The 71463-nt window shown below is 50.8% G+C and overlaps 1 protein-coding gene and 1 long non-coding RNA gene across 2 annotated transcripts; one reads left to right on the forward strand and one right to left on the reverse strand.

The window, feature by feature from the left end:
* Positions 1-1779: 1779 nt before the first annotated feature.
* Positions 1780-37712, reverse strand: Kcnk3 (potassium two pore domain channel subfamily K member 3). The gene is given in 2 exon segments (NM_033376.2): positions 1780-3445; positions 37334-37712. Coding segments are annotated over 2 exon segments (1236 nt in total). The 5' UTR covers positions 37617-37712; the 3' UTR covers positions 1780-2492.
* Positions 37423-41846, forward strand: LOC134479333 (uncharacterized). The gene is made up of 2 exons (XR_010052508.1): positions 37423-37562; positions 40770-41846. It is a non-coding gene; the product is annotated as an uncharacterized LOC134479333 (long non-coding RNA).
* Positions 41847-71463: the final 29617 nt, after the last annotated feature.

The following is a 71463-nucleotide window of genomic DNA, read 5'->3' on the forward strand; positions in this document are numbered from 1 at the left end:
GTGGGCAGCAATCAGGGTGACCAATGACAGAGGAGCGGGAACCAGAGCCTGGTCTCCATGGACAGCATTTATTAGGCGCCATTCTCAGTGTGAAGACAGATGGGCAGGGGCTGCTGAGGGGGGCCAGGGCAGCCACAGCCTGGGGACTTAGGGGCTGCCCGGGTGGGTGTGGGGATGTCACCCACACATATTGCATATTCTGTGGCAGTGTGCCCAGGCATAAGGCATTGGGGAAGCAGAGAGGCTGCCTGCAGTGGGAGGGGGTGAGACAGGAAGTGACAGTGGCCTTCTAGTTCCCTAGGCAAGACCCTACAGGAGACCAGCAGTCCCCCATGCTTAGACCCCTAGGGCCACTCTGCTGCCTTCCCCACCCTCTCTGTAACTTTGGTTGTGGCTCCCTCGGATCTGACGGGACTTGACCCCTCGAGGGCAGGGTCACACACAGGACAGAGGCAGCCAGCACTGCCTCCAGCCCGACATAAACACAGACAGCACCTCTCCAGCTCCTGGGTCCCATTCCCCTTGGCACATGGGCCAGCTCCTCCACGCGGACAAGGGATACACACAGGCCAGATCCTTTTGACCTAAGGGTTCCCCAGGACCTGAAGGACATGGTGGGGCTCTCTCTCTAGCTCCCCAAATGGTCAGGTTGGCCTTACTCAGCAGTGTGGAGCTAGGCCTGGGAACAGTGAGTGGAAGGCAGCACTGGCAGGGAGAGGTTTCCCTTCTCCCTTTTCATGTTACTGGGGATGAAACTCGGGGCTATATCCAGAGCCCCACACATACTCTTCTGTTGTCAGGGCACCTTCCCACCTCCAGCTTGTCCCCAGTAGCAAGTCACCCTCCACCTGGGTTGCAGGTAGAGGGAGGTAGAGGGCACACCAGGTCCAATGCCTCCAGAGGGGTGTTCCTGGCTACAGTGGAAGTCTTACTCTAGCAACGTAGGATGCATGTACCTCGGCTTCTAGGCCAGGAATAACGTCCCAGGATATACCTGTCAGCTGTCTGGGCTGCTCTGCCCAGTCCCTGAACTCTCAAGACTTCCAACTCCTGGCTTTTAGTCCATGAGTCTCAGTCCTGCTTTCCTTGGTCCCAAGGACTTCCCTGCTATGAACAGAGACAAGGGTCCATTTAGAGCCGCAGTCTCTGGGCTAAAGAGTACCAGAGGCAGAGCCCTGGCAGTGGCTCAGGCGGTGGGGGGCTTTGGATTCTGGTTTAGACCCCAGCTGCCTACACGACGACACTGGGGTGCTGCCTGCAGGGGCTTTGCTTCTGAGAGCAGGCTGAGCCTGAAGAGCACTTGGGCTGGGACCAAGCCTGCAGGCTTGTTCCCCTTCAAGACACCCCGGGCAAGTAATTTTTTTTTTTTTTACCTGTTTTCCTCTTCTGAAAAGTGGCCATAAGAACTGCCCAGGTGACTTAACCAGAGTGTTGTTACTACACTCAAATGAATGAGGAAGTGGGATGGGGTTTCTGGAGCTAAAATTAAAAATAAAAAAGTCACTATAAGTGGAAGAGTGAATGAGCAGCCGCAGCCAGGGACAGCAAAGGGGGCGTCTGTGTTTGTTTTAGGTTCCAAGTGCAGTCCTGAAGGCTGGAGTCTGCCAGGAGCCCTGAGAATGGTCTCAGACCCCAGGTAGCTCACCTACTGATGTGGCCACCCTGCAGAGGTGGAAGCCACAGTTTCTGCACTCACTTGCTCTACTAACATCAGTGGCCTGCCCTTTTCTTTTCTTTTCTTTTCTTTTCTTTTCTTTTCTTTTCTTTTCTTTTCTTTTCTTTTTTCTTCTATCTTGCCCTCTGGGGACTAGCTTTAGGGACTGCTGGGGTTTCCTTTTTTTTTCTTCCATAACTGCATAGCCATGCAAAAAACAGAAGGGGAGTGGACACATTAAGGTAGTGGAAGGCTGGGAGACATGGCTGGGGATGAGAGAGCCGGGAGGGACTGAGTGGGGGGTGACCTGGACAAAGACACCTTGGGCTTTGGAGAGCCCAGGGGAGGTATAAGTAGAGATATGAGAGAGAGAGAGAGAGAGAGAGAGAGAGAGAGAGAGAGAGAGAGAGAGAGAGAGAGAGAGAGAGACACGAGAACCAAACCAAAACAGAAAACAAAAACCTAGAACATTAGTTCCCTTGGGAGGCAAGGGGTCTGGGGCCCAGCAGGGCCTCTGAGGACTGGGGGGCTTCTCAGCAGCTCCCCGTGGCTGCTTCCCCGTCTCCCCACCCCCTAAGTTTCACATTTCTCAGAATTCTTCGGGCTCTGATGGGGGCTCCAGGGGTCCTCAGAGCCCGGCCTCCTGCTGGCTGGTGAAAGCCCGCACAGTTGGAGATTTAGGGGCTGGGGAGGAGTAGAGGTGGCGGTGGTGATGGGCTGGGGACTTCCCATGGGGCCCGAAGGCGTCTTTGGGGGGCCTCCTGGCCAACTCCTGCGGCTTCTGCAGGCAGGTCCCCCACCCCCGCTGGCTCACAGGTGCTCCAGGCTTGGCTGTGGTTCACACTGAGCTCCTGCGCTTCATGAGGCCGCGGAAGGTAGCCAGGCTGTGCAGGCCCGTGGACACGGAGCTGATGGCCGAGCGTTGCGTCCCGCTGCACAGGCAAGGGTGTGAGGGCGTGTCGCTGTAGCGGCCGCCGCCTCCTGGCGACGAGTGGCTGTGCTCCACGCACGTGTCGGATGTGGAGAGGTCCCGCGGGATGATCATGGGGATGGAGTACTGCAGCTTCTCGCGGCTCTTGTACCAGAGGCACGAGCACATGGACTGAAAGTGCAGCATTTCAGCATAGACGTTGCGGAAGCCGCTGCCACCGACGCCCACGCCCACGCCCATGCCGCCTGCAGCCGCTGCGCAAGTGACTGGGTCGCGGGGACGCACGCCATCGCCCAGGCTACCGCTTAGGCAGCTCAGGCCACCCAGGCCGCCAGCCTGGCCATTGTGCGTGAGCAGCGCACGGTGCTCTGCATCACGCTTCTCGTCCTCGGCGTTCATGGTCATGAATCGCAGCACCACGAGGTTGAGGAAGGCGCCGATGACCGTGAGGCCGGTGAGGATGTATACGAAGCTGAAGGCCACGTACTGAGGCTGCGTTTGCAGCGCCTGGTCCTTCTGCAGCGCCACGTAGTCGCCGAAGCCGATGGTGGTGAGGGTGATGAAGCAGTAGTAATAGGCCTGGAAGAAAGTCCAGCGCTCATAGTAGGAGAAGGCAGCGGCGCCGATACACAGCGTGCTGATGCACGACACGAAACCGATGAGCACCATGTTGGCCATGGACACCTCGGCGTGCCGCATGCCCAGCCCCCTCTTCGCACGGTGCAGCAGGTACCTCACGAAGGTGTTGATGCGTTCACCCAGGCTCTGGAACATGACTAGTGTGAGCGGGATGCCCAGCAGCGCGTAGAACATGCAGAACACCTTGCCTCCGTCCGTGCTGGGAGCCGCATGACCATAGCCTGGAGAGATCCGGGAGAGGAGAGAAAGCACAGGCTGTGGGGCTGGCCTGGCAGGGTCCCTCCTCCTCTGCCCATCCTCTTCCCTCCCCACCTTGCAGGTTTTGGACTTGTCTTTCCCCCATTCCCCCACTTCTTTCTTTGCTAGGGTATAGATATGTAGCCATAGCTAGCCTGGATCTCTGATTTGTAGACCAGACTGGCTTTGAACTCACCACATTGATCTTCCTGCCTCCATCTTCTAAGTGCTAGGGTAACAGGCTTGCACCACCATGTTTGATGCCACCGCACCTGACTATTGAGTCTGCTTTTCTACACGTGGGTACACCTGTGTCCCACACTTTGGGCTAGCCTTTTGTTTGTAACACTAGAAGCACTCAAAGGCAGAGACTTTCCAGGTCACACTGCCCAGAAGTTTAGCAATCTGAGTTTGAACTTGAATCTGCTTTCTTGAAAGCATGAGTGTCTCGTGCCTCTTGGGAGGTGCTGGCTCCTGGTTCTGCTGGAAGGTTTGTTGGCAGGCAGGAGATTGTGTGTGTGTGTGAATGGCAGGTAGTCAGTTGAGAGCTGACTTCCTGTCTAATACTTGTGGGCTCTGCCCTGCTCTCTGTCCTGTGCAGGCCTCAGTGCCCGTGACTATGAAGGCAGGTAGCTAGATGGAATGGTTTCTGACGTGGTGATTCTGTGCAGAGGGAAGGAAACTGAGGCACACATGGCTTTTTGATGGTTTCCCTGATGCAGCCAAAGCTTATTGGTGGTGGCACGGTGGCCACTGGCAACTTGCAATTTCCCTGGGCTGCTGGCCTAGCAATGGCCCAACCCTATCCTGGCAGCTGAATTAGTAAGTACTCCAGGGCTTCCACCCTGTCTGAGACTGGGGTCTTCTTATGGATTTGGTCTAAAAGTGTGCCTGTGTGAGAATGCCCATGAGTGTGTGTGTGTGTGTGTGTGTGTGTGTGTGCCCATGTGTGCACATGTATGCATCCATGTGTGCATATGTGCGCATACCTGTGTACAAATGTGTGTGCATGCATGTGCCTATGTTTGAGTGCCCATATGTGCGTGCATGTGTGTCTGTACATGTGTGCCTGTACATGTGTGTACACATGCCGGTGCATACATGCACATGCACATGTGTGTGCATATGTGTATGTGTATGCATGTGTGCACCTGTGCCTCTGCACATGCACATGTATGTACATGTGTGTATGTGTGTATGCCAGTGTGTATGCACATGTGTGTATGCACATGTGTATATGTGTGTGCACGCACTCATGCGCACACATGACATCCATTGCCCTTGGCCAGGCACGGTCCCGAGTGTTCTTCAGGTGTGCTCCTATCACCAGCTAGACTGTCCTATGGTCCTCCCCTCTTCCTCCATCCTCTACATTGGTGCTTGTACTCTTCCTGTCTGGGAGCAAAGTGGGGTCACACCTGCCCCTCTGAGCATCAAGTGACCATCAAAGTTTCTTCCCTGAGCTGGGTGTAGTGTTGCACGCCTGTAACTGCAGCGTGTGGGAGACTGAGGCAAGGGGGTGAAAGTTGGAAAAGCTGTCTGAGCTGTAAACCCTTCTCAAAACAGTAACAACAGCAAAATCTTCCTGGCTATCTGGGGGTGGGGGGTGTGTGGGAGGAGTTGGGAAGGACCTTGGATGAGAACCAGAACCCTTGGGCACAAGTTCTGGCCTTATCACTAGTGGTTTTGTGACCTTGAACAAATGACTCTCTCTTTGATCGTGTCTCTTTATTTGAAAACGAAATCTGTTCTGGCCACGTGCTTCTCCCACCAGACCAGTGAGCATAAACACTTCAGTTTTTATTAAGAGAATTATGAGAATGAAAGAATGCGGGCAGAATTTCCAAGTTTTTTTCTTTTCTGGATCTTAGGAAATCTCAACCAAACACCACTTCTTCCAGGCGGTTTTCCTGGTTTCCTCCTAGCTGAAAGTGATTAGTGCTTTATTTGGGTAGTTCTGAGAAGGCTTATCCATGAACTTCAGGTCTCCCAACTACATAAAGCTAAACACTAACTTGAGGGGAGCCCCAGCGACCCTGTAATGGTCCCCTCTAACTTCTACCTTCCAAGGGAGCCCCAATATACACATTGTGACTACACTGCAGACCAGGATATTGTGAGTATTGCCTGCTCTGAGTTCAAATTCTCCCATCTACATAAGACATTTCTGAGCCTCAATTTTCACATCTGTAAAATGGGGCTAATATATCATTTGCAGCAAGGGCTTTAGGGGAATAAGTGACATAATGTATTGATGTACTTAGCCTAGAGCCTGGTACAGCTCAAATGCTCAACAATAGCACCCTGATTAATAATGGAGGAGGTGGCAGAGATCACCCACCCGGCTTGGGAGTAGCTGCATTCCAGTTGAGCCACCTCTGCCAGCCTAGGGCTGGCCGTTAGGATTCTAAAGCTCAGAGAGGTCTGGGAACAGATGTTTGGGGGGGGTGATGGCTCCAAGACTGTCCTTAGAATGGATTCCCTGCCCCCACTGTGGCATCTAGCCAGTGGTTGTGTCCCTTCTGCCAGGGGCTGCGCAGTTGAGCATGGGCCTGGCCCGTCCGCACTCCAGTAGGGTGAGAACAGATTGTGCACGCCAGCTTGGCTCCACAGCCATCCACAACTCACCTCGACAGCTGGGCATGTTACCAGCTAGGGCAGCTTGTCATCCTGCCCTTTCCTGTCCCCCAGACCAGCACCGCCCAGTGTATGGACCTCATCCCCCCCCCCCATTCCTCTTTGGATGTGACACTGGGGACAGAACTCTACACAGTGCACAGAATGGGTTTATGCCCCCAGCTGTGTGACCCTGGGAAAATCACTTTCTGCCTTTGGGCTCATTTGCTTTGTCTGTGCGTGGGGGTCCAGGCCAGTGACCTAAAGCTGCTATTCCATGCCCTAAGTGCTTGTCCAATCTGCCTCAGGAAGCAAAGGAGACTAACGGCTTGGGGAAGCTTTCTGGAGTGTGTGGAGTGTTCAACCGTGAGAGGCCTTTGGAAAATCTTCTGAAAACACAGGCTACTCTGTGTGTGTGTGTGTGTGTGTACATGTGTGTATGTGTACATGTGTATATATGTATGTGTATGTGTGTGTATGTGTGTATGTATATGTGTATGCATGTGTGTATGTGTATGTATGTGTGTATATATGCATCTTTATGTGTGTGTGTATGTATGTGTGTATATATGCATCTGTATGTGTGTGTATGTGTGTATGTATGTGTATGCATGTGTATGTGTGTACGTGTGTGTGTGTGTGTGTGTGTGTGTAGCCATCCATAGTCACCCCCAGAGGAAGGAGCCTTTCCAAAGCACCCTGTACCCCTTACCAGCTTGCTCTTGGTTCCATTAAAGATGACTGCTCCTCAGGAAAGCCCAGTGCCCACCTGCCTGGCTTCTTTGCCTACAAAACGGCTCTCCTGTTCCACCCTGCTGGCTGTAGCCCTCAGGCACTGCTCTGGGTCCTCCCCTGGCACCCAGAGGTGTCTCTACCTCCCCTAAGCACTTCTCCCCTTTATCTGTCTGTTCCTGCCGAGCTCTCCATGCCTGAGGGGAGAGCAGTACTCTGAGCCTACCTTTAGCAGTAAGTACACCCCCAACTTGGTAACTCTCAAATCGAGTGACTCATCCAGGCCTGACTGGAGGCTCCTACCAGGGGCAAAGCCAGTGCTTGACCTTTGTGGGGCCGATGGCCAGGCTGGCCCTCACACTCCCTACCACAAGCTAGGCTCACTAATCAAAACTCTTACCCTTAGAATAAACTTTTAACTTTGCCCTCATGAACATCCCCCAAGGTCACTCTTGTGACTTGTGACTGACTCTGTTTTGCAGCTGGAGTGGAGAAGTCACTCTGTGTTCACGCCACTGCCATTTCGGGAGGGGAAACTGAGGCCTGGAGAGAGGCGCATTCCATGTGAAGCCTCAGCCGTGGGCACTATCTCAAGCCAGCTGAGGCATCAGCGGGAATGGGGAGACGCCCTGGGAATGGGGAGACAGACGCTTTTCGTCGTGGGGCTAAGGGTGAACGTGCCTATTTCTTTGTCTGACTGTCACTGGATGAAAGGGCAAAGAAGCCAAGAGGACCTGCTGACGTGGGTGCCTAGCTTAGAGGACTGCCAGCTAGGGTGGAGTCAGTCCCAGGGGACCCTGGACTTCTGGGAAGTCACCGGGAGTTTGGCCAACTCTGTCCCCCTGCAGCGGGGCGGCAGTGTGCCTAGTTTGGCTTTGCAAGGGAAAAGGTAAAAAGAAGTACCCAGTGCTGCCTCCTTGAGTCTCTGGTTGGGGGGTGGGGCTCTGCTAGTCCCTCTGGGCACCAACATGCACGCACAGGGGCTGCTCTCTGAGGCTGATTCTTTTTGGGTACCCTCTCCTAGTACCTGTTGGGTCAAACAGCCAGAACTCATATCTTGAGCTTAGACTCTGGTGGCTGCCTCCCTGAGCACTCATTAGGGCTGTGCCTGTCTTCTTTCCCCATCTCCCATCTTGAATCCACCACAGATATTGTAAGGTTCTTACTAATCATTTGGTCCCCAAGGCCTAGGGCTGGTAATGACATGACAAGGACATAGCCCAGGATTCTAGATAATGAAGCCAGCATCCTGGCTGCTGCTGGATCTGTTCAGGTATGGCAGAAGCTCTACCCATGCATTTAGTCGGAGCTAGTGACTACTCATAGGAAGTGACTTAGATCATAGGCGATGGCTCTGGGCACAGAAGCCACCAGGGCTAGCAAGATAGCTCAGTGGGTAAAAGTATTTGCTGCCAAGCCTGATGGCCTGGTTTGATTTCTAGGAGGTTCCACAAGTTCCTCTGACCTCCACAATATACCATATAATATGTGTGCAGTCATACACACACACACAGACACACACAGACTCACACAAATACACACTGACACAGACACATACACTGACACAGACACACACACACAGACACAGTCACACACACTGACACAGTCACACATACTGACACCGTCACACACAGACACACAGACACACACACACAGACTTACACAAATACACACTGACACAGACACACACACAGACTTACACAAATACACACTGACACAGACACACACACAGACACAGTCACACACACAGACACAGTCACACACACAAACACACACACCGACACAGTCACACACAGAGACGCAGTTACACACACAGACTCACACAGACATAGAAACACACACAGATACAGTCACACACAGACACACACAAATACACCCTGACACAGACACACACACAGACACAGTCACACACACAGACAAACACACACTGACACAGTCATACACACAGACACAGTCACACACACATACACTCTCTGAATAAATAAATGTAATATAAAAAACCTCTTAAAAATTCAACGGGGGGTTGGGGATTTAGCTCAGTGGTAGAGTGCTTGCCTAGCAAGCGCAAGGCCCTGGGTTCGGTCCCCAGCTCCGAAAAAAAAAAAAAAATTCAACGGAAGAAGCTGTGGCTGGACATAAATGTTAATTATAAATATTTTAGAGTAGCAAGAAACTAAACAACAGTTTTGAAAGCCTCAGGCCTTTGTTCTCTTCCTGGTGTCAGGAACTCAGCCACTGGTTGTAGCTCTGGTTTCCAGAGACCTGGGGGGCCTGGAGGGGTGGCGTCTGGCCCTCCCTCTTCCTGGTCTCTTCTCCCAGTAGCTCCTTCTACTCAAAGCAGAATTCTAAGCACTTAGTAATAGCCTGGTCTTGACCACCTGCTCCCCACTGGCCTCGGAGCGTGTCAGCCTGCCTGTCTGCCTCCTACCCTTGGCCTAGCTGGCCCCAAGGCCCCTGGCCATAGCCTTGAGTGGAGCCAAGTGTGTGGAGCTGGAAGGCAGGAGGCTAGGGTCTGTCTGAGCTTGGTTATTACTAGCTTTGTGTCACATCCCTGGTTCCTACCTAGCCATTTTTCACTGTCCTGATCTTCGTCTTTCAGTAGTTTCTCTGTTCACCCACCCACTCACAGGATCAAAGCTTCTGTTTGTGAAGTGTTGATCAAATACAGTATTTTACTACATGGAACAGGCCCCAAGGTGACGATTGTTAAGACTCTAATTAGTTTATTTCCTCCATCAAAATCAATTAAGAACACACCTGTCAATCAGAAACTTCAGATTAGCATGGGATAATTGATTATGTGAAACTGAATCAAGCCATGCTTATATGCCAGAAACGCTGCAGATAGGTAGGGAATCTGCAGTTCAGTGAAGCAGAAAGAGCACAGGCTCCATAGCCAAACAGTTCTTAACCTTGGCCAGGCTCTGTAACCCTTTGAACCTCAAGTTTCTCATCTGTGAAATGGGGATAGCGAAGTATTGACCTTGTAGGGATTTGGTGAACTGGTGGATTTGAGATGTGAATGTGAGTATATTTGGGTCCCCAAGATTGCATGGTCATTAAAGTCCCCCCCCCCAGCATCCAATAATCAGTGTTTATTGATGTTAATTTCCAGAGATACCAGCTCAGTGGTATGTTAAAGGTTGAATGAGAAAAGGGTTGTTTAGGGACTAAAGAGAATTTTTTTCATCATGTGACTTAAGTGTCACAGGGTCATACCCGTCCGTGTTCCCATGAATAGCTGGGAGAATGTGTTAGGTTTCTCATGCATTTGATGGCAGAACATTTTTCTCACAGTACTTATTGCTAAGCTAGGGTTCCTCTGAGCACGGTTTGTGAAGCCCTCCTCTGTCACATCAAGAACTTCTGAGGTCCTTCTTCCAGGTCACTCTGTGATTCTGGGTCTCTAAGCCCCATCTCTGGGCACATTAGAACCTTGGAAGTTTCTGGCTGTACCGTCTCCCAGCAGACTTGCTTATCTAGAGTAAATACGGCCCTGGCCAGGGCTAATGTTTGTCCCAGGGGGAAGATGAATGAGGTGACCTGTGGTCTAAGACACCCAAAGGCTTTGCACACTGTTTGGATGTTAGAAATGGGGGAAGGGGATTGCCTGAGGGTGCTGCCTGGGCTTAGAAGGAAGGCAGTGTGGGCTCTTGGGAGGACCTACTCCAGCAGGTTAGAGAGGGATATCAGAAGGAAAACAGACAGGAACAGTCAGGCTTGAGCCATGGGTGCCCCTGGAAAAGGCCCTTTGGGGGCTGTGTCCCTCAGCACTGGAGGTCTGGGGACCATAGCAATGTGGAGGCAAGGCACAAGACCAGAATGGGTGCATTAAAGCACCTGAGGTAGAAGGCATCTGGCATTGGTACCCAGGTCCTGCTCTGAGGGAAAGGGAAGGGTGGCTGGCCTAGCAGACACTGCAGGTGCTCTCCCGCTCTCTGGAAGATTCACTCAGGCAACGTTTTGTCTAAGAAGCTCCTAGGGCTTCCTCAGAGCACCTGAAGGACCTCCCTCTGCCTTGCTCACAACCTCCTTTCTATGCACTCTTTCCACAGAGGGGTCTGAAGGACTGACCCCTCAGACGGTGGTGAGTCCCTTTGCCGTCACGCACAGGACCTGGTTGGCGCAAGTCATCATCTATTGTCATTCTACTCAGAAAGCCAAAGTTCTAGACGGTAAGGCTCTGGAGTCTATGCAATGATGGTGACCCCAAATTCTTTCTCCCCTTTCCAAATTCCTAATTGTAAGGAGAGGTGGTCATCTCAGGATTTTTTTGGTTGACTCAGCCCTAGCTCTCATTTGTGTATCCCTCCCCCTTCAAAATGAGGCCATCTCTAGGCCCCCAAATAATCCCACTGTTGTAGGCCTGGCTCAGCCCAAAGCTAGGTCTGCGAAGGCACCAGGACTCCAGGGAGCTGGTGGCGGGGGTGGCGGGGGGATGAACATACAGAACAGGGTCTGGGGTTTGTCACCCTCTGAGCCAGACTCCTGGAAGGACAGTTCTATAACAAGACACCCATCTTGTCTTTCTTGCCTGCCCCTTCCCAGGGCCTCCTCCTTCCATCTTGCATCTCCATTTTCAGCCCCTGTCTTTAGGAACAGTTCCCACTCTGCCTGTTCCTGACTTCCTGGCTTTCCCCTCCCTCTTGAGCTGTCCCGCACCCACAGGTGTTTGTCCCTGTTACTGCCTAGGGACCTCTTATGCAGAAGAGCTCTGGTGCCCCACCCCCAGCCTCCCAGGCCCATGAGGAATGGGGGAGTTGAGAGGGAGGGTGTTGGTGTCATGGAAAAATCCCTGCAGCAGCCAAGGTCAGTGTTTGCAGTCACAGTCTGGCCTGCAGCCAGGCCTGCTTCAGGGCTCAGCTCCTTTGAGCCACCCCCCGCCCCAGGCTAGCTTTGTGCAGGGGCCTCATAGATCTAGAGCAGAGGCTTCAAGCAGGGGCCTTAGAAGGGGTCTGTGCTGCAGTGTGGGCCATCGGGTGGTTCAACATGCCCATTTTACAGAACAGTAAACTAAGTCCTAGAGGGAAGCAGAGCACCAGAGCCACACCATAAGTCTCTGACACTGCGAGAGACTAGAACATCCTACCCCATCCACTCAGCCTCCCCCATTGCTGCAGAGGAAGCAGCTTTGTTCATTCGACCAGGACAAGGAAGAGTAAATGCAAGACTAACAGTGCCCTTCAACTCAAGGGTAGCTTCCCTTGGGTTACACTCAAGGTAATGTGGCCAGCAGAGGTAGACCAGATGACCAAACTAAAGTCCTTGATCTTAAGGCACTTTTCATGTGGAAGTAAATCAAATGAAACCTTTCCGTGGAGCACGTTAAAGGTTCAGCGTTTTCCCCAAGCAGAGGTAATTACAACACTCACTACTGAGAGTTATGACAGAGTCGACCAGCTTGAGGAGTGACTAAGATAGGGGGTAGAATGAGGGAGGGAGAGGAGGAGACCTAGCTGGGGTATCAGGAAGGACTTCAAGGAAGTGGTATTTGTCCTGACCTCTGAAGGGAAGAAGGAAGAGACAGAGTTCCCACAGGTGGCTGTTGAAGCTAAGATATACAGGAAGAAACACTAGAAGCAGAGAAAATGGCTCTGGCGATGCTGTCGTCAATGAGTAGGGACCAGCAGATCCTCCCAGAAAAGCATTTTCACACGCACAGCAAGATCCTTAGAAATGCATCGACCCAGGACCCTGCAGTACCACTTCCAGGAATCTCTGCTGGGAAAATAACCAGAGATCGGAGCAAAGATTTATGAACACGGATGTTTATAGCAACATTTTCATTGTGAAAAATTGTAAACACTCCAAATGGTCGCCAATAGGCTTTAGTTAAACATATTAAGGTATATTTATGGGGTGGAATATTGTGCAGCCATTAAAGTACTATTCCTGGGGAGTCTCCTAATTACATAGAAAACCACTGTATTATGTCAGAAACAGTAAGCACAATGCTTTCTATATGGTGTGATCATATCCTAAATCTATAAGGACAAAAAGTGCATATGCATAAATACCTGGAAAGAGCTAGAGGTGTAGCAGAAAGCTTTCAGAGTTTATCCAGGAATAATGAGCTTATTATTGATTTTAATTTTCTTTTCATACGGTTTTACATGTTCTATAGAAACAATCTATTATTATTATTATTATTATTATTATTATTATTATTATTATCATTAATGATACTGAGGATTGATCCAAGGGCTGAGTTCTAGCACTGAGTTCTAGCCCCCAACCCTCTATTACTTTTATAGGTAAAAACACATTAATAACAATAGTAGTAATTTATATTGTTATTAGGCAGGGTCTTAACCATATTGTTCAGACTGGCCTGGGTGGTCACCTAGGCTCAAGAGATCCTTCCACCCCAGCCTTCTGAGTGCTGGAACTACCGGCACCCACCATTTTGTGGGCCTAGTCAAAATGACGAAAATAATAACATCTAACAACAATGAAATCTTCCTGGTGCTCTTGCAGTAGGAAGTTTGAAAAGCGAGGGAGAGTGTTTTGGTGGGCGAAGGTTAACATGTGCGGGGGGGCTCAGGAGCAAGAATCCTATCTGGAAAGCAACGGGGAGCCCTTGGCTGCTCCTGCAGTAGGAAAGGCACAAATGCCTAAGGAGATACCACTGTGAGTCTCCTCACGTCCCTGGGTGGAAATGGAATGGGCATGGCAATGGGAGACTGAGAGTGGGAGGCTTCGTTAGGGGTCCTCAATAACCTGACTGACAAGTGGGGAGCAGAGAATGCAAGGGTTTAGGAGGGGATAGGAGAAGGGGAAGGAGGAAAGAGGGAGGGGACAGATGGATTCAGGGTGTGGGATGCCATTGCAGTCAGGGCTCCCCAAGGGTAGGGGCTTTTGAATCTTTTGTTCTTATGCCCACCTTACACATGGGAGGCTTGGGAAGAGCTCCCTCTGAATGGATCTCTGAGGTTGGATCAGGTTGAAGATAGGGAGGATGGATGTAGTGTGAGGCTCATGGAAGGACAGACACCCTGGGGATCCTGGGGAGGCTAACTGACCTTAGGCCCATGGCACCCATCTTAGGCCAGCCACCATAACAGGAGTCACAACATAGGCCCGTGATCTATCTGCACCTTTATGGCCAGATGGCCAGATGTACTGGACAGTCACAGGTAAAGGCCCTGGTTCTCCCAGGGCACCGCAAGTGCCTTTTATGGGATATGAAGAGGCCTTTTAGAATCTAGGGTTCTGGACTTTGGGAGGAGCCACAACTTCTAGCCCTAAACCAAAGAGAGAGCAGTAGTTTCACCACCTAAAGGCCAAGGCGATTCTTGGGTGCCCAAAACAATGCCTGGGCCTCTGACTGCATATCAGGTCATGGTCAACATCACTCAAATGCACAGGAGAGATGAAAGTCTGAACGAGCCTGCCTGTCTCAGCTTTGAGTTATAACAGTTCCTGAAGTGGGGTGGGGAGGATGGGGGAAGGGTGAGGCCCTGGAGGGGTGAAGGTGAGGAGTGGGGGATTGGAGGGGGCAGACAGAGGCCCAAATCCCATATTCCAGCTCTCTATGCCACCCGTAGACAACTTCCCCCGACAGCAGAGTCTGGGGGAGGCAGCTGCCAAGACAGGCCAGAGCATTTGAGACGTCCTGTCAGTCCCAAGTCTCCTACTGCTTGCTGAATCCCAAGCCACCTAGATTTCTATTCCTACCCCTTCTAGTCTTACAGACTTGTCTTCAGGGACCCCGAGTCTCCGCCTTCTGCCCCCTTATCTCCAGGTACTTCCTAGTTGTGTCTAATTTTGGTTTCTCCATTTTCTGGGGGCTCTGGAGGGTGGGGCGGTAATTTGTTGTACTTTCTCAGTGACTCAGCCCTGGTAATAGCACTGGACCCAGCCTACATTTATTGCATTTGTGTTTCAGGGTTTTACACACACACACACACACACACACACACACACACACACACACACACACACACCTCTCAGAGATCCTGCAAGCTATAGATTATCACCACAGAGTCATGGAAAATTTCCATAACACCTACAACTGTTCCCGAGACACACACACTGTGAATGACTGTGAATGACAGTCAAGGGGCACAGTCAGACCTGGCACCATGGCCAGCCTAGATAGTGCTAGGTCATGGATTGTGAGTTCCGGAAGGCAGTTGACCAGGATTTCCAGGGAAGCAGACTAAGCTGAAGGGCTGAGTAATTTGTCAAGGCCGTCCAGGTCAGCGGCAGAGCAGGTCTTCCCGGGCCACACACCTTTCTGTTTCTCGTATCAGTGACCTCCTGGTCTTCTGGGGTCAAGGATCAGAGTTCATGGGACATCTGAACGGGGCCTTCATGAACTCTGCTCTTACGGTTTCTAGGGGAAGTAGCACGGAGCGCAACTAGCAGGGACTAATAACTACGTCTACAGCAACTCCTCCTTCCTCTCCAGCTTTCCCCACCCGCAGTGGGCTCAGGCTACTCCAGCAGCCTGAACCAGCGAGCAGGAGGAGGTAGGTTGATATCGTTGGGGGATCTCAGTGTCAGTCCAGGAAGAAGACACTGACCTCTGGCAGAGGAAACCTGGGCACCTGGGGAGGCTGGGCATGAAGCAGGCACCCCAGAAGGCCGTGACACTTTGCCAATCTCAAGAACGTCAGGTGGGAAATCAGGATGACAAGCATGACTTCGTCCCCTTAGCCTGCTGTAATTGATTAGCTGAGCCAACATCCCCTTAGCACCTATGACTTTGTACCAGGCACTTGACTAAGGGCTGAGGAAGGAGGCAGAGATGGGACAGCCAAGTTGTGCTTTCTGGGAACAGACTGGCCAGCGTGCCGGTGGGAGAAAACCAAAGCAGAGAGTTGCCCTGGGATGCTTCAAGTAGGTGCCAGGGATGGAGACCTATTTCCTGAAGGTGGGACCAGGGCAGGGGTTAGAAGGAACAGGCAGGCCCTTTACTAACTTCTAGTGGCTGGGAACACAGTTCCTATGCTCCTTAGGGCTCTGGACCCAGGGCCAGGGTGAACATCTGGCCCATGTGTATAGATGCGTTGGTCTTGGATAACACTTTGTATTGGCTGAAGGTCAATGTCCGAGGCCACCCTCTGCCTCTGCTTCCTTTCGTGTTATTTTGGTTTATTTTTCTACTTACCATTAAAAAATAGGTTTCATTGTAGAACAGTTTTGAGTGGACAGAACGTCCGGGAAGACCACTTTCCGGCTTTGACCTCCCTCAGCGACTCTCTTGTGTTTGTGTGGTGCCGACTAGGGTGCATCCCATTCTCACATCGCCTTCTTTAAGAAGCTTTCCTCCTGCTCTCAACCCCTGAGGAACACCCTCCCACCCAACCTCCATGCATTCTGTCTCTCTTGGTGACGGTGGCTGGCATGGTCGCCCCTCACTGTAAGCAATGTCCCTATGAGTAAAGCTGCTTTCACTTCACACTGCCTGTCTTAGGGGAGGCATGTGGGCTACTAGCATAGTGTGGTCCTGAACACCCAAGGCCTTGGAGAGATGGTTAGGGTCCAGGCATGGCCTGGATTCTGCTTCCTGCCCTCCCTTCTGAGCAGCTGATTCTGGAATTGCAGCTGGTGATGCAGAGGGTAGGATGTAGGAAGGAGAAGAAGGAAGCCCATTGGCCAGGAAGCCTAGGTGTGATGGCTCATTTTAACTGTCAACATGACACAATCTAGAACCATCTAAGAAGAGAGTCTACCTGAAGGGTTGTTAGATCAGGTTGCCTTTTGGGTATGCCTTTGGGAAGGGAGGGGGTTGTCTTGATTCTTTTGACTGAGGTTGGAAGTCTCACCCATTGTGGGTGGCACCATTCCCTGGGCTTGGGGCCCAGACTGGATAAATGCAGAGAATAGGCTGGGCGCAGGGAAGCAAGCATGTGTACATTCATAACTCTCTGCTCGAGACTGTGGGTGCCACGTGGCCAGCTTCTCCAACTCCCTGCAGCGATGGACAGTAACCTGAGACCATGTGCTTTTCCAGGGCAACCGCAGGTTTCTCTGCTCTCAGCACCAGGGCAGCAGGTACCCTTTCTCAGCTCCTCTGCTCCTCCCTATGACCCTCCGGCCAGTACCTGTTCTGTTCTGATGAGGAAGCCACGGAAGGCTCAGAGAGGTAAAGGGGGACAAGATTAGGATTCAGCCTTGGCCTTTAGTTTCTTCAGAGTTCAGGCACTTTCCAGTGTCTGACCACACAGGACCATTTATCTCATCAACAAGACTGTGGATATCCTGTCCAGCAGACTTCAATTGTAAGCCCCTCACAGCAGGGCCCAAAAATTGAAATACTTGATCTGAGAGCCCTAGCACCCTATGTATAGTTGGTGCTCAAATTCCATGATGCTGGAAGTGACCATCCCGTTCTCTCCTGAGCGTGGTCCCTGCTCTCCACCTACGAGGAACCCACATCTCAGAGGCTACCAGGGCCTTCCTTCCAGAGAGCGGCCTCTGGAAGTTCTCTATGGAAACCCTGAGAGGTTTCAGTATGGCCCTGAGGCAGACAGAGCTGGAGGTGAGGGCAGATACCAGGAGGGCAAGAAGAGACCATCTGTGGAGGACTTGGGGGGGGGGCCTCTGCCCTTTCCTACCTCTTTGGAATGGTCCTTCCTGTAACAAGCTCAGTTTAGGGAGAGTCTAGGCAAGCTCTCCTTTTAATGTCATCTGGCCCAGGCCACAGAGAAATGGAGAAGGGTGGGACACCAAATCTGAGAGGACATGCACTATCTATATATTAAGGTGTGGGCTCACTCAAGGTTTGGATTGAGGAGCTGGGTATGCTTTGGATGAGCTGAACTGCAGGTGGTAAGGATCTGTGTCCCAGCTGAGGCCACAGTGAGGCAAAAGCATAAGCAAGACAGAATTGTGGGTAGAGGAACCAACCAGACGTGGCTGAACACTTTAGAGACAGGGGTAGCTCAGGCTGGACACTGGAGGGAGGCCTGGCTCTGGCTGATGGCCTTTGATCCTGGGTAAAAGCTTCTTTGAGGAAGTTCTCTTGCTTGCCCTGCTTTAACGAGGCTCTGGCTAAGTTCCAGGTCCTACAGATGGGAGGCCCAGCCCTACGCTCTACATCCTGGGTGTCCTGAATGGTGAGCACATCAGTGAGGGCCTAGACAGACTTCTGGAGATCCGCATAGGCTGTACAGAGCACTGTACAGCAGGACCATCCCAGTCCCACTGCTCTGTATCCCTGTGAAGCCCCTGGGCTGGGACAATGTCCACCCTACAGCTGGGGACAGAGCCCTGGAAAGGTCGGTCTCTCAACAGTGGGAGCAGCTCCTCCTGACACACACACTGCATCTTCAGTCCAATTTTGCGCGGCAACTGAGTGGCCCTAGGGTTGGAAAGGCTCTATGGAGAGTATCTAGTTCAAGGCCTAGTGTCTGTGTGTTGGAGATTCTTATGATACGGGAGATGTTATTAGTATGCTTGTTATATTTTTTCTAGCACAGCTCTGAGTTGCCACTCCCCACTCAAAAGTCTTCCTCATCCCTTGAATTTACACAGTCCAGTGAAAGGGTCCAGGTCCAGGACACAGGCTGTAAATCTCGGATCCAACACATGCCTCTCTGGACCTTCCACTTCCTGAATGCCATAAAACCCCAAGCAGTCTGCACCCGGGGTTTCCTGCCAGCCTCGCCTTGGAGCGCAGCTCTTCTCTGAACATTGCTCCCAAGCGTGGTTACAGCCTGGAGTTCCCTCCTGGATCGCCTCTGTCCTCCCAGATTAGACATGGAGCTGCTGCCTCAGGCACACCTGCCCCTTAGCTGATAGAAGGGCACCTTCTGTCTTCCCCACTCTCTGCCAGGCATGGCAATGTGGGTGGAAGCATGTCCTTCTCAGGCTGGTCCACTGCCCCCCAGCATCTATGGCAGAATCCCAGCGGATGCATGGAGCCCAGGCTTGATGGATGGCCTGGGGACAGGGAGAGGCCTTGGGGCCTCCTTTCTCTATCACCTGCTCGCTCCCTACTTTCCTTCCTGGTCATGGCTAGTGGCCCAGACAGCACTGGGCTGGCAGGGAATACGGGAGCAGATGCCAGGAGCTGTGAAGGGAGGCTTTTCTTAGGCTCAGCACCCTCCCCAGGGCTCAGGAGCTCAGATGGTGGAGGCTGGCGTTAAGCCTGGGAGAAGAGGGACTCTAGGCAACAGGGACTTTGGCCTACAGCAGCTGCTGGAACCTTCTTTCCCCTGAGCCAGTCTGCAGATGTGGGAGCCTCACCCTCAGCATTCACTCATGCACACACACACATGCACACACACACACACACACACAAGGGTGAACACACAAGCACGTGCATATACACACTTGCAGCACATTGCCTGCCTGCATGTGACCTCTTAGGGTGACCCTATGCACCATTCAGGGCAGAGTGTGAGAGCCAGATGAACTCCAGGGCGAACCCTCTCAGGGAAGCAGAAAACGGACAACAAAAAGGGAGAGGGGTCCTTTTTAGAACTGCTGCTGTTCCCACCTTCAGCACCTCTTCTTGAAGGCTATGAGGGGTTGGGACTTCTTCCTCCTCTAAGTCTCTCCTCCAGTCCAAGGGGACACAGGCTCTTTTGAGGAGTTCCACTCTATGGAAACACATGTCACTCACCCCTATTCCCTGTTGCAAATCCTCCTATGAAGAAGGGGATGGCAAGGCTCTGGCCTTCTCAGTCCCTGTTTGGAGACAGTGCCTTTCACAAAGACCCCAGAGGCAGGCACTCATTCCAGTCCAACTAACCCAGGCTCCCCACTCTCTCTGACCCCTGCTTTCTTTCCTGGCTTTGCCAGTGACCTCCACTAGCTACCCGTCTTCCTGGCCATCCATCTATACTTTGATCACAGCCCAGAACAGATGCATCTAACGGGGTGACTTCCTGGCTCCCATAGACTATTCACACAGCCTAGTTAAACTCGTGTGTCCTGAGCTTGTTTTTTGTGGTGCCAAGAACTCCAACCCGGGCAACCGCCCCAGGACCAGGCAGCCTCGCCCAGGACCAAGCCCTCTCTAACTGCTGTTTCCAGTGGTCTCTGGTTCCTTCCTTCCCTCTCTCAAGTCCCAGGGCAGAATCCAGGCAAGCTGACTTTCTCTGCACTTGACTTTATTCAAATGATTAAATGCTTCTGTCATCATTCCTCCTCCCCAGTTCAAAACAATCGAGCTAACATTTATACAGCGCTTACTACGTGCCAGGCACTGCTCTGAGAAAGCTGATCTATGTACCTCATTTAATCTTCCAGCAATCCTATTCAGTGGGGACTATTATTATCCCCATTTAAAGATGTAGCAACTAAGCCACAGAGAGGTCAAGTACCCGCTCAAGGTTACACAGCAAGTATATGATGGAGCTGGACCCTCTTATACTGCCTCTGAGTGTCTGTCAATGGGAAATGAGAAGAAGGGTCTCCAAGCAGGTGGGTGAGGGGTGACCAGGAGCACAGTCCTCCTGAGAGGGCTCTAGTGAGAAAGTGGGGGGCATCCTGCTGATGCGGGAGTTAGTCACCGCATCCCCTGCCTGTTTTCGGCTCACTCTTGAGTGTTTTGACAGCAAGCAAGGCACGTGTCACTATCGCTCACTCTACTGAGAGCCAAGGAGGTGGGGCTCTGATGACGATGTGGCTTGGTCAAGGTCACACTATGCCTGGCGTGGAAACTTCCCAGGGTCTGGTGCCTGCCTGCCTGCTTCTGCCCTAGGTTAGAGTCTAGATTTTAGTACAACAGAAACCATCCGATGAGGTTCAGGTAGCCCTAGCTCTCAGTGGGAGACTCTAGGGGAAGGGTCTCATCTCGCCTGCCCTCCATTCCTGGCCCAAATTGGCACAGGCACCTGGGAAGGGCAGCCGGCCAGCCACGTGCCAATGTTACTTTAAAAATAAACCCGGGAAGAACGAGGCTTAAAAATAACCCTGGGGATGTGTGAGCAGCTAATTACTACTGCAGCCCCTTGTCAGGGCTACAGGGAGTGAGCTGGGCCTCTGTGGTGTCTGGGTGCTGGGCTGGGTCCTCTCTGCTCATATCTATCTCCTGGTTTGTGAACCAGGGAGAGGCCTTGCCAAAGCACAGACACACAGACACGCAGACAATCACACACATACACATACACACATACACACACAGACACACATACAGACACAAACATATACACAGACACACAGACACAGACAGACAGACAGACAGACAGACAGACACACACACACACACACACACACACACACACACACACACACACACACACACCTGAAGGGTCAATTTGGCACTCAGGGTTAGAGCAATGGAGGGCACACGGTCCTAGCTATGGACAGGACTTCTCCCTTGATCCCACACTGTCTTTAGGCAACACCCATGACTTTCAGTTGGAAAGAGCTCTGGTGTGCTGATCTGCTCCTTTCTCTGAGATGGGCACAGAGGTGACAGACAGGCGACTGGCCTTACTGGTGACTCCATATTCGGGATTTCTGAAAACCACTTCACATCTGTTTCATTTTCCTACTCAGGGAAGGATAGAGGGTCCTTCCGGCTGTCCATTCCTGACTTCCCCCAGAGACACCAATGCCCAGTGCTGGGCTGTGGTTAGACTTATTTCCAGCCTCTCTCTGTCTCGGTAGGCAGTTAAGGAATGACCACACTCCTGCCCGGCAAGCTAATACCCCTTAAGGCTCTTGGGAATTCTTCCAGCCCCAGCCCCATCCCTGACAACTTGTGGCGTAGGGTGGAAGACCATTCTACAGACACTGCGGGGGAAAGATATGGGAGCCGGTTGAAGATGCATCTGACCAAGGATGACAGGCATGCGGGGATCAAAGAGACAAAAACGGCTTTCTCAGAGGAGGGAGGCAGAGGTCTAGACTGCTGGGAGCTGACAGGCGGGGTAAAGGACAGGGATGTTGGGAAGGTGGGAGGGCGAAGAGCTGGCAGGTTGTAAAGAAGGCAGCTATAAAGGAAAAGCTGAACTGCCAGCCATGCTGGGTGTCCCAACCCATAAACGTGTTGGGCTTTGGCACTATTTACAAAATGGACCATAATGAACCTAATGATCACTACCCCTGAATCTCTGCAGGAGGTTTGCAAGGCTTCAACCTGCAAACAGGAGGGGCTACCATGCTGCCCCCCACCCCACTCCTGCTTCTCTTCAAATATGACCCTCTGTTTCAATTCAGGATCTACAAGTACAGAATAGCATCCAACCCCAAGCCCTTCCTTTCCTTTGTGCCTGGAGGGAGCTGAGGAACATGACACTTCGTACGACCCTTTGACCACCATGGTGACATGTCCACTGGCTGTCCCTTTGTGGTCTCCTGATTTGACCTCCCTGCAGCTGTGGGCAAGATTGACTGCACTCTTGCTAGACGCCTCCCGCCTTTGGGGAACCACTGTTCTGAAGTCCATCTCTCCCTCTCTTTCTCCGTCTCACAGCTACAGGTTTGTCCAGCCCAGGCAAGCTCTTTATCACTGAGCCATACCCAGGCCTGTGAGGTTCCAAGATGGTGTTTCTCTATGTAGTCCAGGCTGGACTCCAGCTTTCAATCCTTCTGCCTCCTCCTCCCACTGCTGGAAGATTCCAGGCATGTGCACCAGCCCACCCTCCGCCCTCCGGCCTTTAGCGCTCAGTTTCCAATTGTCACAGAAGGCTGGGGCACTCTGCTCTTCCCAGCTGGTCTCTCATGCCACCTGGCTCTCAGTATCATGTCTGTTTCCCGAGTTTCTGCCTTAGCTTTGATTTCTCCATCAGTGGCAGGCTCGCCTTCACAGGCTTGTCTCGCGATTAGTCAGGATGTCCCCAGCAGCAGCCTTGAAGCTTTCTCACAAAACCTGCTACTCTCCAGCTTCCTTTTGCACCTGGTAAGTGATTAGCCTCTATCTGTCACTCAAGTCAAAGGCCCAGGACCAGACCTGTTTCCTCTATTCCCCTCGAACTCCCAGGGGCTGCTCCCTTTCCCCAACCCAGACATCTTTCCCATCATAGAGTCCCATCTCCTCTGCTTTACAAACGGCCTGTGATCATCACCTTGTCCAAGCACAGTTCTCTTTGTGAGGTATGGACTGTAGCTGGTGCAACCTGCCTCCTCTCTTGGACAGAATGATTTTGGGGGTGGGGGGGAGAGAGAGAGAGAACATATGTATGAAATTTATTTTTCACACACATACGTGTAATATGGGCGTGTGCATGCCTATGTGACCACATGTTCACAGACATGTATATCATAATTCGCGTGTGGAGGTCGAAGGACAACTTGCAGGAGTTGATTCTCTCCTAGCATGTAGGTGGGTCATGGCTTCATGACCATCACCCTTCCCTGCTGAACCACCTCTCCAGGGCAAGATTGCTGTTCTTTATCACAACACGATTTAGTTTCCAGGCTCTGCTTCCCCTAAAATGTAGATACCAGGAGAGCAGGGTCTATTTTTCCATGGGATGGGTCTCTGGGGTCCAGGACAGTTCCTGATGCATAGAAGATGCTTGCAAAAGCCAGGTGGATGGAGGAATGAGCATGAGGAGTTCGAGCCGAGTTGGGGAGACTTGGGGGGCTGTCTTTGCGCATCTGCTCCTGTTCCCCCCAGCTCCAGTGCATCTCATCTGCAAGAGGGGAGGGTTGTGTGTATTACCACATCTCAAGGAGTTTGAAGGACCCAGAAGAATTCTAGAATGCTGTATCTAAAGCCCATCCGTGTCTTTATTCCTCGACAAAGCCTGAGAAAGCCACTCCCATCCCTATGTTAGCACAGGATGGAGTGAGCATTAGAGTCAGCTCCACAGGTCTCCACCACGCTCACAAGCATTCTGACGTGGTAAACCATGGGGAGGGCCCAAAGGGCTGGGATCTCTGGGTGGGTTGTGAAGGATAGCCAGTCAGCACAATGTCAGTTCCCAGGGCCTTGGAAACCTCAGAGTCATCCCAGGGTCTTAAAAGGCAGCATTCATTATTGGTGCACACCCTGGACTGTCTGTGACTGAGATAACTATCTGCAACTTTCCTCTCAGCCACCTGGTCAGGAGGCACTGACTGGGGTCAGCAGGCACCTGGCACTATCCTGTCTCCTGAGCTCAGTGTGGAGGTTCCTGTAGGAGCTGACCGTCTAGAGCACCTCCCCTTCCTTTCCCCACTGGAGGCGCCTGCATTCCAGTGGTCCCATGGGCTGGGGCAGTGGCCTCTCTGCTGATAAGCTGGACATTAGCCACAGCCAGAATCAGTCTCTTTCCAGAAAGGGGTGACTTGGAGGTCCTGTGTAGAACTCTTGGGACTGGCTACAGAGGAAGGCCTTCCAGGGCCTGGGCACCATGAGGTGAAGTAAGGACAAGATCTTAATCCTGGGTTGTGTTCTTCCCTGGAGGATGCTGGGAAGGGAGGCCAGGTAGGTCCGGCAGAGACTGACTGAACTCTTAAGACTCTTGAACGTTTCCCAGCCCTAACTTCACAGGCAAAGCTAGGGTCAGGCGGGACTTGCTCTAAGTATTACAGCCAGCAAGAAGCAGAGACACAGTGGAGGGGACCACTCTCACTCTCAAAGTCCCCTCTGTCCTTTGAGATGACCTTATCATTCCACGGGTCTCTTCATCTTTTTTCTTTTATTATTTTTTTTTTTTTAGCTCAGCTGCCCTAAGCTAAATTCTTCCCCACAGTTCACAGAAGAGACACGCCTGCTTGCCTGCCCAGTGAGTAACCCTGCAGGGACAACAAGACAGCAGGAATATGATTGCCTGGGACTCTGAGGACACTGAGCTGAGGGAAGGAGGCTTGCACTCCAGTTCTAGATACCTTCTCTCTGGCCTTGCCTGAAGGAGGACCACAGAGGGGCTCCTGTTCCAGACCTGGGTTTCCTCTGACCCTTACGTTGGAAGTCCTTTGGCTCAGAGGGCCAGCCATTTGTTCTCTGCTGATGGGGCCTGTGCTGTGCTGAACCCCTTCCCAAGGCTTGTTTTAGACCAGGCTGTGAAGGAGTAGACACAGGCTACCCCGGGGGTCCTTTGAGGCCCGTTTACTGTCCCTTCTTCCCTGGGGGAGGTTGAACATGACTTTCTCCATCCACCAACTTCTGCCTCCTGGCTCACCCCAGAAGCATTGCCTTCGAGCTCATGGCAGCCGAGGGGTGGGGAGATGTTCCTCCTCAGCTTCTTCATAGTTTCTGAGATGCCAAGGAAACCAAGAAAGCAAAGTAACTCCTGTGGCTGCCGGGGCTGCCCAGCCACCCGGACAAAGAATGCTGGTCCTAACAAGCTCTCTACTCTTCCTATTACCTGGGAGTCTTGAATCACAGGCCTCACCCAGCCAGGTCACCCAGGCCTGTGATCCCAGATACACTTAGGGATGTGAGGCAGGAGATCTTGACTTCAAAAGCTGACTGAGCAGCTCTCTGAGTGAGTTCAAGGCTAGCCTGGGCAATCTAGTGAGACCTTGTCTGAAAATCAAAAGCAAAACACAGATTTAGGGTAAAGCAAAAACAGGTCTGAGGATCGGTTTCAGTGGTAGACTATTTGCCTAGCGCACATCGGTTCTAGGCTCAACCCACAATGTGACCGAAATCATGACGAACCCTCATGAGCCAGATATGAATGGAGTCCCAGGTTAGGGGCTAACACCATGGCTCTGGCCCCAAGAACTGGAATAGCCTTCCCACACAGCACAGCAGAACCACTGTACCTGTCTTCTCCTCACAGGAGAGCAGGTGAGTTACCCAAGTCACCCCCAACAAGGCCCTCTTCTTCAGGGTCTCCTTTTGAAAAGTGTTAATTAAGGGTCCCCTGTTCAGTGGGGATGGCATTGGCAAATGCATGTCTAAGACAACGTCCCATGACACTGCTCCTTTTTCCTCCATAGGTCAACATGTGTCTATGTGAGGTCCATGCATCTGTACTGTGCCAATGGCCCTCCTCCAGCTATGGCCTGGGGCAGAGCACACTTGGATTCTTGGAGAAGGGGTCAGATTAAAGGTCTGGTCTTGTGCTGGCTATACCATCACTCACAATGGAGTCAAGACCAGCCTTTCTGCTGGTCAAGTAGGAGTAATGACACCCATACCTTGGGCTGATGGGAGGTGTGGGAGAGGTGCAGTGCAACTGAGTCCTGTGCATGTAGAACATGGCTCTGTCTGCCACTTGCCAACCAAGGACACTTGGGGTGTGTTCCTTGAACCCTTCCTCCCCTTCCTTCCTCAGGAGCCTCATCTGTAAAATAAAGTCTAGATAGCGCCTCCTCCTGGGGCAACTGTAAGGTCTGGATGAGGTGGCCTATATAAAGAACCCAAGTCATGGTAACTGCACAAGAAGCAGCCTCGTGTATAATTGTGGAAACTGAGGCAGGCTCTGGGAGATGGGCTGATGCCTGTCAGCTCTTAGATCTCTAAGGAACATCCAAGAGCAGAAGTTTATGTTGTACTGATAGGGGGCTGGATCCTGCCTGAAACTCTCTGTCCCTTGTCACTACTCATGGCTGGCAGAGCCTTTCTGAAGGGGCAAGGGGACTAGGCTTTGTCCTGAAGGAGGAGGCTGTCCCCATTTGGGAATCTGATGTCTCCCTCCAGGCTGTCCCATGGGGGCTTGACAGTTCAGACTCCTGAAGAAAGTGCCCCAGGTGATCCTGTGACCCACAGATGAAATGTGACCTTACAGGTGGTCTGAGATGGCCATTTCAGAATCGGAGTCAAGGCCCAGAAAGAACTTGAATATTCATGAAAATGGTCACTGAGTCCATGCCAAGCTTCAGAGCCCACAGCTGAAGTCAAGCAGGGAATGCACGGAGTCCAGAACAGTCACTGAAGGAAGGACGTGTAAGAGAGGAAGGGGGTCTCACGGCAGGGGCCTGGGACCTTGTTGGATGACATCAGGTCCTATGGCTCGAGTGCATTCCTTTGGGCTCCGGTATTCCTCAGTGAACCTGAGTCTGGCCTGACCCCCAGAGTGGACTTTTGGTTGTGAAGGAGGACAGGGCACAAGTAGTTTCCAGAGACTGGCTGAGGGATGCTGGGAAACCAGGCTGAAGGGTCTGAACTCTCACCCACGGGGTTAGATGGGGTCAATAGGCACCTACCAGTCAAAACCCAGGCAAGAGGCACAAGTTAGCCATCCCTTACCTGCAATATTCACCAAATAAAACCCATCCACCAGTCTCTAAAGTAGTGGTTCTCAACCTGTGGGTCATGACTCCTGTGGGGGCAGGGTCAAGTGACCCTTTCATAGGGGTCACCTAAGACCATTGAAAAACACAGATATTTACATAATGATTCATAATCATAGTGAAATTACAGTTATATAATAGCAATAAGGATGTCATGATTGAGGGTCACCAACAACATGAGGAACTGTATTAAAGGGTCACACCACTAGGAAGGTTGAGAACCACTGCTCCAGAGCCTTTTGTGCCCTGTTTCTTGCTCCCTGAAGGTCACACTGCCAGTCTTTGCCTCAGAGGCCCCTCTCAACATTATCCTGCTATGACAGAAAACCTTTGACCCATCCGAGGGGCTTCATTTGGAGCCAGCATGCACACCAGTTGACTTGGACTTCCCAGAACTCTACTAAAGGAGCTGGTTTCTAGACGTCTGATCTTACGATATCTCAGATGCAGCCCTGTAGCATATGTAGACCACCTCAGGAGATTTTAATGGCTTTAGTAGATCCAAGAGGGAAAGGCAAAGCCAGTGAGCTCTCTTAATTCCACCCTGGGTGCCCAGGCTGCCCCAGTGGAAACCAAGGACTCAAAGCATCGCTGGGTAGGGATGAAGCTTAAAGGCTGGGCATTGTAATCTAATAATTAACACAGTGTGATGGTTCTGTAGCCAAAGCCCCTAGTTCTTCCGATGCCAATCTGGGGAATGCCAGAAAGGTATTTTGTAAATGTGGTTACAGTTCACAATCAATTGACCGAGTAAAGGAGAACAGGTTATCCCTAGGCTATGATGCAGGACAATCTATTCTTCCAGATAGACTGCCCAGGTCTGACCCAGTCACTTGAAAGACCCTATGGATTAGCTGAAGATGGAGTTTGCCCCTGAAAATGAAATTCCACCTATGGACAGGAGCCATCATGCAAACTGGGGACTGTTTCAGTCTGCTTTTCTGGGCAGCCTGAAAAGCCATAGACTAGGCTAAGGGCATCCTTCCACATTGTGAGCTAAGTCCCTCACAGTCTGCCTCTTCATACCTCATAGGTTTCCTCTGTTGGTGCTGCTTCCCTGGTTGATGGACACATGGTGGTGGTGGTGGTGGGAGTGGGAGTGGTGGTAGCAGGGGGTGGGGAGTTGTGGTTGGGGGAGTGAATGGGGGGTATTGTGCCATAAGCAGCTTTTATGCTCGCTGGGATGGGGAGCTCACCACCTCTTGGCCAACTCTAACGAGATCTGACTTACTCTGGACAGAATGTTTTTTTTTTTTTTTTCTCTTCTTGTTGGTGTGAATGTTTAACCCCATGGATCTACTCAGAACAAATCTGGTCCTGTAGCAAGGCAGAGGCATGAAGGGGGATTTCTTTTCTCCATGTCTGTCTGTCCTGGGGGCACACATTTATTTAGCCAACTTGACACAAGCTAGTGTTAGCTTAAGACAGGGGCCTTGGTTAAAATGTCTCCGTCAGCTTGCCCCAATCATGGCTAATCTTGATTAACGATTGATGTGACACAAGGGGTGGCGTCACTCTTATGCAGGTGGTCCTGGGGTGTATAAGAAAGCAGACCGTGCAAGCCAGGAGATTCGGGAGAAGCAAGCCAGTAAGAAGGAGGAGGCCTCTGCTTCAGCTCCTGCCTCCTGGTCCTTGCCTTGGGTTCCTGCCTTTGGCCTGGCTCAGCATAGACTGGAATCTCTAAGCCAGACAAACCTCATTCACCAAGTGGCTTTGGCTCACGCTGTGCACCACAGCCTTCATTTTACTACTCTTTTCCCCTCTGACTGACTTCCCGGGTTGTCGATGTCCCTCTAAAGCTTGCAAACACAGGTGACCTGCTGCGCTGAGGAGAAAAGAAGCTTCACACTGCCACCTGTGTTCCACACTGCATTGGTGCAAGGTGGCTGAGTGTCTTGAGCTATGAGGATGGGACTTCTCTAGCTTTTCCTGCCTGGGTCCAGCCCATGGGAGGCAGGGCTTCTACTTGACTGAGGAGATGATTCCCCAGCTGTTGCTCCTAAGAGAAGATGGTGTTATACTGTCCTCGGAGACATTGGGTAGTGCTACAGACTCCCAAATCTACAAGTTCAAACTCCCAGTGCATGATGTTTGGAGGAGGGGCTTCAGGAAATGATGATGGAGTCCCAGTCAGTGGGATCAGTGGCCTTGTAAAAAGAGACCCCTCCCTCCCTTTCCCTCTCCCCTTCCCCCTCTCCCTCCCCCTTCCCTCCCTTCTCTCTGTCTCTGTTTCTGTCTCTGTCTCTGTCTCTGTCTCTGTCTCTCTCTTTCTCTCTGTCTCTCTCTCTCTGTCTCTCTCTCTCTCTGCAAAAGAGAAAATGGAGCCAGGTCTGTGATCTCAGTTACTCCAACATAGTAGGATTAGAGGCTTGAGGTCTCCCTGGGTTGCAGAGCAAATTCAAGGCTATTCTGGGTAATCTGGTCACCCTGTTTCAAAAGCAAACATAGGGCCCGGGACGTAGTGCCTCAGTAGAACCCTTGCCTTGCATGTATGAGGCCCTACATGCAATCCCTGGGTTGAGCAGGCAGGGGGAAGGTCAACTAAAAACCAGGAAGCAGGAAGCAGATCACTCCTTACCAAATGCCCTATCTTCGGATGTCTTGGTTTGGGATTTCTTAGACACCAAAACTATGAGAAATAACTGAGTGTGGGGCAGCCACACAAGGTCTGTACCATTTTTTTTTTGTCTGACTACTCTGGCACAAATCAAGACAGGCAGAGGCCAGGTGGGAGGAACCAGCTTTTCGTTGGTGTTTAGTTCTCCAGAGACCTCAGGAGAGTTTGTGCACGTGTGTGTGTGTGTGTGTGTGTGTGTGTGTGTGTGTGTGTGTGTGTATTGCATGTGAGGTAGGGGACTGCAGCAAACAAGGGCTAGCAGACTCCTGGGTGGCCCCTATGCCCATGGGGAAGACCCTTCATTACTTCTCTGTCCCCCACCTCCATGCTCCCCATACCCCTCCCCCCAATACAGCTACTGAGTGTGGTGCTTAGGCTCCATATCTGGTCCCAGTGAGATCTGGAGAAGGGTGTGCAGCCCTCAGGTCCCATCCTGTGGACTTTTTAGTCCAAAGTAATTAGGACCGCAGTGCCCACTGCATGGCTGTTTGCTGGTTCTTTAGGTCTTTGCTTCCCCAGATGTGGCTGCTTCCAGCAGCAGGAGGACTGCAGGCCTGCAAACCCCCAGGTCTCCGCTAGTGTTCTGCCATTGCTACCTCTCTGCTGGCTTTCCTACAGAAAAGGTTGGGGGTAATTTTTGTTGTGGTCTTATTTATTTATTTATTTATTTATTTATTTATTTATTTATTTATTTGGTGCTGGGGATCAAGCCCCGGGGCCTTGGGCATGCAAGGCAAGCGCTCTACCACTGAGCTACATCTCTGGCCTTTTCTTTATGAAAACGCTAGCTGGCAGGCACACTGGGCTTTGGGAGAGGAGGGCAGAGGGCGGGACAGCTGTCCCATTCCTGCAGGGTGGGGGCTGCCCCTGCAGTAGAACTCCCCCTCCCGCCCTTTTACAAATTTCATTTTCCCTTGTGTCTCTTTCTCTAAGACAAATGGCTTTTGAAAAGGAGGAGATCTGACCCTGATGTGGGACTCTGATGACCTTTGTCATGATTTCAGAAATGTGTTGTATTGCAAACCATGAGGCTGAAGGGTGCCTCTCGATGACTCTCTTTCTGGAATCTTTGTATTACTTACAATTAACTGAACTTTAAGCAGCATGTCTCTTAGATCTCTAGCATGAGTGTCCCGTAAGGCTTGTTATAAATGCAGACTCTCAGGCTGTGCTTTAGAAGAAAGCTGCCCATTCAGAATTTACACTTAAACCAGGGCACCCAGGGCAGGCCCATCCCAGGAGAAGCCCTGGGTGAAACCTGACTCCATGGAGGTGGGAAGCCAGACACCCACTAACTCCTCCACAGGGAGAGGGCTGCCTTTGTGGGCAGGAGGGCTATGGGGAGAAAGAAACAGAGGCACACATGCAGAGACAGAGAGACAGTCAGAGATCTCTAGTCTAGGCACCAAGGCCATGTCCCACTTTCCAGGCCCTTTTTAGGGGATTTTACTGTGTTACTGGATGAAGCAGAAGTGGATACAGGGGCGGTAAGACTCTTTAACTAAGGGCACATAGCTTTAATCTCATAGTGAATCTCTCAGAGTTCAAGGCCTGTACTCTGGTCTACATAATGAGTTCCAGGCACAGCTATAGAGTGAGACCCTGTCTCAACAAACAGACAGACAGAAACACCTTTTGTGAAGAGCGAGAGTAGAAAACCAGCTTTGGCCTGACCCTGCTACAGAAAGACCACCAGGCCAGGAGGCCTTGCCTGCTCTTACCCATGGCTAGGACGCACTTGCAAACGACCAAGTGAAGAATTGGGTTGTGGTAGTTGCCAAGGCCCGGGCAACTCCAGGTGAGGGGCAGGTCCCTGGAGACCCCTGGCAGCTGTCCAAGCACCGGCAGTTTCTGAACAGCAAGAGAGCATGCGTGGCCTGGGAGGCGGCGGCAGCGGCAGCTGGGTGCCCGACTGCTCTCTGTGCTGCCACGACAGGCATTTGTCATGTGCTCTCTGAGAACCAGAGGCTATCAGAGGGGTCAGAAAACAGGGCTTCAAGCCCAGCTCTGATGCTAACCGTGCGACCTTTAGCAAGACCCTTCTCAAGTCCCGTGAGTACACAAGAGGTTCGAGCTAATTCCTCTTTGGGCAAGCTGCCCTGCGTTTTCCCTGGCACCCAATCTATATCTCACAGAGGTTCACACAGAAGAAATCACAGAGACCCCGTGGAAAGAACAGCTCTCGGAAAAGATGCCCAAACACTCACAGGCCCGGCTGGGGGTTGGGTGCGGTGGGGGTGGAGGAAGTCCTGGGGCTGACATTTATTTCTGTAGTGTCTTAGGCAAATTTCCAAACCTCTCTGAGCAAGGGCAGTGTGGGAACGCTGGTGGTGAACAGCAGGCTTGTAGCAGACACACGTCAATTTCCTGAGCCCAAGGCCAGGATGCAGGGTGGGAGGGAGGGGAGCTGTCCACCCTGGATCCTCTGTGGAGGTTTGCCTAGAATGGCAGGATCATGGCCTCTGTTAAGATATTGCTCTCTTTCCCCGCCGTCGTTGCTGGCTGGCCACAGGGAAATAATTTTTCAGTTTTTAAAAATTATTATAAACCCGACGCGCAGACCGGCGGTTCGCGCTGCCAACTGAAAGCTGTTTGGAGTGGTGATCCACAGTACGTTCGTCTGTGCTTGTTTATGTTTTCCTTTGAAAGTACGTATTGTGTTTGTCCTGTCCCCACTGTGGCCAGTCGTGTGCCTGCTATTTCTGTCCTATCCTCGCCTCCGCTCCCTCCAACACCTCCAGTCCCCCACCGGAATGCGTGGGAACTGGACGGGCAGGCAAGCAAGAGGACCTCTGGCAAAATATACCCACTTTTAGGTGAAGAAACTGAGGGTCACCGAGACCAGTGACTGAGCTGGGCGGAACTAGATTAATTTTTTTCCTGTCTCGCTCCAATCGTAACAGGTTCTCCCGGTACAGGAGCCTTTACTCTTCCTCCCTAGTTTTCTGACGGTCTGCCTGCTCAGAAGAGATGGCATAGCCTTTGAACCTGCCTGTCAGGCAGGCTCCAGGCAAGGGGAAGGAAAAGGGGACCCTGCAGTAGGATCTTGGGAGAATAAGACAAAAGGATGAGATAGCCAACCCGACCCTCCCACTCCCGACTCACTGACCTTACTTGTTAAGAGGGGAGCTTTGCCATGGTAACCCTGAAGAGAAAGAGCCGTTCCCTCCTTGAGGGACTTCATGGGGGACGGCAGACTCCATGAGCAGTAACGTTAATGATAGTAAACACTACAGATACTATTAGATGTCGACTCTATCAGGCACGTCCTTTGCATGAAAGTACTACTTCCCGCTGATAATCTCATTCCCGTTTTATGACGGACAAGATGAGATCTGAAAGAGTCGACAGCTTTGGCAAGGCAGGGTAGGGGATAGAAGGTGGGGTTCAGGTGAAGCCACAGGCCCTGGTTGCCAGGGTGGGGCTCGTGGAGTTAAGATGGAAGGGCTAGGCTGTGGGCTTTGAGAGACGCGTGGTGTGAGAACAGCAGGCTGGTTATGGGTTTCATCGAGTGCCCAACTTGCTTTGTAACCTTGGGCAAGTTACTGGGCCGTTTGAGTGGCTGGATGTTCCCTAGTGCTATCTCTCGCTCTATTATAGGGCTCTGTGATTTGGGAAGTGGCCATTCACTTCTGATAAAAAAAAAAAAAAAGGCACTGTTTCCCTCCTGGGCCACCTGCTTGAATTCAATCCCAGGGTCACCACGCTGCACAGTGAGCCACAGAGGGGGGCATACTCAGCAGGGGTCGGGCTAGGAGCCAGGAAGCAACAACACAGGCTTCCTGCCTGGGCTCCATCAGCAGATCAATCACCTGGTCTCTCATTGCCTCAGAGCCAGAAAGATTCCCAGGCCTGCTGTGGGAGAACAGCACCTGTGAGGCTGACATAGCCTTGGGGACATCCAGGTGTCAGGCACAGATCTATCTCTGTGGTCATTAGGTGGTGGGAGAACGGAAAGCTGCAACAAGATGCCCCCTGCCCCCCTTTTCTGGGATGCTTGGCTAGAGATGTGCCAGCTTAAATGTCTTGGTGCCTCCTGACTCCATGGGTCTGGGTTGGGTTTAAGATGGATAAAGAAACTGTCAGAGAGAGAGAGAGAGAGGAGAGAGAGAGAGAGAGAGAGAGAGAGAGTGAAATAGGCCCATTGAGTCTGCATAGGTGCTTTACTCTGAAGCTCTGAGGCCACGGGTGAGTGGCTGACTTAGAGTCTTCCATTGCTTAGCCGAAAGTGGGGGTAATAAGGTCAGTCTTGAAGGACTGGCAGAACTTAACAAGGGAATACAGATGAAGTGCCCGGATAGAGCCTGCCAGAGCGTAGATAATAAAGGGAGGCTGCCATTACTATGGTGGCTACTGTGGCGATAAAAATAGTACCAAGGAGCTCAGTGGTAGAGCACTTGTGTGGCAGGCAGGAGGTCCTGAGTTCCATCCCTGGCATCACAAAATAAGTAAACAGAATTAAACAGATGATAACAGGTTAAGAGGCACGGGGTGGGGGTGGTGGTGGTAGTGGTCAGATTTTGAACCCCTTCTGGGTGACTCCTACCCTCCCCCACCCCATGCCTTCTCTGTAGGAGGAAGTGATGGCACCAGCTGATCCCTGGGCCCGGGCCCTTTCCTGCTCTGACAGCTTTGGGCTATGAATAGAGGGGGCTGGGGCCTGGAGGAGTCTGATGACTCAACAGCTAGGGAAGGCGAGGTTTCCCAAGGAAAGAGTTTCCATTTGTGTCTGGTGAACTTGGGGAGCAGGGAAGGAAGGGTTCCCTTAGCTTCGAGGCCAGGAATGAGGGGGTGGGAGTGGAGGATGTGACTAACCAGGTGAGTGACTAAGTTGGACCCTGCTGACCTTCAACCAATCAGGGCTGCTCGTGAGTATCCTGCAAGTTGGCATCACTAGGCACTTGGTAGGTCTGCCAGGCCTGGCTGGGCCTGGGCTTCAGAACATATGGAAGCAAAGGGAGAGGCCAAGAGCCCAGCAGGGACACAGCCCTGGGTGTGGAGTCAGAAGTCCAAGCTTCCCCTTCTGAGTCCGCTGCCCATCAGCCGGGTGGGTCTGGGCAGGAGATCCCTTCCCTTCCCTGACCCATCCCCACGGCTCTGACTAACAGAGCTAACAATCCCTGCCCTGCCCTGGTAACCATGCTGAGTTGTGAAGTCTAAGATCCAACCAAGCGCTAACACCACTGTGGCCACTAGAGGCTGACTGAGTGAGAGGCTCTCTCACTTACCCAGTCGTATCCGGAGGGATTGGCCACAAGATGGTCCCAAGGAGGGAGATAGGTCAACATGAAGCTGACAACATGCTCACATAGAGCCCCTTCCAGGCATCCTAACCACTACCCCAAGGGCAGCTTCCCCCTAGGTGGCAGAGCCAAACTGAGAGGTGACAAAAAGCCATGAATGAGTGGAAGGGGTAGGGAGTAGGCAACTGAGATGGCATCTTTCTTCTTGACCAGCACTGTCTAAATGAATACCAGCAAAGGGTGTTTTGCTGCTAGCGCCAGTTTCTAGCCTCTCTCTAGGTAAGAACCGTGGTCAATTTGGAAAGTGACAGCAGGGTTGGAGGAGAAGGGTAATGCCTGCCATTTCTGCACACATTAAACCATCACCAGTATTCTCCACTGCTCACGGCTGATGGACACCATGCTGGCTCTCAGAAGCACAGAGATGGACTTTGCCTATGTGGATATTAACATGACACTGTGGAGAAAAAGGCAAAACAAAGCACACCCCTTAAGACATAAATAAAAGAGCCCATACCAGTCATCTTGCCAGTAAACCCTGCTGCAGTCTTCAAGGGCAGTGGCCCTGTGAGGCTTAGAGTAAAGGGTGGGTTTGAACTGGACCTGGGGGCTCTAGCTTGGAGAGCAAAGGGGAGTCAGAGGAAAAGATGTGTTGGGGGTTGGGGATTTGGCTCAGTAGTAGAGCGCTTGCCTAGCAAACGCAAGGCCCTGGGTTCAGTCCCCAGCTCCGGAAAAAAAAAAAAAAAGAAAAGAAAAGAAAAAAAGAAAAGATGTGTTGGATATAAACATGTAAAGTGTTCTCTGAGAAGTGCTTTGGAGGCCGTAGAAGGAGGGCATCCAAGTAGGAAGTAAATACGTCAGATGTGGAGGTGGAGTCATGGGACAGTGGGGAGCTGTGTGGGCTTTGGTGAAGGGGCCTGGGACAGCTCTGGTTTGGGAGTTTGGGTTTTGGCTTTTTTTTCTGGAAGCATTGTCCAGGGGATGCTATTGTTGGAAGCAAGAAGGTCAGCTAGGAGGTTACCGTGAAGCTGGGGACCCGGGGACTTAGAGGAAAGTTGTACTAACTGGGGAATTGGTGTAGGAAGAGGGAGAGAGGTGTACAGAGGCCTCCATTCTGATTTACAGACAGCTAACCCATTGTTAAACCCAGGCAAGTGGCAGTGAGATGTGAAGGAAGGGGCCCAGACCAAAGCTGTCCTTTCGATGGTACCTGGGAGCCCTCTCTCTGCTGCTGGAGAGCAACAGAGCCTCACAACAGAATGCTGCAGTGGATAGACAGTGTCCAGCTCTGTCTTTTACCCACTTCCTCTCCTGTTGACTCCCAGGAAAACGCTGCCATCTTGTTATGGGCTTTGCCAAATGGCAATGAGTCCCCGGGAGCTGGGCCAAGGCAAGGGGGTGGGGGTCAGGATGAGAAGGGGTGGGGAAGAGGGAGGAAACAGCTCCAGGAGGCATCCCAGTGGCTTTGGGGGAAGGTGGGTTCCCAATCTCAGAGTCCAAGCACGTCAGGGCTGGGAAGAGCCCTTGACATCATTTTGGCCAACCTCTACATGTTGGGACATGAGCCCAAGATCCAGGCAGGAGAAGGAACTTGACCAAGGTCGGTCATGCGGAGGGTTAGTGATGGAGCCCGGCTGCAATCATAGGGTCGTGGGAATGGTCGAGCTGTGTAATCTGTCTGGACACTTTAGCAACACGATGAAGGGCCTGGCTGGAGGAGCTTTTCCTGACAGACATCTATTTGTTCTCTCTCTCTCTCTCTCTCTCTCTCTCTCTCTCTCTCTCTCTCTCTCTCGTGTGTGTGTGTGTGTGTGTGTGTGTGTGTGTGTGTGTGTGTACCTGTATGCCATGTTCTCAGAGGCGCTGGGCGTGCTTGTGGCCTCCTACAGCATGATCTGCCCTGGCTTTGGAGAAGTGGAGCCATTCCTGTGAGGTGACTGTTTTACTGGGACACTGGGGAAGAAGGCTAACAGGATCGAATCTGGCTTCCAGTCCCTGATCTGCTGCCCTCAGAGAATTACAGGCCCTGTCTGTTGCAGCCCAAACTCATGGAGGTGGACACACACTCACACACCCACACCCACACGGACACATGCACCCCACCCCCTCCCCAGCAGCACTCAGCCGCAGTTAGAGAGTGGCCCCGTGTGTCACGGAGTGCAGCTCCCAGAATCTACGTGCCTCCCCAACGCCCAGCAGGTGTGGACACCCCGGTGCCCAAGCCCAGCCTCAGGGACACAGAGGAGTGGCGCTCTCTCGGGCTGCTCACTCTGGGTGCCCGGCCCCAGGGCCTAGCCCGGCCACACCCCTCCTCCCAAGCCTCGGCCGGCCGCTCCTGTCCCTCTCACACACTTGAGTCCCCTGGGGTCCTCGCACAGCCCGGCAAGGCCAACTTAGGGCTGGCTGGACTGGAGACAGGTCCAAGTCAGGGGTCCCCGCAGAGCAGACACACCGGGCTGAGCCCCGGCCGCTGGGAGCGCGCGGGTTCGGCGACCCGCCCCGCTCCGCAGGGACCCCTCAGCCGCGGGCGGCTCCCCAGCATCCCAGGTCCCCGCCCCCGTCCCCGCCGGCGCGGCCAGTGTAGTTACCGATTGTGGTGATGACGGTGATGGCGAAGTAGAAGGAGCCGGCGAAGCGCCACTGCACGCCGGCCTTGTGCGGCTTGAGGCGCAGCACGACGCGCTCCAGCTCCTCGTAGCCGCCCTCGCTGAGGTTGTAGCGCGCCCGCAGCTCCAGCTGCCGCAGCTCCAGCCGCTGCCGCTCGATCATCTCCGGCTCCGACTCCAGCGCGTCGAACACCGCGGCGCCCACCAGCAGGTAGGTGAAGGTGCACACGATGAGAGCCAACGTGCGCACATTCTGCCGCTTCATCGTCCCTCCCGGGTCCTCGCCGGCCCTCCGGCGTCTCCGGCCCGCGCCCCGGCCCCGGCCGCCGCCGCTGCTGCTGCCCCGGAGGCGGCCTGGGGCATGGCTGCGCTCGCGGATCTCCACGCCGGGCACCAGCTCCGCACCCCGGGGCCACCGCCGCCGCCGCCGCCGCCGCTGCCGGCCGCCGCGGAGCTGTCCCTTCAGCACCACCCACCGCCCTCCTCCGCCCGCCCCCGCGCCCGCCCCCCGGCCGCCGGCCGCCACCTCCCGCCTGCCCTCCCGCCCAGCCAAATAAGGACTGGGGAGCCGCGCCGAAGGCGGGGGGAAGGGGGAGCAAGCGGGAGAACCCGGGCAGGACAGAGGCGGGAGAGAGAGCGAGAGAGGGAGAGCCAGAGCGGAGGGGGGGGAGCAAGATGGGAGAGGGAGGGAGGGAATGAGAGGGAGAGAGGGAGGGAGGGGGGGAGAGAGAGAGACAGAGACAGAGACAGAGAGAGACAGAGAGACAGAGAGAGACAGAGACAGAGAGAGATAGAGATCCAGTCAGCCAGCCCCAGAGAAAACTAGGTAGAGAAACATAACTACAGGGAAGGGAGAGGACCCCAGGGCAGGGGCCTCTGTGTGTGTGTGTGTGTGTGTGTGTGTGTGTGTGTGTGTGTGTGTGTGTGTGTGTGAGAGAGAGAGAGAGAGAGAGAGAGAGAGAGAGAGAGAGAGAGAGAGAGAGAGAGAAGACTTATAACTACACAGACTCAGGAAAAGAGGGATCTGTCACTGCAAGATGCAAAGAGAGGGACAGACAGAGGGGAAACTTGTGAACACTGTAGTAGATACAAATGCCCTGAAGGGGGACAGAAAGAGAAGAGGAAAGGGCAAGTCCCCCAGCCCCCAGCCCCCCAAAGCAATCTTCTTTCTCTCCCTTTTGCCCAAGTCATAGTGCTGAGGCTGGAGGGGACCTTGGGCCCTACTGGCTTGCTCCTTAGTCCGAGGATAAGGAAACTGAGGCATAGGAGGTGAAGTGACACACAGGACACACTTGGAGAGTTGGGGACAGGACTGAGGCTCAGTCCTCCCCACCAGGTCACATGTTCTCCCCTGTGTTCTAGCATTTGACTTACCTTAGAAACTATCAGAGATCTGCTGTGGCCTAGGACACACAGGACCCAATACTCAAGGAAACACTTTCTCTCCTGACACCAAGCCCCTCTCAGGTTAGCACCAGGCACTGGGGACTGGCTGAGAAAGCCCATGCTGGTGGCTGAGGCTACTTACCCCATCTTGAGATTCATGGCCCTTGCCCTACACCAGCACAACAGGCATGACTTGGGTGTTACAACATAGAAAACACAGGATGCCACCTTGAAGCCCAGAACAGGGTTAGGGATCTAACTAAAACTGGGGTTGGGGGTGAGGATGTCTAGATCTAATAACTCACTGACAGACTGAAGGAACTGGGACAAGGAGGTCCGCCTGCCTCAGTTTCTTCATTTGTCAACATGGGGGCCTGCGGCACTGAAGTGGGGACTCAGGCAAAGTGTGACTGCCCCTCTTGGAGCCTCATGCCCTTATCTCTGCCATGAGCTGTCATGGTGGATGATCCCTGGGGCCTTACTCAGCTCCAAACAGCTCTGGACACGGACGGACTGAAAGAGCAGAATGATCGGAATGTAAATCCCAGTGCCAAGAAGGGTCAAACAGCCCTTCACAGGACCCTGGCATAGGCCATGCAGAGAGACATGGAATAGGCCCAAAACCCATGGCTCAGGAGGTAGCCAGCAAGGGAGGGCACCATCTGCCACATTCGGGCCTGGGATGTCATTGCCAGATACCACTTTTTATCCAAAAACACCTCAGAAGTAGCATAAGCCCATTCACTCCACAAGGATGTATCCTTGTGTCTTTTCAAGTATGCCACACCTGTGACCTTAACCTTCTCCTTGGTCCCCAAAGATAGGTCTGCTTATAATTATAAGTCCTATAATTAGGACTGTTTTATAGATGAAAGAAACTGAGGCTAGCGGCAATACAAATCACCCAGGGTCACTAAGCCGAGAAGAGACTTTTTGTCAGTTTGGTTCTGAAGCCCACATTCTTTTTTTTTTTTTTTTTTTTGGTTCTTTTTTTCGGAGCTGGGGACCGAACCCAGGGCCTTGCGCTTCCTAGACAAGCGCTCTACCACTGAGCTAAATCCCCAACCCCTGAAGCCCACATTCTTATCCTTCACAATCTTTTCCTGGAGTCCCTCAAGCCTTTCTTTCTCCACCCGTAAAATGGATTTGATCATTAGGTATCAGTCCCCTGAGTAGGTGGCTTTAAGGAATCTAAGGAAGTGATACGTTTGCAAGGAGAAAAGGTGAGGTTCTCTGGTGACCTATACTCTTTTAAGACTCAGGTGTCTAGGCCACACCTTGGTGAGGGGACCTGTGCCCCCTCTCCCCACAAAGGAAAATCTTCCCTTGGCTTTGTAGACCTGTTGAGGATTTCTGTCCCTGGCATCCTTTGGCTTCAGGAAGAAAAACCATGCCCTTCCCATAATTCCATGTGCTTCTGATGGACTGGTTCCTGCTCAGGGTCCATCCAGGAGCTAGTTTCTTCCAAGATCTGTCTGACCATGCAGGTGACTTCCTTAAGGTTGGGTTAGGGGGATGCTGTCAGGTTGTTCCCATTCTGGCTACCAAACCCGGACTACTATACAAATGACAGGCAGTATTACTAAGTGAAAGAGCTTTAGGAGGGAAGCCGTCACTGGGGCAGAACATTTATTATTAATTTTAATGGCGCTTATTCTTGTAGCTCTTGAGAACTAGAGGGATTCTCAGAGATCATCTCACTCAGCTCCCTCGTGTTACAGGTCAGGAAACTGAGGCCTGGACAGGAATGAAGGTCCTACAGAGGGGGGTAGTGCTTTCACGGCCTCCACTACAGATGGGGACCAGAACACCTGTATTGTGTGTGCTGAGTCCCAGAGGACAGCTTGAGTTTGTTTACCCATCCATCCTGTCCCTTGCGGAGGGAGGGTTGGGGTGGAGGAGTGTGCTGACACAATTAAGGTTTTTGAACCATCTCCGGGACAGCAGGCACAATTCCAGCCATCGTCTTCCTGGTGAGCGAAATTGGATTGTATCTGAGTCCTAACAGCGTACCTCGGTTCCTTCTGCACAGGACCCTCGGACCTGCCCGCGCCTGCTCTCAGTCAACCTGTCTCTGCCTTGTCTGCTGCAGCGTTGGAGGTCAGCTGCTTCCTTGCCGCATCCCTAAGTGGTGGGTTTGGACCAGGAAATATCAACATGCCTTCCACTTATAACATCCCATGCCCTTCCTGCCCCAATTACATCTGCTTATAACATCCTCTTGAGAATTAGGCAAAAAAGGGAATAAACAGCCACTTCTTTGAAGACTAGTTTGTGAGGAAAGAAACAGCCACAAGGTTAGAGTAAATTGTTTGGAATTTATCATTAGCTGCCATGCTCCACTGTGTACTAAACACCATACAGTCATTTTCAGCTTAACATGCCTCCCTGAGCATCTGTAAGCTCTCAACACATCTGTGTTCTCATGTTCCTGAGACTCCTAGGTCTCCAGGGTTCCCACTGGAGATACTGGTACCTTCTTGTCTCTCCTACCTTCTTCTGCCGACCTTCTATTCATTCAGGCTTCAAGACCCAGCCTAAAGTCTCCATGTAGCCCTTCCCACTCATGACTCCCAACCCCAAATCTGAACCACCTGCTCCTTTGTACCTTTGTGGACTTCTGAGTGTCCATTCCTCTTGTCAAGTAGATTATTTGCTCTTACGACTCCCTCACTGGCTTGATATCTTTTCCTGGGTAGAGACAATACTATGCTTTTACAATACTATTCTTCCCATAATGCTTTGTACATCAAAGCTGCACTACACGTCTCAACACAAGACTGCCTCTGCTGGGTTCACAATCAGCTTGGGCATTAAAGGGACTCAGACAGTTGAGGCTGGGACAAAGAAAACTTCAGCAATCCTGCCTCCATGCCTACAGACAAGATTCTTCTCAACTGGGGCGAGTCCTGCCAGGGAGGAGAAGAGCAAAGACAGAGCTCAGTGTCTGCAGGGCTCAGGAAGCAGGTTCTACAGCAGGGGACGTGAACTGACAACCCCGAGGCTTGGACTTGGGAGATGATGCTGTTGGGTGAATTTGGGAAGCTGAGTGGCTTCTCTTTGCCTCAGTTCTGATTTCCGAGAAATAAAAGCAACAGACAAGTCCTGATGATGCCCTTGTTCATTTTACAACGAGAGAGGGTATGGGCTTCAGGGATGGAGGCACAGAGACCCTCTATCCCACCACTTCTGATACTGCTGTGTGGACAGTTTGGTTGGAGACCGGGGCAGGGCCAGTGAGGGATGGAGTGGAGAAGCTGACTTGGAGTCCTGGTTCAAGGACTGACCTATTATCAATTACGAGTTAGCCCAGAGCCTTGGGAGACGTTCCGGACCATCCTGTCTAGAGCAGACCATAGGTTCCCATAAGCCTTTCCTACCTCACTCATAGGAGTGAGCTTTGGCACAACAGCCAGCACAGAGAAGGTGCTTTGCAAACCTTTCTTGAGCCCTTCCTGCTGGCTCTAGTCACCTAAGTGGGTTGGTGAGAGCTGGGGCTTCAGAGAAGCAAGCAGAGGTAGGGGAAGGGCTCCAGAACCATCTCATTATCAGCCAGGGGAAGGCCGGAGTAGTAAGAGGACTCACGAGCAAAGGCAGAGAAACAGGTTGGCAGCTACAGGATGCCGCACCAAAGTCACAGCTCTGGACAGTAGGTTCTGGGTGCGAACGAGAGGTTTCTTGGTATATCTCCAGAGGTAGTGAAGTTGGGGATTAGCTTGGCTTTCCAGAGCATAACTGGTCCCACAGCAACGGCTTGCATTTGTCAAGAGCCACTGTTTGTTTAACATCTCAAGCCCAAGTCAAACACAAAAGGCAACTGTTAGCAAAGCCGGACTCTGTGGGCTGTTGGGAGAGAACTGGGCCGGGAAGCTGAACACCTGGCCCTCTTCGCCCTGCACTAGCTGGCCGAGAGAAAAGCTGTGTCAATCTGAGACAAAGGGCACAAAACCCCGGCCCCTAATAAGACCAAGGACCAATTATTCTCAGAAGCACTGCTGGGGGCCTCAGGTTTGCTCCTGATCAGCATTCGCATAAATATTAAGCCCTGAGTCTAAGCTGCCCGTCCCCCTGCACCCCACTAGACAGCCCTCCTTTCTCTGGCTGTAAATGCTCTACCTGCGGTGAGGATCCTCATCGCTGGGTGCCTGAGGATGTGCTGGGAGGTGAGCGAGGACCCAGAAGTGGCCACATTGTATCCACCCCCTGTACGTTACAAATCCTGCTGCTTGTCCTCAGCCGGCTAGCTTGGTTTTTATTCTCCGCAGCAGTGTGGGAGCTTGCCCACTTCCTCCTCAGCTCTGCCGTTACTCACTTTCTGATTTCGATGTGTTTCCAGGCCTCCCTATTTTCTCTGTAGACTCCTCCTTCTCTCTCCTTCCCTTTCTTCTTTAAAACTTCTGCAGCAGTCTCACCCTCATAGACACGGGATGGACTCAGCCGTTACTGAGATCGCAGGCAGGCGGACAGGTAAGACTCCTCTTTAGCCCACCGTATGTGGGCGTGAGCATGTGTACACGTGTGTTCATGTGTTCAGGAGGTTGTGAGCTTTACTGTTTCAGCTTCTGTCCTGGTCTCCTCCCCATCCTTGAATTTCTAAGCCTTCTCATTTTCCACCCTACACCATTCATGTTTCTTTCATTAAATTACACAATTAAAGCCAGAGAAATCCTTAGACCTCTAGTACTCTGAAGAAACCGAGGCCTGACAAGGGGCATGCATACCTCCAGGCCTTGAAGCACACAGGGCCAGAGCTGGGACTCATGCCCAGCTCCCCTGGCTGCCCTATCTATGGCCACAAGATAAGTTCCTGTACTTGCCACTTTCATAGCAAGGTCCCCAGATTGTTTTCTGGAGAGATGCTAGAGTGGCCATGGCCCATCTTTCCGGATAAACACGGAGTTGCTGAAGAGAGGCTGGAGATGTCGTCAACAGCTCACAAATCTTGAGATCCTTCTTTGCAGGTTTATGGCTTCTGAGAAGCAGAGGCAGCCTGTTCTCAGCACCAAACACAATAATTATAATAGCACTCGCAATGATTAATCAGCCAGTGAGTATTGAGTGGTGCTGGGCAGGCACGGCAGGGTGAGAGAGAGAGAGAGAGAGAGAGAGAGAGAGAGAGAGAGAGAGAGAGAGAGAGTGTGTGTGTGTGTGTGTGTGTGTGTGCATGAGTATATGTGTATGTGTGTGTGTGTGCATGTGTGAGTGAGTGTGTGTGTGTACATGTATGTGTGTGGGTGCATGTGTGTGTGAGCATGTGTCTGTGCATGTGTGTGAATTGGGGCAGGGGAACAGGCAACAGTGGTGACTCTGTTCCCACAAGCAGGCTGTGAATGTGTTCCCCTTAATGGAAGGGGACAAAATGCCACCATAGCCCATTTTGGATTCGACGTGCTTAAGGGGAACCTGGGACTGTCCAAGATTGTACTTGTTCTGACTCAGGCAGGATCCTGAGCTTTACAGGCCTAGCCACCAAGCTCCAGACTGCATTGGAAGCAACGAATTGACAAACAAGCGCAGGTTCCAGGCCTGTCAACCAGATTAATTAGGGGCCTTGCCAGGATGATGTTCATGGCACGGGCAAGAGGACTTGGGATGCTCAGCCTGGAGAAAGAGACAGGGGCCATGTGAGCTGTCACACAGGATGGATTAGCTTTGTCCTGTGGGGCCAAGAAGGGACCAGTGACCTTTGGGATGATGCACCAACAATCAGCACAGCATAAGATGGAGTGGCCTCCATGTGTCCACAAACTGCTGGGGTGCCAATGACCTCATGGTCAAGAGCGCAGACAAGCATAGTCCAATTGATCTGCTTTAGAAAGATTCTTGGAGCTAGTACCAGGCCAGACACATAGTATGTCTACAAGAAATGAACGTATTGGGTTCAGGGGTTAGACAAGATGCCCTTTGTGATTCAAGTGGGCTCACTCTTAACATTTCTGGAGCAGTCTGTCTGTGCTCCAGCCTGGAATGCTGTAAGTCCCTGGCTCTCAGCCTCCAGAAGGGCTGCTCTGCAGATCTTGCTGCTGTATCTCCTCAATGCTATTTTCTCTTGACTACCCTCAAACCAAGCCCAAAGCCCACCCACATCCACCCTACACACTGCCACCTGCAGAGGTCCAACATACAACATGCCCAGTAGCCCTGGGGCTTCAGCAAAGGAAATGGGCCTGTGGCAGGCTAATTACTGAGAGCTGATTCTATTAAGTAGATAGCTCGCTCCCAGCAAAGCAATTACACCTAATCAGCCCCTTGCAGCAGCCCAACGGGACAGCCGTGTGAGCCTGACACATGTGTGAGCAGGGACATCAAAGCAGCCTGGGAGCAGGCCTGGTGGGCTCCTCTAAGGCCAGGGATGCTTCCAAAGGGGTCTCAGGGTGTCTTGGGGGCCCCAGCAATGTGGAGACTACACTGGGATGGGGGTGGGAGACTCGAAGGCCTGAGCAAAGACCAAGCTCTGCCACAGAGGAGCTAAACTTCCCTGAAGAGAATATTTCTTGTGCCTTAGCTTCCATGTACTCAAGGGAACATGTCAGACTAGAGAGGCTCCATTCCAAGCTTGAGACTCTAGTCACTCTAGATTCCCATCTAGGTTAAAGTAATTCAAAAGAAACCTGTTTGATGGCTAGACAGACAGCTCAGTCAGTAAATCTCCTGCTTTGCAGGCACAGGGAGCTGAGTTCTAGCCCTACAAATCTATATTAACAATAACCAGGCAGGATAGTGCATGTGTATAATCCCAGTGCTGGGGAGGTAGGGATAAACGGATCCTTGGACTCCGCTGGTCAACCAGCTTAGCCTACTTTATGTTTCCAAGCCAGTGGGAGAGCCTGCCTCAAAACAAAATCGATAAAAACAATGTGGGCAGAATCGTGAGAATGAATGACAATGAAGTTGTCCTCTGGCCTCCACATGCATTTGCGCAAATGCACACACACACACACACACACACACACACACACACACACACACACACAAACAAACACATACACACATATATACACCACACACATATGTACATACACACATAAACACACACATACACAAACACACATATACATAGCACACATATACATAATACACACAAACACATATACACATATATACCACACCTACACACAAACACACACATATGAACATACGCACATAAAACACACACATACACAAACACACACACATATATAGCACACACAAACATGCACATACATAATACCACACACACATAAACAAAACACACTTACATACATACACACATAAACACACATACATAAACACACACATGTACTCTCATGTGTGTGTGTCCTCCCTCATCTATTTAAAATATCCAAATGTGGATATTTTACTGATTTTTATTTTATGTGTATGAGCATTTGTCTGCATGTAAGTATGTGCGCCACGTGTGTTTGTCCTTAATGTAGAAGAAAGTGTCTCGGATCCCCTGGACTGAAATTTAAATACTTATGAGCTTCCATAGAGGAGCTGGGAACCAAGCCTGGGTATTCTGCAAGAGTAGCACCTGTTTCTAACCAATGCGGCATTTCTTCAGCCCCATCAGTCCATTAGGCCATGTTTTTAAAAAGATAACTGGAATAATTATATATTATTCGTGTTTGTATTTTTATCTAGGAAATTAATGAAATGAGTTTCCCCCAAAACATCCATGGCTTTTTAAAAAAGTCACAGTTTGGTGGCGTCTGGGTCCCAGGTTCATCGAGGAAGTAGGACCAGGCGTAAGTACGAAGAGGAGAGGGGAGAGGGCTCTGGAAATGAAGGGTGAGCAGGATGGGGCCAAGGGAGATGCTAACCACCCAGAGGCTCTCTGTCCTCTGGGCTACACAGCACACTCCTTTCCCTGGGGAAGAATCCCCTTGAGAGCATTTAGAAGCCATCAGGACGATAAGGAAGGTGTTCCTGCCATTGAACCCCTGGGTCTCTGGGCTGGTACCTAGTCATTGGTGTGACCCAAAGTCAACAGGCTGAGCAGCAGAGGCTGGGGACGAGGTGCAGCCATCTCTCTGGTGATTCTATGGTGAAGACGCTGTTAGCATTGGGGCCTGGGGCTGCTCTGCCTCACAGCTATCTCCTCTGTGCTGATGGTTGTAGTCATGGCTTTGGGAGCAGGGTGGCCTTGCAAGCCAAGGGGTCACCTGATTTCCTGCTCCTTCTGGCCTTGGTGATCTCAGATGACCGGTGCCATCACAGGGCCTTGGTCTGTCCGCTGAGAGGAGCTTTGTGGCTTAGCAGCAGCCAGCCCCTGTGAGGCCACCAGTGGCCCTTGAGCACCCACGGTGGGGACTGGGGAGCTGGTCAGAGGAAAGATGGCTCTCCTAGGTGGGACCGAAGGGAGAAGAGGGAGAAGGTGGCTGGCGGATTCAGGTTTGGGCTTCCTGCCCCTCGGCAGCTGCTCACCACTTTCCAAGAGAGTGGCTGTGAAGAGGATCCCACTTTGTTCCCATCTGCTTCTCCTGGTGACAGACAGGAAGGCCAGCCGGGGAGGCGGGTGGGACCTCAAGCACAGCTAGAGAAACCTTGACTGCTACCCGGAGGCTGGGGGACAGAGAGAAAGAGGAATATGCAAGATGCCTGGTTGTGGTGTCACACAATGAGATCATGGCCTTTTTGGCTCTGCCTTATTCCCAGAGCAATCTCATGCCCTACCCCATTCACCTCACACCAGGATCCCTTAAGGCCGTTCTCTCTGCCATACATATCCTTTTGCCATTCTGCCAAATGCTCAGGTCTCGCTCTTGTCTTTAAACCAGAAACACAAGGCACTAGGTACACATAGGCATATGCTGGTGCTCCTGACAGTAGAGGGACAGGGCCATCCTGCTCTGTGACAGTAGAGGGACGGGGCCATCCTGCTCTGCAGAGGAGGACACAGACAACCACTGAAGCAACTGTCATAGTTCTCAGTGAAGCAGGGTTCAATCCCTGATCAGTCTGGCTCCAGCCTGTGCTTTTCCCTCTCGGCTACGCTCCCTCACTAGAAAATGACTGAGGGCAGAGCCAGGCACCAACAGGGGAATCAGAACAGAAGGTGCTGTTAACGCTGGGCTGGCACACAGCTAGAGCGCAGAAAAATGCAGTCACACGAATGAATGAGGAGCTCTGAACGGAAGGCGCCGGGCAGGTCCAAGAATCAGCGTCAGGGTTTAGCATGCCTGGATGGAGGCTCAGCTTCAGGTGGGAGGCGGGTCCTAGATGTAGGCAAAGCCTGGTGACTCTACCTCACACAGGGGCTCAGAGAGGAAACCATCAGGGAACTGCTCTGGACCCGTTGAAGCTGGAGATGAGGAAGGGAAACAGAGCTATCTTGGCACAGTGCTCGGGCACCCAGCCCAGGCAGGGATTCAGAAGGTCTCCGTGTCTGTGCGGAGCCAAAGGATACTGTTGGGGCTTTGAGCTGGTGCCTGAAGAAGAAGGGTGTATCTGGTGGCCTTAATGATCTGAAGGGGATGGGGCTGTCCTACCCATATGGACCAAGGTTGGCACAGGGAGGAGGGCACGAGATGGGGGTGGGATATCCAGGCCGTGCATAGATCTCTGCTCATCCAGAGATGGTGTGTGTGGTCCAGTGAACCACAGAAACCACGGCACGTCAGGGAGATGGAGGTCAGCTGGGAGGCAGCGCTCAGGCAGAAGGGCACAGCACCATCAGGGACACGGAAAAAGTGATGTCGTTAAGGAACAATGTGAGCCAAAGGAATGAGCTGTAACTGACTGGACCTGAAAGGACAAGTGGGAAAACGGCTGCCAGGCGCCCATGGGTGTCTGATGATGGCCTGCCACTACCCTAGGGAAGACGCCAAGCCTCAGACCCAAGGCTTAGATAGTTACCCACCAGGCCTCGTGGTCCTCCCTGGCTTTGATAATGCACCCTTCACCCCTTGGCCTGTTAATCAATGCATGATAAATCGAGTCCCAAAAGATCCTGTCCAGACTGCGCTGCCCTGATTCTCCAAGGAAGACCCAAGGAGGCAGCAGAAGTTACAACTGAAGGCTGGGAGGAGTTCTTGGTTGTGCAAGGTGGCCTGAATCTCTCCCCTACCCCAGCTTCAAAGAGGGGATTCCTTGCGTCTCCTCTCTGAGAAAATAGGATAAAGAAGCCTCTGACTCTGGCTTCTCTTTCCTCCTTTGGTAAGAGCTGGATAAAACTAGTCCAAACCTGTAGCCCCAAAAGAAGCTAGCCTGAGGCTGAGGACACCTGGCTGGGAGGGGAGACTTCTTGGGTCTCTCCTGGGATGGTAGGCTGTGGAAAGCCTCAGCAGTGTTGAGGAGTTTAGGATCTGCCAGAACTATGATGGAAGGGAAGCTGTGTGGTAAGGGCTGAGCTGACCCAAAGTCGCTAACAGGTGACGAAGCAGCAGAGGCCTAGAGAGCAGACCCTGGTTAACGTGACCCCAGCATGTGGTCATTGAGCTCTGTCCCCATGTTGTTTCCCACTGAGAAAAATGTTGTTTGCTGGCATCGAAATTCCGGGAGACCATGTTTACCATAGATGGGGGCCCCATCTATTCTCCTGATACTTCTGTGAGGTGTAACATCTCCATGGGGCCAGGGGGTGTTTCTCACCTAGTATTTGGGGGTAAAGGATCTTGTAGGACTGAGGGAGTGGGGCTGTAAAGGGTAGCTGGTTCCCAGTGGCTTGATAGGGCAGACAAATGGTTTCATCAAGGCTTCTGTCCGATTGCCAATGGGATAGAAAGGAATGTGTAGATGTGTACATTCCAAACTTGGGTGTTTCTCTTTATCATATCTGTTCATATGTGGTTATGCGGTCCTCCCCACTCCTCTACAGAACATGGACAGTTTCAGGGCTTCCTCAGACAGTAGATGGGCATGGCAGTACCCACGCAATTCCTACAACACGCCGTGGTCTCTCTCCTCTCTATACATACCAGAGTCCTCATAAAATGTGGTGGCTGTCCCTCTGCGGCCAGACAGGTTCCCTAACGGCTCCCATTAGCAATCCTGTCTTGCCTCTGGTGTCTGCCTTTGTGTCTTGCTTCAGGCCAGCTGTCTTTCCAATAGCAAGGTAGAGGACAGAAGGAACACTTCCGGACAGAGGCTGAGGCAGAGTGGGTAATGAAGCCTGGAGCTGCCTAAGCCTAGGTCAGGTTCTGGGCTTCCCCTGGCCTCAGGTCCAGCAGAGCTCCAGGGCTGCAGGGGTAGCGGCAAGCTGAGATCGCTGTTCTGTTTTCTTAAGCTCCCAGCTGGGACTAGGAACACCAAATCCTCTTTGAATAAAACAGAAAAGGGATTTAAAAAAAATCAAGACATTAACCTTGTGAAACTGGACCCCCCCCCACTCCCACATAGAGATTAACTTCTTCCCGCAAGCTTTTTTTTTCTTTCCAGTTTTCATTTCTATAAACATCTTAATTCATGCCAACATCACAGCCAGCCTGGATTACAGATGGATGGAGAGGTGAATGAAATAGTCACTCTCTCTCTCTCTCTCTCTCTCTCTCTCTCTCTCTTTCTCACACACACAAACACACACACACACATACACACATACACACACACATGCACACACTCACACATATACACACATATACACATACACACTCACACACATACACACACACATACACCCACATACATACATGCACATATACACACTCACACACATACACACACAGACACACATACACACATACACACACATACATGCACATATACACACTCACACACATACACACACAGACACACATACACACACAGACACACACATACATACATGCACATATACACACTCACACACATACACACACAGACACACAGACACACACTCACACACATACACACACACACACCCCTGGAGCAGTGGAAAGAGCAGTGAATGAGATGCAGAAGAGCCAGGATTCAGAGTCAGAGTTCACTTTCGTCACCTGTAAAAGTAGTAGTTAGCCCTTCTGCCTCGGCCTCTCTGTGAACTCTGTCTCGTCTGATGGTCCCTTCCATCAGTGTCTTCTATGCTGCCAGAGAGCCAGCTCCCACCCACACCCATGGTGACACACCACACCAACTAAAGGGTTCTTTTCATGCCCACACTAGATGCCACTCTTTTTTTTATATATATCACAGGTTCCAGCAGGACAGGGACAAGCTGCTACGGTTCCCTGTACCTGCTCTGCAGGTCTTCGTGAGTAAATAAAGAGTGGATGATTCTCCAAGTTGCTCTTTACACCTGGAACAGGGTTCAGCGTCTTGCATGAAATCTGGACCCAAATCTTGAGATAGGGAGACTCTCCTCTTGGGGTGCGGAGACCTTTCTGGAATGTTCCTTCCTTTCCCCTCCTGCCTCCTAAGAGAGCCTCAAAGCCCGTTTCTTCGGAAACCTTCCTCTGACTCTGCAGCAGCATCACCCCAATCAAGCAACAGACTGTCGTCGCACGTTCTCCGTTCTTCCTCCCACCTTCGTCTGACAAGACAGATCATTTCCATCCCTTGATTATGTTTTGCTTTGAGGCTGCAGCCAGCTGCAGTGATTCTCAACTCTGGGTGGCAGTGGAGAGGAGGGTCATTATGGGGCGCCTTGTCTCAGTGGAGATCAGGAGGCAGGTGCTGGCTTCCTCCATGGTTTTGAGGCTGGGGTAAAGGCAGGACTGGCTTTGGTTGGGTCAAAGGTTCAGGGGAAATCCCACTTGACTTTCATTTTGGTCAGCATTCCTCAAAGTGTGCTCAGAGACCAGGTTCCCTCGAGGGGTTCTGTGGAAGAAACCCCCGGCTCAGATATATTTGGGGGGAGCTCAGCTGCACTCAGCCTTTGATTGCAAGCCGCAGAAGCAGAAGTCAACTTTGCCTAATTTAAGCTCAGAAATGATTTATCCCGAAGACCTTGCAGAGTTCAGAAAACCTCTTGTAGGAACAGGAAGTCAAGGTCAAAAGGGAAGCCATCGGCAACGCTCAATGTCAGGCGTTAGGACGGATCCCAGGAAGGCTCCATTGCTGAACAGACACAGAGCTTGGGCCACCAGCTCTGCCATTTGTATTTCTGTGCATGCACCATGTTCTGCAGAGCCCTTCCGTTTCCACACTTGATTCTTCTGGGAGAACGCACCTAATTAGTGGAGTGGAATCATGGACCTGCCTCCTAGACACAGGAGAAGCTGGGACGATGAGTTGATCTATTCAGCTCCTGTGGCTGAAGGCAACCCCTGCCTCTTCACACATGGGTGTGGTGGTTTGAGTGAGACTGGTCCGCATTAGCTCATTTATTTGAATACCTGGTCCTCAATTGGTTGGACTATTTGAGAGGGACCCTGTTAAAAGAGATGTGTCACTAGGAGGTGGGTTTCAAAGGCAGCCTGCTATTCCAGCTGAGCTCTCTGCTTCCTGCTTGTGGCCTGAGATGACCTCTCAGTAGTGGCTCCAGCTGCTTCTGTTCAGCTATCACAGACCCTAAACCTCTGAAGCCATAAGCCCAAAATAAACCCCTTCTCCTGTAAGCCACCTGGCTCATGGTGTTCTATCACAGCAATAAGAAAGTAACCGAGACCATGGACAAGCTGGGCAGGTGCTGACTGGCCTGCAAGGGTGAAGAACAGGACTGGGGGAGATGGCTCGGCGGGCAAAGTACTTGCCTCGGGAGCCTGAGACCCTGAGTTCAATCCCCATTTCCATGTGAGGCAAGGTAGTCCCACTCCTGGAGAGACGGAAGTAGGTGGGTCCCTGAGGCTCACAAGACAGCCTGTTTGTAGAGCTCCAGGCCAGTAAGAGAGAGACTTTGTGTATTAAAAAAATGTGGACGGCACCCGAAGAATGAGATCTGAGGTCGTTCCCTGGCCTCCACACACACTCATGCACACACAAAGAACAACCATTCACTGCACCTGGACCCTGCACATCTTGAGGAACTCACATGCTGTGGGAGGGGCCTTTCTGACCTTGACACCGTTGGTGTTCCAGGCTGGGTATTTCTTGGTTGCAGGCTGTCTTATGCATTGAGGTTAGCAGCTTGCCTCTAGAAGCTTCCAGACCTCTATTAGCTAGGTGCCAATATCATAGCGTCCTGCCAGCCGTGGCAGATAAAAATGTCCAAGCATACCAATGAATATCTTCTAGGGGGCAGATCCCCTCCCAGCTGAGGACTGCCATTTATGAAATCTTCAGGGGACTTATATGGAGTCAGGATTGGTTTCCCCTGATTTTTCTGAGCCCTTTTTCTCTAACACTCTGACTTTGTTTCATACTTTAGGGAAAACTGGCTGGCAGTTGGGGCCCTGGCTTTAGTTCTCCTGGGAGTGGGAGGCTGCACACACCAAACGGCACCCCATGTCTTCTTGTCACCATCTTTGCCACCTGCCCTCTCCCTGCATAGCTTGGAGTCTCCCAGGGGAGTCCAGCTTTGTGAGCGCCAAAGCTCCAGGGAGTTGGTTATGACGGGAAAGCACACCCGGGGTCTGCACAGGAGAGTACAGCATACCATTCAGCCTGTAGGCCATTCTTTTCCCTTTGGTTGTGAACTTGCCCAGCAGGCACACATACTGCCCTGACTACCAAGAATATGACCTCGGAAACAAGATGCCTGCCTATGGCTGTCCCCTGTGGGTCTGTCTCTATGGTTTGACAAAAATCCCACAGGGATCACACTTCAGCACGGCTGGTCTCCGATATGAAGGCATGGGCTCCTGGTCTGTGTTTTACACTAGGTCAAGGTGCTTATTACTAGCCAAGGAACACTCTAGTTACAGCGGTAAGCACATAAGCCCCAGCATAGAAAACACCCCTTCCATTATGGGATGCAGGTCTCAGAGGGTGGGATGCCTTGCCTTGGAGGTAGACCTATTAGATTTGCTACTTCTAAACCCAGCGTGGTATGATGTATGTGTCTGAATGTTCAGCTGGCCGTCCTGGAGACTTCTGTGGCCTGGGAGTTTCCTTACATGGGTGGCTCAGCCCTTGCTTGCAATGTCATTCTTGGATGTCTTTCACGTGGCTTACGGTTGTCTCCCGGGGACTTTGGTTCTTACCCTTGGGAAATGGGTTCAGTGCGAATAGAATTGCATTGGGGTTAGACAAAGCAGCATTTGATCTATTTTGGATATTGTCACCTTTCTCTCTAAACTTCACTTTCATTGCCCTTGTAGATTTTTTTTAAAAAAGTGATTCTTCTTTTCTCCATCCGGGATTCTGTATTTAAGGTTCTGATAGGTGGCTCTTGGGTGGTAGAAAGTGGGGGTCCTTGAGTTCTCCCTGAGGATTGAAGGTCCTTGTGTTCTGGGCCCTGGGGTATACACTCATGAGTCAAGAGAGACAACTGGAGTGAAAAGGAAGAGGGGGTGGGGGGTAGTCTGAAAATGCCTTGGATCCCTACCAGCTAGAGGATGCGCCAATGGAAAATTCCTGCTGTGTGTCAGAGGTCCACCTGGCCCGGGTGACAGCCAGCCAGACACACAGGCCTCACGACATGTTTAGATAGCACTTTCCTGCCCCAGCCAGAGCTCTTCTGATCCCCACCAAAGCTTCTCTTGGAAAAAAATAGGGTGGGCTGGGTTGGAGTGCTTGCCTGGGCTCAGGGAAAGGGAACTATGGCTCAGGTTCTAGGGCTCAATCATGGGAGAGTGAACTCTGACAAGAAAGAGTAGGCTCAGGTCACTCCTGGGTCTGCATTGAGCACTTTCTCACAAGAGATGAGTGTTTACAGGTCCATCTTGACTTTTGTTTAACCTCAGTGCAGATCTTGTGTGTGTGTGTGTGTGTGTGTGTGTGTGTGTGTGTGTGTGTGTGTGTGTGTAGTATATACACACGTGAATATGTGAAAATGTGCAGATGAAGTCCAGAAGGGATCTTTTTCTATCACCCTCCACATTATCTTTAGGAGTCAGGGTAAGTATCTATAGCTTATTTTTTGCTTTACCCAGGCTGCTTATAATGTCTCCTAATTCCATACCTGCCCCTAGGCTGCCTCTATTTAGCTCTGGGCCCTAGACAGAAAAGGCCAGGAATATAAGATCTGTGCAAAATCTAAGGGCTCGCCCACCCTGGCCACTGTCAGGCTCAGTGATTTGCCTAGTCTACATCACAGAATGCAGTGTGGTCTCTGGGGTACTCAGAGACCCAAAGATAGTGAGTTTAGGGGTGGTATTCGATAAGAACCATACCTCAAGAGTCAAGAGTCTGGCAGGACTCAGAGAAACTCAAGTGCCCTCAATACCTGCCACTTCTAAGACCCTGGCCTCTCCCAACACCAACAAGGGACCCCTAGACATTGTAACTTCACTCCAGCAGGACACTGGGTTGGTAAGGACTCTGTGTATGGCCTTTTCTGAATCACAAAATTGTCTCTCGGAGACAACTAGCATTCGATGTAACACCAAGAAGACAAATCCCCCAGGTCACCAGCTCCTAAACTCTGCTCCCTTGGGGGCTAGTTCCTCTTGTCTTTAGACGGTTCAGATAGCTTCCCAGGAATATATTTAAGGAAAGCTCTGGACTTTATCACATACAAGCCAGGGTAAGGACAAACTCTGGCCCCAGGGCTCACTCCTGTTGGACCTTGTACGAGCCCATTTCGTAGGAATTTCCAGGCCCCCTCTTGGCCTCCCACACCTTCCTCCTTCTATGGTCAGAGATCCTCTCCCAGTCATTCTGAAAGAATGGCCGCCTGTCAAATCCCAGGTCTGTACTTCCTAGCTCCAGGTCAAACACACCCTGGAGAGCTCCAGATACCGAGTGAACGAACTCCAGGGAAACCTTCCTCCCGAGGCCAGCACTCAGTCCCTCTCCTCTCTTTAGCTTCTAGCCTTTGCTTTTCTCAGTTCCTCAAGCTTACAGGATCTGCTGGAAGTCAGGACACCTCAACAACTTTCTTATCTCTCCTGAAAACAAAAAGAGTCCATGTCACATCGTGTATCTTTGAGATCCCAGGGTACCCCAGAATGAAAAACACAGAAGTGGAAACACTATTGTGAGATTTTGTGTTGTGAGTGTGATAGATGATAGGTAGGTAGGTAGGTAGATAGATAGATAGATAGATAGATAGATAGATAGATAGATAGATAGATAGATGGGTGATAGGTAGATCGTGTGATTTAGGTCCGGGTCCATCCTCCTAGGAAAGCCCAGTGTCTCTGTGACACTTCATCGTCATCATCCACTTGACAGGATTTGGAGTCACCTTGGAGACACCCTTCTGGTTGTTACCTGTGAGAATGTTTCCACAGAGGGTTAGCAGAGGCAGGAGGACCTACCCTAAGCATGATGGCATCATCCCATTGGCTGGTTTTGAGTTGAATGAAGAGGGTAACAAGAAATGAGCCAATCAAGCACCAGCATTCATTTCTTTCTGCTTCCTGATTGTGGATGCCAAGTGACCACCAGCTTCCTGCCCCTGCTTCCTCAGCTAGAGGCACTCACTCTTCCCACAGCACCTTCCCCGAGGTGATGTACTGTACGCTCAGACTATAAGCCAAAAGAAACCCTCCTTCCTTAAGTGATCAGGAAATCAGAAGTGACTAATGTGGTTTTCTTCTTGCAGAAGTCCTTAAAGATCCCCTGTTGTCTGGCAAAGGTACCCAGGTTGAGTGGGTGAGGGTCTCAAGTCATGTCAGAGCATGGGACATGACTTCCAGGAATCCTGGGCTGTGTGGCAGGGCCCTTCTCCCCCTTGCTGCTTAAATGTCAAGAAAGAGGTGTTGATAATCCTAGCCCTTGGGCAGTAGAGGCAGAAGGATCAGGCATTCAAGCCCATCCTTGACTTCATAGTAAGTTTGAAGCCAGCCTGGGCTACACGAAACCAGGTCTCTAGAAAGCACTGAAGCAGCAGTTCCTCATCGATGGTTTAGGGGTTGAATGACTCTTTCACAGGAGTCACATAGCAGATATCATGCCTATTGGATATTTACATTATGATCAATAACAGCAGCAAAATTAGAGTTATGAAGTAGCAACCAGATAATTTTATGGTTGGAGGGCCACCGCAGCATGGGGAACTGTACTAAAGGGCTGCAGCATTAGGAAGGCTAAGAACCATGGCTCCAAGAAGAAACGAAAGAGGACCGAGCCCTGAGTGTCTTTGCTGAAGGCAGAGTTGGAAGGGAGCTTAATCTCACAGATAGGTCTGGGCTTGGTGGAATGACATTTAAAAACAACCGTCTAATCATTGACTTTTCCAGGGTGTTCCTTTGGTCTCACAGCTCAGGACATGCCCTCATTTATAGGACCCAAGACTTGAGCAGCTTTGAGAAAGGTTCTGGCTTTTCGCAGAGCTGGAACTTATGGGAAATGGCAGAAGCAAGGGACTGTACTGGAATGCTGGGAGCCAGGGGGCAAGAGAGGGAGAGAGAGGGGAGGGGGGCGGAGCAGAAGAGGATGCTTCCATCTATCTTTGGCTACAGATCCTTAGTGGGTGGGATGGGAGCCCTGGTTCTTGTCACAAAGTTCAGCCATGTTTGTCAGAGTCAGAGGGACACACACACACACACACACACACACACACGTACATGCACTGGTCACTCGTACTCTCTCATTGAACAGATAAACGGTACACACCAAGGTATACACCCACGGGTCTTGGCACTAGAAAGTGGTGGAATCAGGTTTAAGACGCATTTCTTCCGGCTAACCTTTTTGCCTCCCCAGGATATAGGCAGCACTGTGTGTTTCAAAGGAGGAGGGCACAGAGCCCGGATGCAGGCAGGCTTTGTTCCAGGTCTGCCCCTGCTGGTATTAACTAGGTGAATCTCAGTGTTCTCATAAATAGAATGGACACAGTCAGGCCCAGAATGTCACTGACTGTTCTGGCTTCTAATGCAACTCTTCTGTTACAGGCGGTGACTAGCTCCGAAAGGGCTGTGGGAGAATGACAGACCTTGGGAATGGGCAAACCCTACCAACGGGACTTTTCTTCCTGTGTTTACCACCATAGTCCTAGGTATGGTTCTTGCTCCCCAGGACTGAGCGCTAAGGCAGAATACATAAAGGTCTTCCCACATGGCTGGATTGGAGCAGAAGCTCACCTGAGGTTATCATGGAGCCTCACCATGTAACAGCTCTTTATTCACTCAGGAAAGTTACTCGAGCTAGACTTGCTTTCTTCCATCATGTGGATATAGATGTCCAGGCCCTGTGGGGCTGTGGGACTGAGCATGGAGATAGAAGGTCCGTAGGAGTCAGAATCCTTGTCCTCTGTATAGACTCTGTCCACTGCCTTAGAGTCTCTTAGAGAACACCTTGCAGCAGTCATTTGAGCCTTTCCATCTCAGCTGAGGAAACTGACAGGGAGAAGGGACATTCGTGACCAAGGTCACTCAACCAGTAATGGCTAAGCTAGACTCGGATTCCCAATCTCCGTGTTTCACACGGGCATCTGTCTCCAATGGTCCAGACTGACTTTTATTTAGCTCTTGAAGTCAGTAAGCTGTCTGATCTGACATGGCTCCTGCCCAGCATGTAGGGAAGGAGATGTCTGTGGGAGAGACCACATGTGCCCTTTTTTTCCCCCCAGGAGAAAGCATATGAGATAATGTGACCTCCATGCCTACATCACTAAGGTACATGAAACTATCTTTTTTTTTTTTTCCGGAGCTGGGGACTGAACCCAGGGCCTTGCGCTTCCTAGGCAAGCGCTCTACCACTGAGCTAAATCCCCAACCCCGAAACTATCTTTATCTACACTGAACTTTACACATTCAAGGCTCTGGCATCGTGTCAGTTAGTAGACCCTGAGGAGCCCCGTCTCCCCAGGCAATCTTTAGGCCTCTGTGGGTAATGGGCCAAGGTTGGACCCACTTTTATAATGACTCCTATGGTCCTGATCTTTCTTTTTTCGCCTTTCCTTTCTTTCCCCTCTGTAACTCTTCTCCAGGTTTCTTCTTGGGTCACTGGAATCTGCTCTGGTGCAGGTGTCAGAAATACCCGGGAATTTCTGTCTGTGGGTGTTCCTCAGCCAGTGACAGGCTTTGGGCACATGGGGACATAGGAAAGCTGGGTCATCTCCAGTGTCCTGCAAGCTTGAACTGGGACCTTCGTCTGTGGTTTCATGTAAGAAGGGGCCTTACTTCAATCTGTCCTACTTTCCAGGCCCCCTCCCTGGCTTCTGGGGAGCACTTCCTCTATAAGTTCTCATTTCTGGGAGTGCTCTGCTTTTCAGACTGTTAGCATTACTGAAATGATAGCCGTGTCTCTATTTTCTGTGTGCCTCCACCAGGATACAAGCTCACGAAGCTGGACCATTAACTGTTTGACTTGACCCTGTTCTCCAATGTCCCGTGTCAGCTGTCTACTCCTAGTAGATCCTCTAAAGGTATTTGGTTGAAGGGATTTCCTCAATTCACTTTCACAATGGTGCTGCTGAGGAAAAGGATCACCCCTATTTTATATATGAGGATAGTGTGCTGGTTTGCATACGCTTGGCCCAGAGAGTGGCACTATTAGAAGGTGTGGCCTTGTTGGAGGACCAGGCAGCTAGGAGGAGGGTCTCCAAGCCCACCCCCACAGTGACACATTTCCTCCAACACATGGACCAAGCACATGCAAACCATGACAGATGGCTAATCTCAATTGTCAACTTGGTGAGGTTTAGAATCACCTGGGAGCAGGTCTCTGGGATACCCATGGAGGGTTATCATGACGGAGGTAGGAAGACCCATCCACTGTGTGTGTGTGTGTGTGTGTGTGTGTGTGTGTGTGTGTGTGTGTGTGTAGGCTGAGCACAGGCACACGTTGCTTACTTCCTCCAGACTGCAGATGCAATGCGTCCATCTACCTTGAACTCTTGCTGACTTGACCTCACCCCCATGGTAGACTGTACCTTCAACTCTGAGCCAAAACAAGCCCTCGTTCCTAACGTTGCTTTGGTCAGAGGATCTAGTCTCAGCAAAGGGAAAGTATTTACAACAGAAACATTTTCAAAGGAATTTAACAACATGTCCAGGGTGACACACACTGCATTTACCAATACCCCTGTGTCTGCAAACCAGGCTGTAAAACCCAATTCCATGTTTGCAATTTCCAGAACATTCCACCCTCTATCCCCAGTCCCCTCAGTGCTGCTGAAGTGGCTTCTTTTGCCACAGAAAACTGCCATCCTGCTGCCTGGAGCTGAGCACTGCAGTACCCTTCAGTTCTAGACAGCTTCCTGGTGGGTCTTCGTCAACATTTTGTCATTGTCGTTGTTTTGTTTTATTTCTCTTCTTTGACATCCTTCAGAGATGGAGTATTCTTGGTATCTTTGTTTCCCTAGCACCTAGGTTGGGCCTGTAAGAAGTCAAAAATTGAAAAATGTTGGTTGAATAAAGATAGGGAGGAGGGAGGAGAAGGTGAGTGAAGGAAGAGAGAAGGCGTTCTGTACTGGGGAACAGAGAGGGTTCGCTCTGTGTGCAGGGACAGCATGGGAGGGGAGGGATGGTGCTGAAGCAGCAGGGATGGTCCTGTTGTCACGCGCTGGTACTGGGACAGCTCTGATCAGGTGGTTGTCTCTTTAGTTCTGGGCTGTCTTGGTCAAGAGCAAGACATTCCTTGGCACCTAGCAGCCAACCTGGTACCTAGCCAGGTCTTGGTGGATGAGTGCATTTGTGTGAAGGTTTGACTAGGATGTTGTAAAGATTGAATAAGCTAGTGCGGTCCTTAGACTAGCCAAATGACTTCCTTTCTAGTCACATCCATTATCATTTCTGCACCACTCTGCCCTATACCCCTGGCACTCATGCCCTCTCCTGCCTGGGCACTCTTGTCCACACTGCCCCTTCTGAGAAGATATTCTTCTGTTTTCTCTGAAAAACTTTCTAATCATTCTTTAAGTCTCTTCTCAGTGCTGCATTGTTGTCTCTGAGGACTGGGCTCCTCCCACGACGTCCCGGGAGCTCTCTCCCAAAGCCCCTGTATTGGTTATGGGAGCAATACTCACACTGCTGGAGTTGCTTGCCCATGGGCCTGTGTGCCTCCAAGCTTCAGGCTTGCTCCCAAGTCATTTAGCTAACTCCCAACCCAAATGGGCCCTGGTAAAGGTCCAATACTTTAGAGACATAAATTTTTCCAAAATTTATCTATAAATTCAATAAAAAGCGCAATAAAAAACTTAACAAGAGTTCTAAAAATGTAATTTTATAAGCTAATACTAAAAGTCATCTGGAGGAGAAAAAAATGGGCAAGAAAATCCAAGCAAGATTTGACACAGAACAATAAGGACAAAATGGCTCTTTTAAAACATTTACTATAAAGTGATTAATACAGATTGATCTTTGTTTGTGAACAGTTGGTCTAATCAATGGGACTGAGTACGAGGCAGATCCATGGAAGTCTAGTGTATCCCGAAGGGACATGTTTATTTTACCTTGCATGAGGCAGGGTCTTTCTATGTAGCCCAGAATAACCTTGATCTAGGGAGGATCGTCCTGCCTCAGCCTTTGGAGCTCTGGGATCACACGAGTGCACCACCACATCTGGCCTAAATCAGTAAGAAAACACTGTTCAAGAAACATTTGGGGACAACAGAGCTCCAAGTCAGGGGGGAAAAAGTCAGGTTATGATATTGGTGGTATCTTTACCTTCTAAAAAGAGAATTGATTCTAGCTATTTCAACCAGCAATGGCCTGTGGAAGGTATGCGCTGTGGTTTGGATATTGTCTGTCCCCTCTAAAAGTCGTATTGAAATAGGACAACCACTGGGGTAGGGGTTGGAGGTGAAGTTTTTGAAAGATGATGAGGCCTTTAGGAGAGATTAGGGGAGTGAGTATGTTTCAGCTACAAAGAGAGAGGGCTGTTACAAAGCAAGGCTGTCCTGTGTGATTCCCTCCTCCACACGTACCTACTTCTCTTTTTGAATTCTACTATAGGAAGAAGCCCCCTGTGATAAGTGCATCTGTGGAGGCCTCCTGTCGGTGCTGACACCACCATCTTGGGCTTTCCAGTCTCCAGGACCACAAGCTAAAGAAACCTCTTCTTTTTGTTTAAATGACCACTGCAGGTACTCTGTTACAGCAAGAGGACACGACAATACATGCAAGAATTATAGAGTGCATTGAAAAAAGTGTTTAGGTTGAGCATACAGAACAATTTCCATAGCCAAGGTAGAAGCCTCTGCAGAAGACAATGTCTCTGCTGTGGTCTGGAAACTGTCAGAAAGTAGCAAGTTTTTGTCATGGATGCCTCTTGTGAGCCACCAAACTAGGCAAATGAGTGTACTGCTGCTTCTACCTGTGCATGACTCTAAAGCGCATGTAATGCATCTGCGGAGCACTGAAGGAGGGAGAGAGAGAGAGAGAGAGAGAGAGAGACAGAGACAGAGACAGAGACAGAGACAGAGAGACAGACAGACAGAGATAAACAGAGACAGACAGAGACACACACACAAACAGAAAGGGAGAGAGAGAGACAGACAGACAGACAGACAGAGGGGGAGAGAGGGAGAGGGAGAGAGAGACAGAGAGATAGAGACAGACACAGAGATAAACAGAGACAGACAGAGACACACACAAACAGAAAGGGAGAAAGAGAGAGAGAGAGAGACAGACAGACAGACAGAGAGAGGGGGAGAGAGGGAGAGGGAGAGAGAGACAGAGACAGAGACAGAGACAGACATAGAGATAAACAGAGACAGAGACATACAAACACACACACAAACAGAGACAGAGAGACAGAGACAGAGACACACACAGAGATAGACAAAGACAGACACAGAGATAAACAGAGACAGACAGAGACACACACACAAACAGAAAGGGAGAGAGAGAGAGAGACAGAGAGAGAGACAGAGACAGAGACAGACAGAGAGAGAGGGAAAGGGAGAGAGGGAGAGGGAGAGAGGGAGAGAGAGAGAAGGAGAGAGGGAGAGAGGGAGAGAGGGAGAGAGAGAGAAGGAGAGAGGAAGAGAGGGAGAGAGGGAGAGAGGGAGAGGGAGAGGGAGAGAGGGAGAGAGAGGAGAGACGGAGCACCAGGAGGACAAATGGTTTTCCAGGATAATGCCTGTTAAAAAAAATAGACAGGAGGGAGCAGAAACAGCAGGAGAACACTTTCTGGGTTGATCAAGTTCTGACCCTGCAGAAAGGAAAAGGAGGAGGAGCTTCCAGAATAAAGCCCCAGGCTGGTTCTGTTATGAGGAGAGTCTACACTGTGGCAAAGGTTGCTCAAGGGTTATCTACGGCGGGAAAGAGTGGCCAAGCTTTTGCCCCTTTGCCTGCTCAGTCACTGGTCTCAAGCCATTCCAAAGCTACACCATTTCTAGAGAGAATCCAGATGATCCTGGGTTTGACAATGACATCCTTTAAACACCTTAAAACTTTAAAAAGCATGATCCAGAAATGGAAAAGTTGCTGAGATGGACTTCACCAAAATCAAAAATGTCTTCTACCCTGTGAAGGGCATTGTTGAAAACATGGGGCTTGGGGAGGAGAAAGGTGGAATTCATGCCTGATTTTAGAAGTGAAACCCTTCTGTCCAAAATATACACCTGCGCCACCTGAGGAAACTGTAAGTAAAGGAAAGGCCCAGGTGGTAAGCACACTCGTGGAAAGACACCCAATGGCATGTTCAGGGATGAGTCATGGATCAGAGGAGCGATGAGATACCACACACTCTAACATGGGCTGAAACCCTAAGCACCGACGTCATCCGGTACTGGTGAGAGGGTGGAACAAGAGTTCCTGTCCATAGCTGGTGGGAACGTAAACCGTACAGCCTCCTTCTAAGGCAGTTTGGCACTTTCTTACAAACCTAAACACAGTCCCACCATATGCTCCAACAATTATGCTCTTAGGTATTTGCCAAAATGAGCTGAAGACTTTGTCCACACAAAAACCTGTATGCAAATGTTTATAGCAGCTTTGCTCATAATTGCTAGCAACTAGAAGCAGCCCAGACATTCCTCAGTAGGTGAACGGCAAGCCACGCTATGCAAGTACAACGGGATACTGTTCGTCAGCGAAGGGAAAGAGCTAGCGAACTTCAAGAGGCCATGGCAGGGATTCATCTGTAGATCGTTGAGAGAAGCAAGTCAGTCTGAATGTCTACATTCTGAGCATATGACGTAGTGGAAAGGGCAAAATTACCGATATGGTAAAACACAATTGGTGTGTGCTAGTGCTTCGGGGAGAATGGGGGAGGGGAATAAGCACATTCAGGGCATTTTTAAGGCAACAAAATAAATTCTGCCTGATACTACAAGTGGTGGATAAATGGCACTATATATTTGTAACCAGTCACGGAATTGTACAACTCAGAGACAAAACCCTCATGTAAAGTATGAATTTCACTTAATAATGATGTTTCGATACTGGCTGATCGATTGTAATAAATTTATCATGCTAACACAAGATATTAATGTAAGGAGAGAAACTAGGTGTGCAGGGCTGGGGGCTCAGAGAATACATGGATATACACATGTATTCCAATCTTTGATTTAAGATCAAAGTGTTTGTTTGTTTACTTTGAGACATGTTTCTCTGTGTATCACTGTCTGTATTGGAACTCACTGTGCAGACTAGGCTCAAACCCACGGAGATCTGCCTGTTTCTGTCTCCAGAGCTCTGGGATTGAAGGTGTGTGCTGCCATGCCTGGCTGCCTAACGACATTTAAAGTAATTAATATATTTGAAGAAAAATTGGAAGCAAATATCACAGGCAGTAGTGGCGTGATCTTCCAGCTTTCTCCGAATACTTCTAGATTGTGCTTGTTTTCCCAGTGTTGCGGTGACTAGAATCTGTCACTCTCAAAAGTGTACTAAATAGATAAGGACATATACTGCTACTGTAGACCAAAGGCTGTTACTGGAAAATAACATCCATAAAGCAGTAGGAGAGAGATAAACCAGAAGAACAAGGCCATTTATAGAAACAAGGGGAGCTTTCAGATTACTCATAACTGTATTTAAAATGGATTTCTTGTAGGAAGTGTTTAGTTGGACCATGGTTTAAAGGAAAAAATCCATCTTGAACATCCATGCCTTTTTATTGGGGTACTTAAGTCATTCATGTCTAATTTCAATTATACTATCATGAGTGGCTCTATTAATATCGCGCAAAGCGACTTCAAGCAAGGAGTATTTCTAAGAATAAAGAAATTCATTTCACAGAATCAGTTTCTCAAGAGGACAGGGTGGCACCCAAGGCATACATAGCTAAGGAGGCTTCCAATTATGTGAATCACAAAGAGAACCAGACAAACTGGTGGTAAGAGTTAAGACTTCGAATCATCTTATCCTTTTCTAGTCTTATTATTGTGGGGTTTTCATTAGCTTCTCTGAGTGCGTAATGAACCAAAGTTCCTTCAAGTCTAGATTTTGGTCTTCACTTTCTCTGATGTGAGCTAGTAGGATGTCTGTCCTGACATTGGATTTCCCTTTCGTCCATGAGCTCATCGACAGCATGAGCATTTTTCTTGGGAGCCAGTAAGTGCCCTGATTTATCAAGGCCTCTTTAGGTAATTTCACTGCTGCCTGCTTTGACTCTGTTTGGAGGAATTGGCTTTCTGACCTTCTACGGTTACTACATTTGCTTCATTTTTGCTACCTAGAAATCTTCTATTCCTTGCTTTTGAGCCTGGGTTATATAACATTTTCCTCTTTGGAACAGTCTGAGAAATTCCCATGTCTAGTTTGATTTGGGTTTTGATTAGAGATCTTAATAGGTCTCCCGAAACAAAACCTTGACGTCAGCCCTCACCCTTTCTCCCTGCCTGTTGTCCTGGAATTATAACATTATAACCAGTTGTTCTTTTTTTAACTGGGAGAAGAAATGGCACTGCCTTCCTGGTGGAGACTAAAATTTTCTTGCAGAAGATACTCTTTTGTCTTGGAATTCATCAGTTGATCCTTGCATTCTCTCAATAGGAAACAACCCCATCCCCACCCCTGTGCCAGTCTTGGTGAGTATGGGAAAGAACGAAGGGAGCCCTAAAGAGATTTCTGACCCTGAGATGTGAATACCCTTTAGCAAAAGACATTTGGAATTACTTAAATTATGCCTCTGGGGACTGTTTACTTAGAGCACCACCATGTCCTAATTTGGAGTCACACTATCCTATGCCTGAGGTTGGTGTGTTCTTGCAAAGTTACAGATAATATTCTGGGACCAGTTGTTTGCACAAGATTGGGGGTTGGAGTGGAGAAGCAGATGGAAAGAAATGTCCACTTTTTCAGATGAAGTGGATGCTGCCCAAGGCCGCACATCCTAGACCTGGGAGAGGGGGGGTCTCACCAAACTGCAACTGTTAGATGACTCCTGAGCTTCATGGGTATCTTTTTCGATACTTTACTATCAGTAATGCAGGGAAGAGGCCAATTCCAGGGCAGGTCTTGAATCTGAGAGGGGAAAACAGTTCCTGAGGCTGTCATGAACTCTATCTAGGGATAGGAGGCTAGGCTAGGCCCGGTGGTGGGAGGTAAGGTAGGGTTTAGGAAGGACTTCAAAGTCAGCGCCACAGCAGCCACCTCTGGGAGCTGCGATTAGCTGTGCTGGGTGGGTATTTCCTTTGTTCCTGTGGGCTTTCAGGGAGCTGTGTTGTTTCTGGCCAGGTTGCCAAGGATTAGAGGAACCTGGCCCTGCTTTGGAAGGAGGGAGTGGGGACTGACCAGCTCTGGTGGAAAGGACCCAGGAGAGAATGGATGAGCAGGAATAGTGGTTGAGGCTGAGCAGGGAGCCTACCAGAGCATGGAGTTCATTCTGAGGTATTATAGGGACCGGGCCCTTATCTCCTGGGCCATGGGTGGATGCGGAAAGCTAGCAAGAAAGAGGGAGGAATGATTAAACTTGCATTGTCCAGAAAGAAAAGAACAGATTCAAGATCTGTTGATGGCGGTGGGGGCATCTGTGGCTTTTATCTTCCTGGTACCGCTTCCACCCTCCCTACATTGATAGAACCTTCTAGAAGGAATCTATTTAATGTGCTTTAGGTGGATCTGACTGCAATATTCTGGAAACTAGGAAGTGTGCTTATGCCCAGCCCAGACCATTAGGAGCATCTGACCTGACCATGGGAGCTGCTTCAAGGGACTGGACTGGGTTTCAAGTTCGAGTCAACCAATTGGGTCTAAAACTCTTCCAATGGATTGGTTAGGGGAGACCATCTTTTTCTGACGGGGGTCTCTAAATAGAATCTGACTAAGAAGGCTTCCTGCCATGTAAGGAGAAAATATTTGAGAGATGGTATGAGTCAGAACCCTGAGGGTGTAGTTTGGGGTACAGCTATGGATCATATAAGTGGAGACATGCTACTGAAGGAAAAAAAACTCCAAAGATGTTGGTAAAATACTAGATCCAGCCGTTCTTGAGGCTGATTCAAGCCTCCCTTAACAGGAGTCAATGACGTTTTTCTTGCCTAGTCTACTTTGCTCCGTGTCCCTCCTGTGTATGTAAAAGTCCTCACTAACAGGTGTAGGCTTCGCATCCTCTTTCCTTCTCCAGACGCCATAGCCCTGATTCTTCTTACATGTAAAATGGCTTCTGGGGCTTCTCCACCCAGGACGTCCTCCTCTGGATGCAGATGCCCATACCAGCTTCCTGGGGAAAGGTTCCTCAGCACGCAGTACAGTGAGGCACATGGTGCAGACCAGGCAGTCCCCCTAACACTGGTAAGACCTGCTGAAGGGCCGCCATCACGGTTTCTGTAGGAGTTAAAGTCTTCACTCTTCCTAGAGGACAAAGCACTTTGCCATGGCTGCAGGGAGTACTAAGACCAGCACTTGGCCCAGTCTCAGTTTCTAGGCCGGAGAGGAGGAATGTGTCCTCCTTTATAGGCAAAAAGATCTCAGAACTTCCCTGAACTGCAGATGAAGCCACTCCATCATCTTAACTGGGAGTTAATGAGCCAATTCATAATTTAAAGGAAGTTTTAAGAGTGAGAGGGAGTGCGAAACCACAGAACCAGGCCTATTTAAATCCTACAGGAAGATGCATGTGTGTACATGTGTCTGTGAGCTTGTGTGTGTGTGTGTGTGTGTGTACATGTGTCTGTGAGTGTGTTTTTGTGAGTGTCTGTGATTGTGTGTGTGTGTATGTGTGTATGTGTGTGTGTGTGTGTGTGTGTGTGTGTGTGTGTGTGTGTGTGTGCCTAACCAAGAATGATAATCTGCTTCCCTCTTTATCCTGCAAAGGTTCGCAGTCATCTTGGGTAGCATGGCTGGAGCAAAGGCTTTTCTAGAAGACCTGGATTTAGACCCCTTGGGGATGAACCTTCTCAAGGCCCACGATGCCTGCAACGGACTTCCAGAGTCCTTCTTCATCATCTTCTCAGCCAGTCAGGGAGTTACACACAAATTAACGCCTAAACGCCGAGTGGGGCTACCATGCCTGTCTGTGTACGAGAGAAAGTAGATTAAGCCTCAACGCACAGGAAATCTAGAACTGTCTGCAGTACCTCTGGGATTTGATTCCAATCTCATCTTCTCTGATATGATGTTTCACGCTCCCCGTCCCTTCCTCCGTCCCTCCCTCCCTTCATCCCTCTGTCCTTGTCCTTCCGTCCCTCCATTCCTCCCTGCCTCCTCTCCTCTCCTCTCCTCCCCTCCCCTCCCCTCCCCTCTCCTCTCCTCTCCTCCCCTCCCCTCCCCTCCCCTCCCCTCCCCTCCCCTCCCCTCCCCTCTCCTCTCCTCTCCTCCCCTCCCCTCCCTCTCCTCTCCTCTCCTCCCCTCCCCTCCCCTCCCCTCCCCTCTCCTCTCCTCTCCTCTCCTCTCCTCCCCTTCCCTCTCCTCTCTTCTCCTCTCCTTTCCCTTCCCTTCCTTTCTTTTCTCCTCCTTCCCTTTGCTCCCTCCTTCCTGGGACTATTTTTTCTTCTTCTCCTTCTTTATCTTCACCTTCCTCTTCCTCTCCTCCTCTTCCTTCTTTTTGAATCAAGAAAATGTAAAGCATAGATCTCTCTCGCTGATTTCCTTCAACATAGCAGTAGAAGGCAGACGGCACTTCTTTTCTCCACACATACCTGGGGAAACTGTGCTGCATCTTAGCAGAAAACCACTAAACTCTAGAGGTCTCTCACATGCAGAACACATCTCCATCCTTCTCCTTAGTGGTCTCATCTCTTTGAGCCTCACCCTCTGTCTTCCCACTTCTGTCTCCCCCGCTCCCTCACCTCTCTCTGAATTCCCCACGGAGTACTTCAGCCCCAGCCGACCTCTGGGCCATGCTCAGACACTCACATAGGCGGAGCTTTGAAATGACTTTTTCCTGACTACCATGACTATTAGTCCCAAGTCCTTCCATACCAGTCTCTGTAGGAATGTAGAGGTCGGTTGTCTCTTTGGCATAAATTTCTCTCTTCAGTATGAATTGTTTTCACATGAGGGACAGAGGCCCAGATGGGGAAAGGTTGCCCATCACATAAAATGAACTTGGAGTGCAGAATTAGCTAGAACAGCCCTGATGGTTGCTTAAATAGTACCTGTTTCTTTCTTGCTGCTCAAGGTTGACTGTAGCCTGGAGAAACTCCCCCTCCATCCCGGCAATGTGTCACACCCTCCCCTTCCCCCACCCATATGTCACCCCCCACCTGTGTCACACCCTCCCCATGTGTCACACCCTCCCCCCATGTGTCACACTATCCCCACCTGGACCACCCTGTTTGCTTGTCAGCACATTCCTAGTCCCATTCTGCCACTCTGGTTCAAGAGCCCCCCTGGAACAGCTCCGCCCTCATCTCTAAGTTTCTGCTATCTCCCAAACTGAAGGAGCAGCCATGGCCTGGAGCCAAAGGGAAGCCACTTTCCTTCCTCCTCCAGATCTCAGAGCCCTCTGCTCACCTGGGTCAGTCACTCATACAACTCTGTGTGGTCGAGGGTCTCCCACTTATCAATTCAGACCCAATTCAGATCCATTAACCTTAGGAGGCCTCCAGCATCTGATAGAACACCAAGCAACTGGGACAGTCTGGAGAAATACTCACTTGGTCTACCCAGCGCTCTGTTATGTCCAGAGAAGGAGTCAGACTGCAATTTGGTACTGCCAGGTGGTGTAGAATTGGAAGACTTGATTCCTCTGCTTCTTACGAAGGTCCCTGACCAATGCCCAAGGGACCAGGAGTCCATTTTAAGTGATGGACAACCCTTTCCCAATGTAGGCCTCTGTCTCTTACCTGAAAAACAAGATATTGGACTAAATGAGGACCAGAGATAATCCTGGTCCCAGAAAGGAGATGACCTGATCCTTGACTGGAATTTACAAGGTACCTGGAACTGGGTATCCTATGAGGACGGAGGCTTTCTGAGCCTCCTTCCTCCCCAGCTTTGTACCACGTAGGGATCTGTTGTTGTCTCAGGAGCTTCAAATGCAGGAGTGTGAGGAACTGGAGAGACCACGAAGGCAGGGTACAGTGAGTGGGAATGAATCACTCAGAAGAGAGGTGGGGAGACTCCTCGAAGACCATGCTGAGGCACCAGCATTTATTCTAAATACTTTGGAAATCACGGGGAAGCTTTTGTGGCTGAGAGAAGCTTCTCATTCGTCCACCAATACAGTTTCAAGAACCTTCTAGAAGTGTTTCCCACTCACCCCTGCTGCTGAAACTCCCAGAGGCCTTTGGGCCAACTGCCTACTTCCAGGCTCTCCTGGTCAGGTCTGGCAGACAGACCCCTTCTTTAGTTAGGTTTGCCTGGCTAATGACTGACAGCCTTTGGAAAATGAGGCAGAGATGGGATCATGAGAGACAGAGAGTCGCAAATAAGAGTTCAGTACAGGGGGCTTGAGGGGACATTTGCTAAATCACATGCACATCCTTGCTCTGGTGGTGCCAAGGAGAGAGAGGTAGCTGATGAAAACCATATGCCCCTGAGTAAGTGACAAGGAGCCCGCTCGGTTGAAGACCTTACTGTTGGTCTCCCATGCAATGGAAAATCTCCTATTTTAAAGAATACAGTGTTAAGAGGCACTCTGAGACAAACCACATTTCGCAATTAAGTAGTTTACAAGGTCAGACAAGGAAGGAGAAAATAAACCAGCTGAAAGGTCTTGCTCAAGAAGAAAAAAATTGTTTAAAAGTTCAATGTTATGGTCTCAAACTGTAACATGGGCTCTTTGCATAGTTGGGTTTAAAACAACTCAAAACCCCCCAACGACAAGCCTTTATGGGGGTGCAGGGGCAGTTGGAAGAGACTGGCACGAGGGCTTAAGAGGTGCCACAGTGGTCAAGAGGGCTCGCTGCTCTTGCAGAGGAACCAAGTTAGGTTCCCAGAAAGGACAGCAGCAGCAGCAGCAGCAGCAGCAGCAGCAGCAGCAGCAGCAGCAGCAACAAAACACCTGTTAGTTTCCGATTCAGGGACCTAGTGCTCTCTTCTGACCTTCATGGACACCTTCATTCATGTCCACGTGTCTGTTTATCCATGGGCACCTTCACTTACGTTTGTCCATATGTATGCATGCGCGCACACACACACACACACACACACACACACACACACACACACACACACACACTTAAAGAAGCTAAAACCCCTTCTAAAAAGGCAAGTGACTGATGTTCTTGAACGGCTGCCACACCTCCTAATATTTTAAAAAGTTTAAAATTTTTTTTCAAAAGCAGAAACTACCATTTAAAAAACTTGTTTAAGTTGACCTTATAACAAACTAAGACCAAACAGACAAGCATCTCTCCCGTCTACTCTTAGTCGGAGGAATAAAGTTCTGATTTCTTCATCCAAGTTCCAGCACGGGAGGGGATCTGCCTGAAGTTTTCCATACAGGATACAGGATCCTGTAGCCGGCCCTGCCTCCCTATCTGTCATCTGTCCTGTTGGCAGGGTGGACCCACAGGGCCTCAGAGCTGAGTGCCCGATGGGTGCCCTTTCTCCTAACTATAG

This window comes from Rattus norvegicus, chromosome 6 (genome assembly GCF_036323735.1).
Source record: "Rattus norvegicus strain BN/NHsdMcwi chromosome 6, GRCr8, whole genome shotgun sequence".
Lineage (NCBI taxonomy): Eukaryota > Metazoa > Chordata > Mammalia > Rodentia > Muridae > Rattus > Rattus norvegicus.